Source organism: Cnephaeus nilssonii, assembly GCF_951640355.1.
Source record: "Cnephaeus nilssonii genome assembly, chromosome: Y".
In the NCBI taxonomy this organism is placed as follows: Eukaryota; Metazoa; Chordata; class Mammalia; order Chiroptera; family Vespertilionidae; genus Cnephaeus; species Cnephaeus nilssonii.
In genome coordinates this window covers 11032132-11102904 of record NC_137096.1, presented here as the reverse complement: position 1 = coordinate 11102904, position 70773 = coordinate 11032132, and the positions used below count along the sequence as shown (strand labels likewise).

The 70773-nt window shown below is 45.8% G+C and overlaps 9 protein-coding genes across 9 annotated transcripts in view; all 9 read right to left on the bottom strand.

The window, feature by feature from the left end:
- Positions 1-2341, bottom strand: part of LOC307096548 (claudin-34-like) — a gene marked incomplete at both ends in the record, with an annotated part of 2982 nt that extends 641 nt beyond the window's left edge. Inside the window, one exon of the mRNA XM_079766195.1 lies at positions 1639-2341. Coding sequence (XP_079622321.1) covers positions 1639-2341 — 703 coding nt within the window. The remainder of the gene's footprint in view (positions 1-1638) is intronic.
- Positions 2342-8301: 5960 nt separating this feature from the next.
- Positions 8302-10847, bottom strand: LOC307096547 (claudin-34-like; the record flags this gene model as incomplete). The annotated part of the gene is made up of 2 exons (XM_079766194.1): positions 8302-8306; positions 10145-10847. The coding sequence occupies 2 exons, from the start codon at positions 10845-10847 to the stop codon at positions 8302-8304; spliced, it is 708 nt and encodes a 235-aa protein (XP_079622320.1).
- A 5509-nt stretch (positions 10848-16356) lies between these two features.
- On the bottom strand, positions 16357-19338 carry LOC307096546 (claudin-34-like; the record flags this gene model as incomplete). The annotated part of the gene is made up of 2 exons (XM_079766193.1): positions 16357-16400; positions 18636-19338. 2 exons carry the CDS (start codon positions 19336-19338, stop codon positions 16357-16359), a joined length of 747 nt encoding a protein of 248 aa, XP_079622319.1.
- A 5533-nt stretch (positions 19339-24871) lies between these two features.
- LOC307096545 (claudin-34-like) lies at positions 24872-27855 on the bottom strand (the record flags this gene model as incomplete). Its single annotated transcript, XM_079766192.1, has 2 exons — positions 24872-24915; positions 27153-27855. 2 exons carry the CDS (start codon positions 27853-27855, stop codon positions 24872-24874), a joined length of 747 nt encoding a protein of 248 aa, XP_079622318.1.
- Positions 27856-33388: 5533 nt separating this feature from the next.
- Positions 33389-36370, bottom strand: LOC307096544 (claudin-34-like; the record flags this gene model as incomplete). Its single annotated transcript, XM_079766191.1, has 2 exons — positions 33389-33432; positions 35668-36370. The coding sequence occupies 2 exons, from the start codon at positions 36368-36370 to the stop codon at positions 33389-33391; spliced, it is 747 nt and encodes a 248-aa protein (XP_079622317.1).
- Positions 36371-40950: 4580 nt separating this feature from the next.
- On the bottom strand, positions 40951-44879 carry LOC307096543 (claudin-34-like; the record flags this gene model as incomplete). Its single annotated transcript, XM_079766190.1, has 2 exons — positions 40951-40956; positions 44205-44879. The coding sequence occupies 2 exons, from the start codon at positions 44877-44879 to the stop codon at positions 40951-40953; spliced, it is 681 nt and encodes a 226-aa protein (XP_079622316.1).
- A 5450-nt stretch (positions 44880-50329) lies between these two features.
- Positions 50330-53312, bottom strand: LOC307096542 (claudin-34-like; the record flags this gene model as incomplete). The annotated part of the gene is made up of 2 exons (XM_079766189.1): positions 50330-50373; positions 52610-53312. 2 exons carry the CDS (start codon positions 53310-53312, stop codon positions 50330-50332), a joined length of 747 nt encoding a protein of 248 aa, XP_079622315.1.
- A 5534-nt stretch (positions 53313-58846) lies between these two features.
- Positions 58847-61831, bottom strand: LOC307096541 (claudin-34-like; the record flags this gene model as incomplete). The annotated part of the gene is made up of 2 exons (XM_079766188.1): positions 58847-58890; positions 61129-61831. The coding sequence occupies 2 exons, from the start codon at positions 61829-61831 to the stop codon at positions 58847-58849; spliced, it is 747 nt and encodes a 248-aa protein (XP_079622314.1).
- Positions 61832-66406: 4575 nt separating this feature from the next.
- On the bottom strand, positions 66407-70335 carry LOC307096540 (claudin-34-like; the record flags this gene model as incomplete). Its single annotated transcript, XM_079766187.1, has 2 exons — positions 66407-66412; positions 69661-70335. 2 exons carry the CDS (start codon positions 70333-70335, stop codon positions 66407-66409), a joined length of 681 nt encoding a protein of 226 aa, XP_079622313.1.
- Between the last annotated feature and the right edge of the window lie 438 nt (positions 70336-70773).

Sequence of the window (70773 nt, the reverse complement as noted above, 5' to 3'; positions counted from 1 at the left end):
TTCAGAGAGGTGTGGAGAGGGAGAGAGAGAGAGAAACATCAATGATGAGAGACAATCATTGATAGGCTGCCTCCTATATGCCCCCACTGGGCATCCAGCTCAAATCCCAGGTATGTGCCCTTGACCAGAATAGAACCTGGTACCTTTCAGTCCGCAGTCCGATGCTATATCCACTGAGCCGAACAAGCTAGGGCTGTACAATTATTTTTAAAGCTTTAAAAATTCTAATAAGAGTTTGATAATAACAACAAAAGGTTGTTAACGTCAATGGTGTACTGACATTTTGCAGGGAAATGTCCTTTTTTTAGACACTACTTTTGAAGTGTATAAGGATGAAGAAATGTGATGTCTGGGGTTTGCTTTAGGTCTTCAGAGAAAGAAAAATAGATGAAAAGAAGGGAAGGAAGGAGAGAGAAAATGATTATGGCGGAATCGTAATAACTTCTGAGTCTGGTAATGGAAGGCGGATTCCTTCCACTATTTTGCTTTTGCACATTTGGGAAAATTGCCTGTACAGGTGGAGTGGAGAGGTGTTAGGGCCATGGCATAGAAGGTCTGGTTGGTTGTTTGTAGTGGCAGTTTGAGAGGGAGCTGTGAGAATCCGAGCAACCCTCATTTTCACACAATAGGTATATAACCTTGATTATCTGTACTAATAATAGAAAAATATGTAAATTGACCGTACCACGGAGATGCCCACAGCCAATCAGAGATGAGCATGCAAATTAACCAGGGAAAGATGGCCGGGCCTGTGGGCAGAGGGCACGGCCACAGGCATCGAGCGGCTGGGAGCAGGGCGGGATGCCCGCCCTTTCTCTGTAGTGACTCCGGGGGCATTCCAGCTCCTAGGAAGCTCAGGGCCTATGCACGCATGTGCTGAGCAGCCTGGGGCAGGGTAAGATGCCAAGCGGCCGTGGTCCTGGGGACGCCACTGGATTGGCTGGTCCTGTCAGCCCTGCCTGGGGGTGGCAGGAGTTCACAGTCCTCTTGGTTTGTGCAGCCCCTGGACTGGAAGTGGAAACCAAGAGCTCGCGGAGCACCAGGAATTCTGGGAATCGTAGGTCTGTTGGCTGGCGCATTGCGGGATCTCCAAAACACTAGAGCAAAGTGAGCCTCGTGCAAGTTACTGTTGTGGGTAGGGGATGGAGGGAAAGCAAAGGTAAGAGGCATGAGCAAAGTCACAGTGTTGAGGAAATATGAAAGGGAAGCTATCCTGTGACTTCTAGGAAATCTCCACAATTGGACCAAAGGGAAATAAAAAGGAAAGGACCTCTATTATGCTGTGATCACCAAACCAAACTGGGTTGGGGTCTCAGAAAATCCGCTCATATGATTTCAAAGACAGACAGAAATTCCGGGATTGGAGAGGGCTCCCCTGAAGGTTCCCAGATTGGAGAGGGTGCAGGTGGGCTGAGGGACCCACTCCTTGTGCACAAATCTTTGTGCACCGAACCCCCAATAATTAAGACAGGTGGACAGTGGTGTGTTTTTTTTTGCGTTTTTTTTAATGGAAGTTCATTAACCAATCAAGGATCTCAATTTGGACATAAACAAATGACCACTTTCTGCTCAAAATGGCCTTTTCTATGGTCGTGAGTCCTTGCAACTATTTCCTAGAGCATCCTGATAATACTTTACCCCGATAAACATGGCATTGTGGATTTACAAAGCTTTGAAACTGGGAATTTCTCATTTCTGAGATCTGGGGGTACACTTGGCTGTTGGGGGCAAGCTGGTAAGAGAGGGTAAACAGCCCACTCAGCAGCATCAGGATGGCAGCCAGAACAGCCATGGGGACGGCGCTGCCCATCTCCTGCTTGTTGGGCCTGAAGGGGATGTGGAAGGATGGCGGGAAGCATATGCCCTCTTCATTCATCACAGAGTGGTAGTTCCAGATCACAGCCATGAAGATAAATGTGCCAGCTATGATGCTCAGGACACTGGAAGCGAAGAACAGATGGCAGGTGTTTTTCTTCTGAAGATGAGCCAAGCATAATTTCTGCAGGCCCATGACCGTGAGCACTTTCCCCAAGAGAGCCAGGAGGTTGGCAGCCAGCAGCAGGTGCTGAGCGATTCGAATACTGATTGGCACGTAGGTGTCACTGTAGGTGTAGCGATGACATGCTATGGCTCTGCTCTGGAGGCTGTTGGACTGGTAAGTGCAGACCTTCCACATCCCTACACAGGCCAGCCCCGGGGAGGGGGCGGAGCTGTTCTCCATGTACCAAACCCGCCACTCCGCCAAGCCCATGCAGGTCATGGAGAAGATCCATCCTGTGGTGGTGACAATGAAACCCACTACTTGGCAGTTGGCACTGTGGACCAGCGTGTTCATGGCCATGTATCCCGGGAAACTGCAAACCAATAGAGAGGGTCATGAGCGCGGGACAAACCGTCCTGGAACTGCCCCCTGGGGATGAGCAGGGCTATATTGGAGAGGGAAATGCTATATTCCTGAATGGAGATACTTGACCCGCATACTCGGCTGGCGAAGGGTCCTTGTGCAATTTTTACTAAAAGCCTTAAAATATGCAGACTTTCACCCTGCAGCATACCTACCTGGTTAGAGCGTCTTCTCAACAGGCCAAAATTGCTACATGGATCCCTGGTCAGTGCACATACAATAAGCCAGCAATGATTGCAACAGTCAGTGGAACACCAAGTCAATGTTCCTCCCTCCCTCCTTCCCTCCCTCTCACTCTTCTTCATCTTCTCTCTCTCTTCCCACTCCCTGTCTCAAAAGTCAACAAAAATACATTCAAACTTTCAAACAGGCAGTTGCACGTATGGGCATTTGTTGAAAGACCCAATTAAGATTGGCGACAAATATTTTACAATAGAGATGGGCATCACAGCGCTGTGTGATATTGAACAATGGGAAACCATGTCAAGGCCAACAGTAGTGTTTGGTGAAATAATGTATGCCACAACCATACAATGGAGCTCCATACCAAACTTACAAGTGCAGCCCAGTTGCACTTGGTGTGATCTTTGGTGTCTGGCCCTTCTCACCTCGCATAATGTTTTCAAGGTTCATCTGTATTGTAGCTTCTGGGAGCAGATCAGTCCTTTCAATGGCAGAGCCGTCTTCATTGTATGGATGTACTACAGTTTGTTTATCCCTTGTCAGTTAGGGGACATTTAGATCCATTTTAAGTTTTGGCTCTTACAAATTCCGTTACGGTGAAGATTAGTGTCTAAAAGTGTGCATGGGTGTATATTCTCATTTCTGGAGTGTAGATAGGTAGGAGTGAGACCTTGCGTGGTTCATGCTGTAACTGTATGTGTGTTTAACTTTGAACAAAGTACTAAGCTGTCTTTCTAAGCGGCTGCCCTTTTGCAGTGAATGTAGGAACTGCCTGTTGGTAGTTTCATACATTCTCACCAGCTATATATTCAGGTTCTAATTTCTCCACACCTTCTCCAACATTTACCAGTTTTTCATTGCACAATGGAATATTAGGGATCTATCAAAAAGAAGGATCTCTTAGCCTTTGAGACAGCATGGAGGGACCTGGAAAGTATCATGCTAAGCAAACTTAGTCAGAGAAAGACAAGTATCCCATGATCTCACTCTAATGTGAAATCTCATGAATAAAATAAACTGATGTACAGAGTGGATCCAGAGACATGGAAGCATGGATAGAAGGAAGAGTCTTGGAAGAAAGGCAAGGGAAAGTGTTGGTTGGGAGGTAATTAACTAAGGACCTTGTATGCATATGCAGAACCTATGAACGCAGACATAGGGTGATGAAGCCCTGGGGTGTGGGACAGGATGTGCTGGAGAGGGTTGATTGGGGGGGCAGGAATGGGACAGGTGAAATCTTTCAACAATAAAGATTAAAAAAAAAAACATTGATGAACAATATAGATCCAGAGACATGGAAGCATAGAACAGAATGCTAAATCTCTGAGGGATGATGTGTGTGTGTGTGTGTGTGTGTGTGTGTGTGTGTGTGTGTGTGTGTGAGTGTGTGTGTAGAGGGGTGGGTCAATGGGATGAGATTAACCATAGAATGTATATGCATAACCCATGGATATAGGCAATAGTACAGTGAATGCCTGGGGAGGATGCAGGATTTAGGGAGTTAATGGGACAAGGAAAGGGGACATCTATAATACTTTCAAACACAAAGAGAAACTTAAAAATAAAATAAAATGTAATGTGACCAAAGGGAAGATGTCCACAATATACCAAGTTCAAGCAGCATGTTACAAACTCGTACACACAATGGGATCAGAGAGATGGTGAATTTTAAAGCTATTAATATTGTGCAGAATCACATTCATATAGAAAATTGGACCAAATCTAAGTGTACAACTCAAAGACCAGTCCAGGGGTAAATACACCTGTCACAATAATGTATGCCACAACCATACAATGGAGCTCCATACCAAACTTACAAGTGCAGCCCAGCTTAAAAGAGATAATATCTCTGGTTTCTTGCTTCTCTTTAGTTTCCCACCTCAGCAGGTATCCCCAAACACCCTGGTTCCCTTCTGCCTGTTTCTGAAGACAGGAATTGTGCCCAGGGCATTCCTGTGTAAATGGCTTCCTTTGCTACATGACCTGAGGCTATGATTTCAGAGAGAAAGTGAGAGGGGGAGAGGGAGAGAGATGCATCAATGAAGAGAGAGAATTATGGATGGGCTGCCTTCTGAACATCCCCTGCTGGGGATCAAACCTGCAACCTGGGCATGTGCCGTGACTGGGAATTGAACCATGATCTCCTGGTTCATAGCCCCATGCTCAGCCACTGAAACACACTGACCAGGCTGATTGTTTAAATAATCTGTGGCTGTTTGAAACTTACAGTTATGTGTTATGAGTATAATTTTTTGAAATAAAAACAATAAAAAAACTTTAGGAAGCAATAGAGGATTAATTCTGATACACAAATATGCTGCAATACCTAGTATTAAAGTAATTAATTCCCTGTAGAACCCAGCAGACATTAGAGGAGAAGGGAATTCAGCATCATGAGAAAAGTTCATGGTGGGTTGAATTTAAAATGAAAATAAGATCCCTGGTTGATGTGGCTTAGCTGAGTGGGCATTGTCCTGTGCACCAAAAAGTTGCCGGTTTGATTTTCGATCTCAACACATATCTGAGGTGCCAGCATAGTCCCTGTTAGGGTGCATGCAGGAAGCAGCTGACAGATGTTTCTATTCTCCCTCACCCTTCTTCTCTCTCTAAAATATCAATTATAATTAATGATACAAAATTAAAAATAAATAAAATGAGGATAAGAAAATTATAAGAGTGTAGCAGGATCTTATTTTTGCCCATTCTGAAATACACTGGGAAGGTAAAACAAGATTGCATCTGCTGGGATTACCAGGGATATTTCTATATTTTAAGTTGGAGATAAATGGGGGCATGTAGAGCAATACAAGAATAGAAATGAACAAAGGGTGAACAGGAGTGGGCATCGAAGCCAGTGCATGGAGAGCTTTGAGGGGTTCGGGCTTTATTCTGAGGGGCCCCCAGTGGGAGGGACAGGAGGAGAGAATGCCCAAGCTGATAGCAGAAATTCCTTCTCATGGCCAGATAATCATGGAAGATGCCTTATTTATAAAAATCATTCTTTCGGGCCAGATAACCCTGAACAACTTGTGGAAGGAACACTTGAAATGGCATTGTGGGCATGGTTGGTGTGTCTCAGTTGTTGATAGTCAAACTCTGAACCAGGAGGTCAAGGTTCAATTCCTGGTCAGTTGGATACTCTATTCTCAGTAGGAGTGGTGTAGTAGGCAGCCAATCCATGTTTTTCATCATTGATGTTTATTCTCCCTCTCCATGTCCCTTCCTCTCTCTCTCTGAAATCAATAAAAACATGTTCTTAAAGTAGACAAGTCTTCCATAAAGGATGAACAATTAAAGTGGCCTACCTTCACCTCTCTGCAGGACTGCTGATGACAGTTAACCTGTTCACAGAGCAAATAAATGGATTACATAGACACCCCCACACCACAAGAAATCTCAGGGCTCTCTTAACTAGGGTAAAAATAAAGCACAATGGTTACCCAGCCAATACAGAAGGCAGGAGGAGGACGTCTCAGAGGTACAAATGGTAGCAACTGCCAGGCTATAACAGAGATGAGGAAAGCAAACATTCTTATGTTTCCATGGCTTCCAGGGCTGGCCTGTAGGCCTATGACAATAGGCTCCTTAAAGGGGCAGAGTCACTGAACAGGTCTTCAAGAGTTGAAGTCTTTCTACTGTAGAAATATCCTTTTTAAGGTCTTAGACCAAATAGTCACTGTAATCCATCCAAGTCTTAAGTAGAAACCCTGGAAGAAGAGCCACGGAATTGGGGAGCAAGTGTTATGATAGGTAGCCAGGGCCAGGGCAAGGGGGCGAGGGGGCGTGCGATACCGGATCAGTCCTTGTACCAGGAACCTGGGGTGAAACTGACTTGGGTCCTGGCTGTCACCGGACTCTGCTTCCAGTTGGACCTTACTGTCTCCCTGGAAGAGTTCCTGCTAGGAAATTACACGGGACAAGTGAGCTGGGGATGGAGGTGGGCGGGAGAAGAAAGGGCCAAAGGGGGTGGCAAACAGGGAGAACAAGGAAGAGAAAGGGCAAAGTGACTCCTGAGTCAGGAAACAGTCAGCTCACTGGGTGGGCACTGAGACAGGCACCTGCTGGTGTCCCTGAGCCCAGACGCTGCCTCTGCTGGGTCTCCCTCCTCAAGTGCTCTCACAGGGACACCTCCCTGCCTGACGCCCCCACAGAGGCCTGGCACTGTCCCACACTGACCCCCAAACCAAAGGCCACATGGCAGCCTCTAGCTCCTGGGCACCTTGGAAGGATTCCCAGGGAGGAGGAAGAATGAGAGAAATATCACTGCCCTCAGGCGCCCTCGCTTTGTGCTGCCCTGATGGGAAATGCACAGGGCACATTCTTTTGCCTTATTCCTGTGAAAAAAATAATTAAGTGAGAACCTTAAACAGTCATTCCCAAAGAGCCCTTGACAAGGGCTAGGAACTCTTTTCCGAGCTTCCCCAGAGCACACCCCGCCATGGTGGCCGCCTCACCTGCTGTGTCTGAACCCTTATGACCTGTCCACTTGCTCTCTGTTGACAGTGAAGGCAAAGAGGGGTCAAGAGACAGCTTTCCACAGCCCCAGAGGTTCAATCATTCTCCTTTTGGAACAGCAGGAGGCAGGCGCACTTCCCTCAGCAGGGTATCATGTTCCAGAAACTGGTCCTCATCAGAAGCATGTCTCCCAAGAGCTTCCTTTTTCAAATAACCACAGGTTTGACTCACTTAAATAACACATGTCCTGTTTCAAACTTATATGTCCTGTCAGTCTGTTAACAAGGCCTACTTCGGGGACAGATTTCATGGGGGGAAACATGGTGTTTACCTAGGAACCATATCCCAGCCTTCCAGACCTGCAAGGAGAATGGGTAAGACTTGACTGCAGGCCAGCCCTGAAAATCCCATGGAACCCAAAGGCTCCTTTCAAACCCCTGGGATGGGGGCCAGGGACTCTCACTCAATGCAGAGGCTGTGACTTCCTCCCAGTTCTAAGGACATTGTGCAAATCACAGCAGACAGAGAAGGGGCATCTACCACTTTACACTTGCTCTATCAGAGGGAAGAGGGAAGAATCCCTTGCCCATAGCCAAAGGATCCGATGAATATTCTGGGGTCCACAGGCAATGTCTTTGGAACACATGTTTAAATAACTAATATACTTATTCTCCAAGGGGAAATTTTGTCACACACTCTGCTCTCAGAGACATAAGTATTATTTGAGAAGAAAGTCATTTCACGTCAGCCCTCTAATTTCTCTGCTGTAGCTCTCACATTAAAGTGAGTCTGTCTCAATTTAAACCTATTAATGACCTCCCCCAGTTAATTGTTGAGTTTTAAGTCAGTCCTTTGAAACTTCTGAGGTGCTGTGAGCAATGAAACAGAGGGTGTGGGTAAAGTGTATGTTATGGCCCCGCAGTACTTGACTAGATATATTAGAAGCACTTCTCACATGAAAGCTATCTAGTTAATATGGCCTGAAAGAAGCCATCAGTAAGAGAGTGAGCTGAAGTTGTCTCTCCTGAAATGCCTATAAACATGATTTTGGATTGTAATGACATGAGGATGTTAGTAGAGGAGCGGGCGGGGGGGGGGGAGCTTAGAACTTACCCAGGAAGTGAGTTGGACCACCCATGAAGCATGGAAGAGAAATGTGTTGTGGTTTTTTTTTCACACAGGGTATACCTATGGAGTGCGGTTCTGAGGGCAGTTACCTAGATTTGTAGAAACAAGACCTATGCTGACTCAGAATCCAGTTAAGCTTTAAGAGATAAGTAGCAATTTTAAACACAGGACAATTGGCTCATTTTATTCAGCAAACCAAAATCTTTTTATGAAAATAGCAAAGAAGGTGTGGAAGGGGGAATGCTTTCAATTGAGCCTTAAGTGGCAGCCTGAACATCTTATGCAATAAAAGAAATAAAATTGTACAATTATTTTTGTAAATATATTATTATTTATTTCAGAGAGGTGTGGAGAGGGAGAGAGAGAGAGAAACATCAATGATGAGAGACAATCATTGATAGGCTGCCTCCTATATGCCCCCACTGGGCATCCAGCTCAAATCCCAGGTATGTGCCCTTGACCAGAATAGAACCTGGTACCTTTCAGTCCGCAGTCCGATGCTATATCCACTGAGCCGAACAAGCTAGGGCTGTACAATTATTTTTAAAGCTTTAAAAATTCTAATAAGAGTTTGATAATAACAACAAAAGGTTGTTAACGTCAATGGTGTACTGACATTTTGCAGGGAAATGTCCTTTTTTTAGACACTACTTTTGAAGTGTATAAGGATGAAGAAATGTGATGTCTGGGGTTTGCTTTAGGTCTTCAGAGAAAGAAAAATAGATGAAAAGAAGGGAAGGAAGGAGAGAGAAAATGATTATGGCGGAATCGTAATAACTTCTGAGTCTGGTAATGGAAGGCGGATTCCTTCCACTATTTTGCTTTTGCACATTTGGGAAAATTGCCTGTACAGGTGGAGTGGAGAGGTGTTAGGGCCATGGCATAGAAGGTCTGGTTGGTTGTTTGTAGTGGCAGTTTGAGAGGGAGCTGTGAGAATCCGAGCAACCCTCATTTTCACACAATAGGTATATAACCTTGATTATCTGTACTAATAATAGAAAAATATGTAAATTGACCGTACCACGGAGATGCCCACAGCCAATCAGAGATGAGCATGCAAATTAACCAGGGAAAGATGGCCGGGCCTGTGGGCAGAGGGCACGGCCACAGGCATCGAGCGGCTGGGAGCAGGGCGGGATGCCCGCCCTTTCTCTGTAGTGACTCCGGGGGCATTCCAGCACCTAGGAAGCTCAGGGCCTATGCACGCATGTGCTGAGCAGCCTGGGGCAGGGTAAGATGCCAAGCGGCCGTGGTCCTGGGGACGCCACTGGATTGGCTGGTCCTGTCAGCCCTGCCTGGGGGTGGCAGGAGTTCACGGTCCTCTTGGTTTGTGCAGCCCCTGGACTGGAAGTGGAAACCAAGAGCTCGCGGAGCACCAGGAATTCTGGGAATCGTAGGTCTGTTGGCTGGCGCATTGCGGGATCTCCAAAACACTAGAGCAAAGTGAGCCTCGTGCAAGTTACTGTTGTGGGAAGGGGATGGAGGGAAAGCAAAGGTAAGAGGCATGAGCAAAGTCACAGTGTTGAGGAAATATGAAAGGGAAGCTATCCTGTGACTTCTAGGAAATCTCCACAATTGGACCAAAGGGAAATAAAAAGGAAAGGACCTCTATTATGCTGTGATCACCAAACCAAACTGGGTTGGGGTCTCAGAAAATCCGCTCATATGATTTCAAAGACAGACAGAAATTCCGGGATTGGAGAGGGCTCCCCTGAAGGTTCCCAGATTGGAGAGGGTGCAGGTGGGCTGAGGGACCCACTCCTTGTGCACAAATCTTTGTGCACCGAACCCCCAATAATTAAGACAGGTGGACAGTGGTGTGTTTTTTTTTGCGTTTTTTTTAATGGAAGTTCATTAACCAATCAAGGATCTCAATTTGGACATAAACAAATGACCACTTTCTGCTCAAAATGGCCTTTTCTATGGTCGTGAGTCCTTGCAACTATTTCCTAGAGCATCCTGATAATACTTTACCCCGATAAACATGGCATTGTGGATTTACAAAGCTTTGAAACTGGGAATTTCTCATTTCTGAGATCTGGGGGTACACTTGGCTGTTGGGGGCAAGCTGGTAAGAGAGGGTAAACAGCCCACTCAGCAGCATCAGGATGGCAGCCAGAACCGCCATGGGGACGGCGCTGCCCATCTCCTGCTTGTTGGGACTAAAGGGGATGTGGAAGGATGGCGGGAAGCATATGCCCTCTTCATTCATCACAGAGTGGTAGTTCCAGATCACAGCCATGAAGATAAATGTGCCAGCTATGATGCTCAGGACACTGGAAGCGAAGCACAGATGGCAGGTGTTTTTCTTCTGAAGATGAGCCAAGCATAATTTCTGCAGGCCCATGACCGTGAGCACTTTCCCCAAGAGAGCCAGGAGGTTGGCAGCCAGCAGCAGGTGCTGAGCGATTCGAATACTGATTGGCACGTAGGTGTCACTGTAGGTGTAGCGATGACATGCTATGGCTCTGCTCTGGAGGCTGTTGGACTGGTAAGTGCAGACCTTCCACATCCCTACACAGGCCAGCCCCGGGGAGGGGGCGGAGCTGTTCTCCATGTACCAAACCCGCCACTCCGCCAAGCCCATGCAGGTCATGGAGAAGATCCATCCTGTGGTGGTGACAATGAAACCCACTACTTGGCAGTTGGCACTGTGGACCAGCGTGTTCATGGCCATGTATCCCGGGAAACTGCAAACCAATAGAGAGGGTCATGAGCGCGGGACAAACCGTCCTGGAACTGCCCCCTGGGGATGAGCAGGGCTATATTGGAGAGGGAAATGCTATATTCCTGAATGGAGATACTTGACCCGCATACTCGGCTGGCGAAGGGTCCTTGGGCAATTTTTACTAAAAGCCTTAAAATATGCAGACTTTCACCCTGCAGCATACCTACCTGGTTAGAGCGTCTTCTCAACAGGCCAAAATTGCTACATGGATCCCTGGTCAGTGCACATACAATAAGCCAGCAATGATTGCAACAGTCAGTGGAACACCAAGTCAATGTTCCTCCCTCCCTCCTTCCCTCCCTCTCACTCTTCTTCATCTTCTCTCTCTCTTCCCACTCCCTGTCTCAAAAATCAACAAAAATACATTCAAACTTTCAAACAGGCAGTTGCACGTATGGGCATTTGTTGAAAGACCCAATTAAGATTGGCGACAAATATTTTACAATAGAGATGGGCATCACAGCGCTGTGTGATATTGAACAATGGGAAACCATGTCAAGGCCAACAGTAGTGTTTGGTGAAATAATGTATGCCACAACCATAAAATGGAGCTCCATACCAAACTTACATGTGCAGCCCAGTTGCACTTGGTGTGATCTTTGGTGTCTGGCCCTTCTCACCTCGCATAATGTTTTCAAGGTTCATCTGTATTGTAGCTTCTGGGAGCAGATCAGTCCTTTAAATGGCAGAGCCGTCTTCATTGTATGGATGTACTACAGTTTGTTTATCCCTTGTCAGTTAGGGGACATTTAGATCCATTTTAAGTTTTGGCTCTTACAAATTCCGTTACGGTGAAGATTAGTGTCTAAAAGTGTGCATGGGTGTATATTCTCATTTCTGGAGTGTAGATAGGTAGGAGTGAGACCTTGCGTGGTTCATGCTGTAACTGTATGTGTGTTTAACTTTGAACAAAGTACTAAGCTGTCTTTCTAAGCGGCTGCCCTTTTGCAGTGAATGTAGGAACTGCCTGTTGGTAGTTTCATACATTCTCACCAGCTATATATTCAGGTTCTAATTTCTCCACACCTTCTCCAACATTTACCAGTTTTTCATTGCACAATGGAATATTAGGGATCTATCAAAAAGAAGGATCTCTTAGCCTTTGAGACAGCATGGAGGGACCTGGAAAGTATCATGCTAAGCAAACTTAGTCAGAGAAAGACAAGTATCCCATGATCTCACTCTAATGTGAAATCTCATGAATAAAATAAACTGATGTACAGAGTGGATCCAGAGACATGGAAGCATGGATAGAAGGAAGAGTCTTGGAAGAAAGGCAAGGGAAAGTGTTGGTTGGGAGGTAATTAACTAAGGACCTTGTATGCATATGCAGAACCTATGAACGCAGACATAGGGTGATGAAGCCCTGGGGTGTGGGACAGGATGTGCTGGAGAGGGTTGATTGGGGGGGCAGGAATGGGACAGGTGAAATCTTTCAACAATAAAGATTAAAAAAAAACACATTGATGAACAATATAGATCCAGAGACATGGAAGCATAGAACAGAATGCTAAATCTCTGAGGGATGATGTGTGTGTGTGTGTGTGTGTGTGTGTGTGAGTGTGTGTGTAGAGGGGTGGGTCAATGGGATGAGATTAACCATAGAATGTATATGCATAACCCATGGATATAGGCAATAGTTCAGTGAATGCCTGGGGAGGATGCAGGATTTAGGGAGTTAATGGGACAAGGAAAGGGGACATCTATAATACTTTCAAACACAAAGAGAAACTTAAAAATAAAATAAAATGTAATGTGACCAAAGGGAAGATGTCCACAATATACCAAGTTCAAGCAGCATGTTACAAACTCGTACACACAATGGGATCAGAGAGATGGTGAATTTTAAAGCTATTAATATTGTGCAGAATCACATTCATATAGAAAATTGGACCAAATCTAAGTGTACAACTCAAAGACCAGTCCAGGGGTAAATACACCTGTCACAATAATGTATGCCACAACCATACAATGGAGCTCCATACCAAACTTACAAGTGCAGCCCAGCTTAAAAGAGATAATATCTCTGGTTTCTTGCTTCTCTTTAGTTTCCCACCTCAGCAGGTATCCCCAAACACCCTGGTTCCCTTCTGCCTGTTTCTGAAGACAGGAATTGTGCCCAGGGCATTCCTGTGTAAATGGCTTCCTTTGCTACATGACCTGAGGCTATGATTTCAGAGAGAAAGTGAGAGGGGGAGAGGGAGAGAGATGCATCAATGAAGAGAGAGAATTATGGATGGGCTGCCTTCTGAACATCCCCTGCTGGGGATCAAACCTGCAACCTGGGCATGTGCCGTGACTGGGAATTGAACCATGATCTCCTGGTTCATAGCCCCATGCTCAGCCACTGAAACACACTGACCAGGCTGATTGTTTAAATAATCTGTGGCTGTTTGAAACTTACAGTTATGTGTTATGAGTATAATTTTTTGAAATAAAAACAATAAAAAAACTTTAGGAAGCAATAGAGGATTAATTCTGATACACAAATATGCTGCAATACCTAGTATTAAAGTAATTAATTCCCTGTAGAACCCAGCAGACATTAGAGGAGAAGGGAATTCAGTATCATGAGAAAAGTTCATGGTGGGTTGAATTTAAAATGAAAATAAGATCCCTGGTTGATGTGGCTTAGCTGAGTGGGCATTGTCCTGTGCACCAAAAAGTTGCCGGTTTGATTTTCGATCTCAACACATATCTGAGGTGCCAGCATAGTCCCTGTTAGGGTGCATGCAGGAAGCAGCTGACAGATGTTTCTATTCTCCCTCACCCTTCTTCTCTCTCTAAAATATCAATTATAATTAATGATACAAAATTAAAAATAAATAAAATGAGGATAAGAAAATTATAAGAGTGTAGCAGGATCTTATTTTTGCCCATTCTGAAATACACTGGGAAGGTAAAACAAGATTGCATCTGCTGGGATTACCAGGGATATTTCTATATTTTAAGTTGGAGATAAATGGGGGCATGTAGAGCAATACAAGAATAGAAATGAACAAAGGGTGAACAGGAGTGGGCATCGAAGCCAGTGCATGGAGAGCTTTGAGGGGTTCGGGCTTTATTCTGAGGGGCCCCCAGTGGGAGGGACAGGAGGAGAGAATGCCCAAGCTGATAGCAGAAATTCCTTCTCATGGCCAGATAATCATGGAAGATGCCTTATTTATAAAAATCATTCTTTCGGGCCAGATAACCCTGAACAACTTGTGGAAGGAACACTTGAAATGGCATTGTGGGCATGGTTGGTGTGTCTCAGTTGTTGATAGTCAAACTCTGAACCAGGAGGTCAAGGTTCAATTCCTGGTCAGTTGGATACTCTATTCTCAGTAGGAGTGGTGTAGTAGGCAGCCAATCCATGTTTTTCATCATTGATGTTTATTCTCCCTCTCCATGTCCCTTCCTCTCTCTCTCTGAAATCAATAAAAACATGTTCTTAAAGTAGACAAGTCTTCCATAAAGGATGAACAATTAAAGTGGCCTACCTTCACCTCTCTGCAGGACTGCTGATGACAGTTAACCTGTTCACAGAGCAAATAAATGGATTACATAGACACCCCCACACCACAAGAAATCTCAGGGCTCTCTTAACTAGGGTAAAAAATAAAGCACAATGGTTACCCAGCCAATACAGAAGGCAGGAGGAGGACGTCTCAGAGGTACAAATGGTAGCAACTGCCAGGCTATAACAGAGATGAGGAAACCAAACATTCTTATGTTTCCATGGCTTCCAGGGCTGGCCTGTAGGCCTATGACAATAGGCTCCTTAAAGGGGCAGAGTCACTGAACAGGTCTTCAAGAGTTGAAGTCTTTCTACTGTAGAAATATCCTTTTTAAGGTCTTAGACCAAATAGTCACTGTAATCCATCCAAGTCTTAAGTAGAAACCCTGGAAGAAGAGCCATGGAATTGGGGAGCAAGTGTTATGATAGGTAGCCAGGGCCAGGGCAAGGGGGCGAGGGGGCGTGCGATACCGGATCAGTCCTTGGACCAGGAACCTGGGGTGAAACTGACTTGGGTCCTGGCTGTCACCGGACTCTGCTTCCAGTTGGACCTTACTGTCTCCCTGGAAGAGTTCCTGCTAGGAAATTACACGGGACAAGTGAGCTGGGGATGGAGGTGGGCGGGAGAAGAAAGGGCCAAAGGGGGTGGCAAACAGGGAGAACAAGGAAGAGAAAGGGCAAAGTGACTCCTGAGTCAGGAAACAGTCAGCTCACTGGGTGGGCACTGAGACAGGCACCTGCTGGTGTCCCTGAGCCCAGACGCTGCCTCTGCTGGGTCTCCCTCCTCAAGTGCTCTCACAGGGACACCTCCCTGCCTGGCGTTCCAACAGAGGCCCGGCACTGTCCCACACTGACCCGCAACCCAAAGGCCACATGACAGCCTCTAGCTCCTGGGCACCTTGGAAGGATTCCCAGGGAGGAGGAAGAATGAGAGAAATATCACCGCCCTCAGGCGCCCTCGCTTTGTGCTGCCCTGATGGGAAATGCACAGGGCACATTCTTTTGCCTTATTCCTGTGAAAAAAATAATTAAGTGAGAACCTTAAACAGTCATTCCCAAAGAGCCCTTGACAAGGGCTAGGAACTCTTTTCCGAGCTTCCCCAGAGCACACCCCGCCATGGTGGCCGCCTCACCTGCTGTGTCTGAACCCTTATGACCTGTCCACTTGCTCTCTGTTGACAGTGAAGGCAAAGAGGGGTCAAGAGACAGCTTTCCACAGCCCCAGAGGTTCAATCATTCTCCTTTTGGAACAGCAGGAGGCAGGCGCACTTCCCTCAGCAGGGTATCATGTTCCAGAAACTGGTCCTCATCAGAAGCATGTCTCCCAAGAGCTTCCTTTTTCAAATAACCACAGGTTTGACTCACTTAAATAACACACGTCCTGTTTCAAACTTATATGTCCTGTCAGTCTGTTAACAAGGCCTACTTCGGGGACAGATTTCATGGGGGGAAACATGGTGTTTACCTAGGAACCATATCCCAGCCTTCCAGACCTGCAAGGAGAATGGGTAAGACTTGACTGCAGGCCAGCCCTGAAAATCCCATGGAACCCAAAGGCTCCTTTCAAACCCCTGGGATGGGGGCCAGGGACTCTCACTCAATGCAGAGGCTGTGACTTCCTCCCAGTTCTAAGGACATTGTGCAAATCACAGCAGACAGAGAAGGGGCATCTACCACTTTACACTTGCTCTATCAGAGGGAAGAGGGAAGAATCCCTTGCCCATAGCCAAAGGATCCGATGAATATTCTGGGGTCCACAGGCAATGTCTTTGGAACACATGTTTAAATAACTAATATACTTATTCTCCAAGGGGAAATTTTGTCACACACTCTGCTCTCAGAGACATAAGTATTATTTGAGAAGAAAGTCATTTCACGTCAGCCCTCTAATTTCTCTGCTGTAGCTCTCACATTAAAGTGAGTCTGTCTCAATTTAAACCTATTAATGACCTCCCCCAGTTAATTGTTGAGTTTTAAGTCAGTCCTTTGAAACTTCTGAGGTGCTGTGAGCAATGAAACAGAGGGTGTGGGTAAAGTGTATGTTATGGCCCCGCAGTACTTGACTAGATATATTAGAAGCACTTCTCACATGAAAGCTATCTAGTTAATATGGCCTGAAAGAAGCCATCAGTAAGAGAGTGAGCTGAAGTTGTCTCTCCTGAAATGCCTATAAACATGATTTTGGATTGTAATGACATGAGGATGTTAGTAGAGGAGCGGGCGGGGGGGGGGGGGGAGCTTAGAACTTACCCAGGAAGTGAGTTGGACCACCCATGAAGCATGGAAAAGAAATGTGTTGTGGTTTTTTTTTCACACAGGGTATACCTATGGAGTGCGGTTCTGAGGGCAGTTACCTAGATTTGTAGAAACAAGACCTATGCTGACTCAGAATCCAGTTAAGCTTTAAGAGATAGGTAGCAATTTTAAACACAGGACAATTGGCTCATTTTATTCAGCAAACCAAAATCTTTTTATGAAAATAGCAAAGAAGGTGTGGAAGGGGGAATGCTTTCAATTGAGCCTTAAGTGGCAGCCTGAACATCTTATGCAATAAAAGAAATAAAATTGTACAATTATTTTTGTAAATATATTATTATTTATTTCAGAGAGGTGTGGAGAGGGAGAGAGAGAGAGAAACATCAATGATGAGAGACAATCATTGATAGGCTGCCTCCTATATGCCCCCACTGGGCATCCAGCTCAAATCCCAGGTATGTGCCCTTGACCAGAATAGAACCTGGTACCTTTCAGTCCGCAGTCCGATGCTATATCCACTGAGCCGAACAAGCTAGGGCTGTACAATTATTTTTAAAGCTTTAAAAATTCTAATAAGAGTTTGATAATAACAACAAAAGGTTGTTAACGTCAATGGTGTACTGACATTTTGCAGGGAAATGTCCTTTTTTTAGACACTACTTTTGAAGTGTATAAGGATGAAGAAATGTGATGTCTGGGGTTTGCTTTAGGTCTTCAGAGAAAGAAAAATAGATGAAAAGAAGGGAAGGAAGGAGAGAGAAAATGATTATGGCGGAATCGTAATAACTTCTGAGTCTGGTAATGGAAGGCGGATTCCTTCCACTATTTTGCTTTTGCACATTTGGGAAAATTGCCTGTACAGGTGGAGTGGAGAGGTGTTAGGGCCATGGCATAGAAGGTCTGGTTGGTTGTTTGTAGTGGCAGTTTGAGAGGGAGCTGTGAGAATCCGAGCAACCCTCATTTTCACACAATAGGTATATAACCTTGATTATCTGTACTAATAATAGAAAAATATGTAAATTGACCGTACCACGGAGATGCCCACAGCCAATCAGAGATGAGCATGCAAATTAACCAGGGAAAGATGGCCGGGCCTGTGGGCAGAGGGCACGGCCACAGGCATCGAGCGGCTGGGAGCAGGGCGGGATGCCCGCCCTTTCTCTGTAGTGACTCCGGGGGCATTCCAGCTCCTAGGAAGCTCAGGGCCTATGCACGCATGTGCTGAGCAGCCTGGGGCAGGGTAAGATGCCAAGCGGCCGTGGTCCTGGGGACGCCACTGGATTGGCTGGTCCTGTCAGCCCTGCCTGGGGGTGGCAGGAGTTCACAGTCCTCTTGGTTTGTGCAGCCCCTGGACTGGAAGTGGAAACCAAGAGCTCGCGGAGCACCAGGAATTCTGGGAATCGTAGGTCTGTTGGCTGGCGCATTGCGGGATCTCCAAAACACTAGAGCAAAGTGAGCCTCGTGCAAGTTACTGTTGTGGGTAGGGGATGGAGGGAAAGCAAAGGTAAGAGGCATGAGCAAAGTCACAGTGTTGAGGAAATATGAAAGGGAAGCTATCCTGTGACTTCTAGGAAATCTCCACAATTGGACCAAAGGGAAATAAAAAGGAAAGGACCTCTATTATGCTGTGATCACCAAACCAAACTGGGTTGGGGTCTCAGAAAATCCGCTCATATGATTTCAAAGACAGACAGAAATTCCGGGATTGGAGAGGGCTCCCCTGAAGGTTCCCAGATTGGAGAGGGTGCAGGTGGGCTGAGGGACCCACTCCTTGTGCACAAATCTTTGTGCACCGAACCCCCAATAATTAAGACAGGTGGACAGTGGTGTGTTTTTTTTGCGTTTTTTTTAATGGAAGTTCATTAACCAATCAAGGATCTCAATTTGGACATAAACAAATGACCACTTTCTGCTCAAAATGGCCTTTTCTATGGTCGTGAGTCCTTGCAACTATTTCCTAGAGCATCCTGATAATACTTTACCCCGATAAACATGGCATTGTGGATTTACAAAGCTTTGAAACTGGGAATTTCTCATTTCTGAGATCTGGGGGTACACTTGGCTGTTGGGGGCAAGCTGGTAAGAGAGGGTAAACAGCCCACTCAGCAGCATCAGGATGGCAGCCAGAACAGCCATGGGGACGGCGCTGCCCATCTCCTGCTTGTTGGGCCTGAAGGGGATGTGGAAGGATGGCGGGAAGCATATGCCCTCTTCATTCATCACAGAGTGGTAGTTCCAGATCACAGCCATGAAGATAAATGTGCCAGCTATGATGCTCAGGACACTGGAAGCGAAGAACAGATGGCAGGTGTTTTTCTTCTGAAGATGAGCCAAGCATAATTTCTGCAGGCCCATGACCGTGAGCACTTTCCCCAAGAGAGCCAGGAGGTTGGCAGCCAGCAGCAGGTGCTGAGCGATTCGAATACTGATTGGCACGTAGGTGTCACTGTAGGTGTAGCGATGACATGCTATGGCTCTGCTCTGGAGGCTGTTGGACTGGTAAGTGCAGACCTTCCACATCCCTACACAGGCCAGCCCCGGGGAGGGGGCGGAGCTGTTCTCCATGTACCAAACCCGCCACTCCGCCAAGCCCATGCAGGTCATGGAGAAGATCCATCCTGTGGTGGTGACAATGAAACCCACTACTTGGCAGTTGGCACTGTGGACCAGCGTGTTCATGGCCATGTATCCCGGGAAACTGCAAACCAATAGAGAGGGTCATGAGCGCGGGACAAACCGTCCTGGAACTGCCCCCTGGGGATGAGCAGGGCTATATTGGAGAGGGAAATGCTATATTCCTGAATGGAGATACTTGACCCGCATACTCGGCTGGCGAAGGGTCCTTGGGCAATTTTTACTAAAAGCCTTAAAATATGCAGACTTTCACCCTGCAGCATACCTACCTGGTTAGAGCGTCTTCTCAACAGGCCAAAATTGCTACATGGATCCCTGGTCAGTGCACATACAATAAGCCAGCAATGATTGCAACAGTCAGTGGAACACCAAGTCAATGTTCCTCCCTCCCTCCTTCCCTCCCTCTCACTCTTCTTCATCTTCTCTCTCTCTTCCCACTCCCTGTCTCAAAAATCAACAAAAATACATTCAAACTTTCAAACAGGCAGTTGCACGTATGGGCATTTGTTGAAAGACCCAATTAAGATTGGCGACAAATATTTTACAATAGAGATGGGCATCACAGCGCTGTGTGATATTGAACAATGGGAAACCATGTCAAGGCCAACAGTAGTGTTTGGTGAAATAATGTATGCCACAACCATACAATGGAGCTCCATACCAAACTTACATGTGCAGCCCAGTTGCACTTGGTGTGATCTTTGGTGTCTGGCCCTTCTCACCTCGCATAATGTTTTCAAGGTTCATCTGTATTGTAGCTTCTGGGAGCAGATCAGTCCTTTAAATGGCAGAGCCGTCTTCATTGTATGGATGTACTACAGTTTGTTTATCCCTTGTCAGTTAGGGGACATTTAGATCCATTTTAAGTTTTGGCTCTTACAAATTCCGTTACGGTGAAGATTAGTGTCTAAAAGTGTGCATGGGTGTATATTCTCATTTCTGGAGTGTAGATAGGTAGGAGTGAGACCTTGCGTGGTTCATGCTGTAACTGTATGTGTGTTTAACTTTGAACAAAGTACTAAGCTGTCTTTCTAAGCGGCTGCCCTTTTGCAGTGAATGTAGGAACTGCCTGTTGGTAGTTTCATACATTCTCACCAGCTATATATTCAGGTTCTAATTTCTCCACACCTTCTCCAACATTTACCAGTTTTTCATTGCACAATGGAATATTAGGGATCTATCAAAAAGAAGGATCTCTTAGCCTTTGAGACAGCATGGAGGGACCTGGAAAGTATCATGCTAAGCAAACTTAGTCAGAGAAAGACAAGTATCCCATGATCTCACTCTAATGTGAAATCTCATGAATAAAATAAACTGATGTACAGAGTGGATCCAGAGACATGGAAGCATGGATAGAAGGAAGAGTCTTGGAAGAAAGGCAAGGGAAAGTGTTGGTTGGGAGGTAATTAACTAAGGACCTTGTATGCATATGCAGAACCTATGAACGCAGACATAGGGTGATGAAGCCCTGGGGTGTGGGACAGGATGTGCTGGAGAGGGTTGATTGGGGGGGCAGGAATGGGACAGGTGAAATCTTTCAACAATAAAGATTAAAAAAAAAAAAACATTGATGAACAATATAGATCCAGAGACATGGAAGCATAGAACAGAATGCTAAATCTCTGAGGGATGATGTGTGTGTGTGTGTGTGTGTGTGTGTGTGTGTGTGTGTGTGTGTGTGTGTGAGTGTGTGTGTAGAGGGGTGGGGCAATGGGATGAGATTAACCATAGAATGTATATGCATAACCCATGGATATAGGCAATAGTTCAGTGAATGCCTGGGGAGGATGCAGGATTTAGGGAGTTAATGGGACAAGGAAAGGGGACATCTATAATACTTTCAAACACAAAGAGAAACTTAAAAATAAAATAAAATGTAATGTGACCAAAGGGAAGATGTCCACAATATACCAAGTTCAAGCAGCATGTTACAAACTCGTACACACAATGGGATCAGAGAGATGGTGAATTTTAAAGCTATTAATATTGTGCAGAATCACATTCATATAGAAAATTGGACCAAATCTAAGTGTACAACTCAAAGACCAGTCCAGGGGTAAATACACCTGTCACAATAATGTATGCCACAACCATACAATGGAGCTCCATACCAAACTTACAAGTGCAGCCCAGCTTAAAAGAGATAATATCTCTGGTTTCTTGCTTCTCTTTAGTTTCCCACCTCAGCAGGTATCCCCAAACACCCTGGTTCCCTTCTGCCTGTTTCTGAAGACAGGAATTGTGCCCAGGGCATTCCTGTGTAAATGGCTTCCTTTGCTACCTGACCTGAGGCTATGATTTCAGAGAGAAAGTGAGAGGGGGAGAGGGAGAGAGATGCATCAATGAAGAGAGAGAATTATGGATGGGCTGCCTTCTGAACATCCCCTGCTGGGGATCAAACCTGCAACCTGGGCATGTGCCGTGACTGGGAATTGAACCATGATCTCCTGGTTCATAGCCCCATGCTCAGCCACTGAAACACACTGACCAGGCTGATTGTTTAAATAATCTGTGGCTGTTTGAAACTTACAGTTATGTGTTATGAGTATAATTTTTTGAAATAAAAACAATAAAAAAACTTTAGGAAGCAATAGAGGATTAATTCTGATACACAAATATGCTGCAATACCTAGTATTAAAGTAATTAATTCCCTGTAGAACCCAGCAGACATTAGAGGAGAAGGGAATTCAGTATCATGAGAAAAGTTCATGGTGGGTTGAATTTAAAATGAAAATAAGATCCCTGGTTGATGTGGCTTAGCTGAGTGGGCATTGTCCTGTGCACCAAAAAGTTGCCGGTTTGATTTTCGATCTCAACACATATCTGAGGTGCCAGCATAGTCCCTGTTAGGGTGCATGCAGGAAGCAGCTGACAGATGTTTCTATTCTCCCTCACCCTTCTTCTCTCTCTAAAATATCAATTATAATTAATGATACAAAATTAAAAATAAATAAAATGAGGATAAGAAAATTATAAGAGTGTAGCAGGATCTTATTTTTGCCCATTCTGAAATACACTGGGAAGGTAAAACAAGATTGCATCTGCTGGGATTACCAGGGATATTTCTATATTTTAAGTTGGAGATAAATGGGGGCATGTAGAGCAATACAAGAATAGAAATGAACAAAGGGTGAACAGGAGTGGGCATCGAAGCCAGTGCATGGAGAGCTTTGAGGGGTTCGGGCTTTATTCTGAGGGGCCCCCAGTGGGAGGGACAGGAGGAGAGAATGCCCAAGCTGATAGCAGAAATTCCTTCTCATGGCCAGATAATCATGGAAGATGCCTTATTTATAAAAATCATTCTTTCGGGCCAGATAACCCTGAACAACTTGTGGAAGGAACACTTGAAATGGCATTGTGGGCATGGTTGGTGTGTCTCAGTTGTTGATAGTCAAACTCTGAACCAGGAGGTCAAGGTTCAATTCCTGGTCAGTTGGATACTCTATTCTCAGTAGGAGTGGTGTAGTAGGCAGCCAATCCATGTTTTTCATCATTGATGTTTATTCTCCCTCTCCATGTCCCTTCCTCTCTCTCTCTGAAATCAATAAAAACATGTTCTTAAAGTAGACAAGTCTTCCATAAAGGATGAACAATTAAAGTGGCCTACCTTCACCTCTCTGCAGGACTGCTGATGACAGTTAACCTGTTCACAGAGCAAATAAATGGATTACATAGACACCCCCACACCACAAGAAATCTCAGGGCTCTCTTAACTAGGGTAAAAAATAAAGCACAATGGTTACCCAGCCAATACAGAAGGCAGGAGGAGGACGTCTCAGAGGTACAAATGGTAGCAACTGCCAGGCTATAACAGAGATGAGGAAAGCAAACATTCTTATGTTTCCATGGCTTCCAGGGCTGGCCTGTAGGCCTATGACAATAGGCTCCTTAAAGGGGCAGAGTCACTGAACAGGTCTTCAAGAGTTGAAGTCTTTCTACTGTAGAAATATCCTTTTTAAGGTCTTAGACCAAATAGTCACTGTAATCCATCCAAGTCTTAAGTAGAAACCCTGGAAGAAGAGCCACGGAATTGGGGAGCAAGTGTTATGATAGGTAGCCAGGGCCAGGGCAAGGGGGCGAGGGGGCGTGCGATACCGGATCAGTCCTTGGACCAGGAACCTGGGGTGAAACTGACTTGGGTCCTGGCTGTCACCGGACTCTGCTTCCAGTTGGACCTTACTGTCTCCCTGGAAGAGTTCCTGCTAGGAAATTACACGGGACAAGTGAGCTGGGGATGGAGGTGGGCGGGAGAAGAAAGGGCCAAAGGGGGTGGCAAACAGGGAGAACAAGGAAGAGAAAGGGCAAAGTGACTCCTGAGTCAGGAAACAGTCAGCTCACTGGGTGGGCACTGAGACAGGCACCTGCTGGTGTCCCTGAGCCCAGACGCTGCCTCTGCTGGGTCTCCCTCCTCAAGTGCTCTCACAGGGACACCTCCCTGCCTGACGCCCCCACAGAGGCCTGGCACTGTCCCACACTGACCCCCAAACCAAAGGCCACATGGCAGCCTCTAGCTCCTGGGCACCTTGGAAGGATTCCCAGGGAGGAGGAAGAATGAGAGAAATATCACCGCCCTCAGGCGCCCTCGCTTTGTGCTGCCCTGATGGGAAATGCACAGGGCACATTCTTTTGCCTTATTCCTGTGAAAAAAATAATTAAGTGAGAACCTTAAACAGTCATTCCCAAAGAGCCCTTGACAAGGGCTAGGAACTCTTTTCCGAGCTTCCCCAGAGCACACCCCGCCATGGTGGCCGCCTCACCTGCTGTGTCTGAACCCTTATGACCTGTCCACTTGCTCTCTGTTGACAGTGAAGGCAAAGAGGGGTCAAGAGACAGCTTTCCACAGCCCCAGAGGTTCAATCATTCTCCTTTTGGAACAGCAGGAGGCAGGCGCACTTCCCTCAGCAGGGTATCATGTTCCAGAAACTGGTCCTCATCAGAAGCATGTCTCCCAAGAGCTTCCTTTTTCAAATAACCACAGGTTTGACTCACTTAAATAACACACGTCCTGTTTCAAACTTATATGTCCTGTCAGTCTGTTAACAAGGCCTACTTCGGGGACAGATTTCATGGGGGGAAACATGGTGTTTACCTAGGAACCATATCCCAGCCTTCCAGACCTGCAAGGAGAATGGGTAAGACTTGACTGCAGGCCAGCCCTGAAAATCCCATGGAACCCAAAGGCTCCTTTCAAACCCCTGGGATGGGGGCCAGGGACTCTCACTCAATGCAGAGGCTGTGACTTCCTCCCAGTTCTAAGGACATTGTGCAAATCACAGCAGACAGAGAAGGGGCATCTACCACTTTACACTTGCTCTATCAGAGGGAAGAGGGAAGAATCCCTTGCCCATAGCCAAAGGATCCGATGAATATTCTGGGGTCCACAGGCAATGTCTTTGGAACACATGTTTAAATAACTAATATACTTATTCTCCAAGGGGAAATTTTGTCACACACTCTGCTCTCAGAGACATAAGTATTATTTGAGAAGAAAGTCATTTCACGTCAGCCCTCTAATTTCTCTGCTGTAGCTCTCACATTAAAGTGAGTCTGTCTCAATTTAAACCTATTAATGACCTCCCCCAGTTAATTGTTGAGTTTTAAGTCAGTCCTTTGAAACTTCTGAGGTGCTGTGAGCAATGAAACAGAGGGTGTGGGTAAAGTGTATGTTATGGCCCCGCAGTACTTGACTAGATATATTAGAAGCACTTCTCACATGAAAGCTATCTAGTTAATATGACCTGAAAGAAGCCATCAGTAAGAGAGTGAGCTGAAGTTGTCTCTCCTGAAATGCCTATAAACATGATTTTGGATTGTAATGACATGAGGATGTTAGTAGAGGAGCGGGCGGGGGGGGGGGGAGCTTAGAACTTACCCAGGAAGTGAGTTGGACCACCCATGAAGCATGGAAGAGAAATGTGTTGTGGTTTTTTTTTCACACAGGGTATACCTATGGAGTGCGGTTCTGAGGGCAGTTACCTAGATTTGTAGAAACAAGACCTATGCTGACTCAGAATCCAGTTAAGCTTTAAGAGATAGGTAGCAATTTTAAACACAGGACAATTGGCTCATTTTATTCAGCAAACCAAAATCTTTTTATGAAAATAGCAAAGAAGGTGTGGAAGGGGGAATGCTTTCAATTGAGCCTTAAGTGGCAGCCTGAACATCTTATGCAATAAAAGAAATAAAATTGTACAATTATTTTTGTAAATATATTATTATTTATTTCAGAGAGGTGTGGAGAGGGAGAGAGAGAGAGAAACATCAATGATGAGAGACAATCATTGATAGGCTGCCTCCTATATGCCCCCACTGGGCATCCAACTCAAATCCCAGGTATGTGCCCTTGACCAGAATAGAACCTGGTACCTTTCAGTCCGCAGTCCGATGCTATATCCACTGAGCCGAACAAGCTAGGGCTGTACAATTATTTTTAAAGCTTTAAAAATTCTAATAAGAGTTTGATAATAACAACAAAAGGTTGTTAACGTCAATGGTGTACTGACATTTTGCAGGGAAATGTCCTTTTTTTAGACACTACTTTTGAAGTGTATAAGGATGAAGAAATGTGATGTCTGGGGTTTGCTTTAGGTCTTCAGAGAAAGAAAAATAGATGAAAAGAAGGGAAGGAAGGAGAGAGAAAATGATTATGGCGGAATCGTAATAACTTCTGAGTCTGGTAATGGAAGGCGGATTCCTTCCACTATTTTGCTTTTGCACATTTGGGAAAATTGCCTGTACAGGTGGAGTGGAGAGGTGTTAGGGCCATGGCATAGAAGGTCTGGTTGGTTGTTTGTAGTGGCAGTTTGAGAGGGAGCTGTGAGAATCCGAGCAACCCTCATTTTCACACAATAGGTATATAACCTTGATTATCTGTACTAATAATAGAAAAATATGTAAATTGACCGTACCACGGAGATGCCCACAGCCAATCAGAGATGAGCATGCAAATTAACCAGGGAAAGATGGCCGGGCCTGTGGGCAGAGGGCACGGCCACAGGCATCGAGCGGCTGGGAGCAGGGCGGGATGCCCGCCCTTTCTCTGTAGTGACTCCGGGGGCATTCCAGCTCCTAGGAAGCTCAGGGCCTATGCACGCATGTGCTGAGCAGCCTGGGGCAGGGTAAGATGCCAAGCGGCCGTGGTCCTGGGGACGCCACTGGATTGGCTGGTCCTGTCAGCCCTGCCTGGGGGTGGCAGGAGTTCACAGTCCTCTTGGTTTGTGCAGCCCCTGGACTGGAAGTGGAAACCAAGAGCTCGCGGAGCACCAGGAATTCTGGGAATCGTAGGTCTGTTGGCTGGCGCATTGCGGGATCTCCAAAACACTAGAGCAAAGTGAGCCTCGTGCAAGTTACTGTTGTGGGTAGGGGATGGAGGGAAAGCAAAGGTAAGAGGCATGAGCAAAGTCACAGTGTTGAGGAAATATGAAAGGGAAGCTATCCTGTGACTTCTAGGAAATCTCCACAATTGGACCAAAGGGAAATAAAAAGGAAAGGACCTCTATTATGCTGTGATCACCAAACCAAACTGGGTTGGGGTCTCAGAAAATCCGCTCATATGATTTCAAAGACAGACAGAAATTCCGGGATTGGAGAGGGCTCCCCTGAAGGTTCCCAGATTGGAGAGGGTGCAGGTGGGCTGAGGGACCCACTCCTTGTGCACAAATCTTTGTGCACCGAACCCCCAATAATTAAGACAGGTGGACAGTGGTGTGTTTTTTTTTTTTGCGTTTTTTTTAATGGAAGTTCATTAACCAATCAAGGATCTCAATTTGGACATAAACAAATGACCACTTTCTGCTCAAAATGGCCTTTTCTATGGTCGTGAGTCCTTGCAACTATTTCCTAGAGCATCCTGATAATACTTTACCCCGATAAACATGGCATTGTGGATTTACAAAGCTTTGAAACTGGGAATTTCTCATTTCTGAGATCTGGGGGTACACTTGGCTGTTGGGGGCAAGCTGGTAAGAGAGGGTAAACAGCCCACTCAGCAGCATCAGGATGGCAGCCAGAACCGCCATGGGGACGGCGCTGCCCATCTCCTGCTTGTTGGGCCTGAAGGGGATGTGGAAGGATGGCGGGAAGCATATGCCCTCTTCATTCATCACAGAGTGGTAGTTCCAGATCACAGCCATGAAGATAAATGTGCCAGCTATGATGCTCAGGACACTGGAAGCGAAGAACAGATGGCAGGTGTTTTTCTTCTGAAGATGAGCCAAGCATAATTTCTGCAGGCCCATGACCGTGAGCACTTTCCCCAAGAGAGCCAGGAGGTTGGCAGCCAGCAGCAGGTGCTGAGCGATTCGAATACTGATTGGCACGTAGGTGTCACTGTAGGTGTAGCGATGACATGCTATGGCTCTGCTCTGGAGGCTGTTGGACTGGTAAGTGCAGACCTTCCACATCCCTACACAGGCCAGCCCCGGGGAGGGGGCGGAGCTGTTCTCCATGTACCAAACCCGCCACTCCGCCAAGCCCATGCAGGTCATGGAGAAGATCCATCCTGTGGTGGTGACAATGAAACCCACTACTTGGCAGTTGGCACTGTGGACCAGCGTGTTCATGGCCATGTATCCCGGGAAACTGCAAACCAATAGAGAGGGTCATGAGCGCGGGACAAACCGTCCTGGAACTGCCCCCTGGGGATGAGCAGGGCTATATTGGAGAGGGAAATGCTATATTCCTGAATGGAGATACTTGACCCGCATACTCGGCTGGCGAAGGGTCCTTGGGCAATTTTTACTAAAAGCCTTAAAATATGCAGACTTTCACCCTGCAGCATACCTACCTGGTTAGAGCGTCTTCTCAACAGGCCAAAATTGCTACATGGATCCCTGGTCAGTGCACATACAATAAGCCAGCAATGATTGCAACAGTCAGTGGAACACCAAGTCAATGTTCCTCCCTCCCTCCTTCCCTCCCTCTCACTCTTCTTCATCTTCTCTCTCTCTTCCCACTCCCTGTCTCAAAAATCAACAAAAATACATTCAAACTTTCAAACAGGCAGTTGCACGTATGGGCATTTGTTGAAAGACCCAATTAAGATTGGCGACAAATATTTTACAATAGAGATGGGCATCACAGCGCTGTGTGATATTGAACAATGGGAAACCATGTCAAGGCCAACAGTAGTGTTTGGTGAAATAATGTATGCCACAACCATACAATGGAGCTCCATACCAAACTTACATGTGCAGCCCAGTTGCACTTGGTGTGATCTTTGGTGTCTGGCCCTTCTCACCTCGCATAATGTTTTCAAGGTTCATCTGTATTGTAGCTTCTGGGAGCAGATCAGTCCTTTAAATGGCAGAGCCGTCTTCATTGTATGGATGTACTACAGTTTGTTTATCCCTTGTCAGTTAGGGGACATTTAGATCCATTTTAAGTTTTGGCTCTTACAAATTCCGTTACGGTGAAGATTAGTGTCTAAAAGTGTGCATGGGTGTATATTCTCATTTCTGGAGTGTAGATAGGTAGGAGTGAGACCTTGCGTGGTTCATGCTGTAACTGTATGTGTGTTTAACTTTGAACAAAGTACTAAGCTGTCTTTCTAAGCGGCTGCCCTTTTGCAGTGAATGTAGGAACTGCCTGTTGGTAGTTTCATACATTCTCACCAGCTATATATTCAGGTTCTAATTTCTCCACACCTTCTCCAACATTTACCAGTTTTTCATTGCACAATGGAATATTAGGGATCTATCAAAAAGAAGGATCTCTTAGCCTTTGAGACAGCATGGAGGGACCTGGAAAGTATCATGCTAAGCAAACTTAGTCAGAGAAAGACAAGTATCCCATGATCTCACTCTAATGTGAAATCTCATGAATAAAATAAACTGATGTACAGAGTGGATCCAGAGACATGGAAGCATGGATAGAAGGAAGAGTCTTGGAAGAAAGGCAAGGGAAAGTGTTGGTTGGGAGGTAATTAACTAAGGACCTTGTATGCATATGCAGAACCTATGAACGCAGACATAGGGTGATGAAGCCCTGGGGTGTGGGACAGGATGTGCTGGAGAGGGTTGATTGGGGGGGGCAGGAATGGGACAGGTGAAATCTTTCAACAATAAAGATTAAAAAAAAAAAACATTGATGAACAATATAGATCCAGAGACATGGAAGCATAGAACAGAATGCTAAATCTCTGAGGGATGATGTGTGTGTGTGTGTGTGTGTGTGTGTGTGTGTGTGTGTGTGTGTGTGTGTGAGTGTGTGTGTAGAGGGGTGGGGCAATGGGATGAGATTAACCATAGAATGTATATGCATAACCCATGGATATAGGCAATAGTTCAGTGAATGCCTGGGGAGGATGCAGGATTTAGGGAGTTAATGGGACAAGGAAAGGGGACATCTATAATACTTTCAAACACAAAGAGAAACTTAAAAATAAAATAAAATGTAATGTGACCAAAGGGAAGATGTCCACAATATACCAAGTTCAAGCAGCATGTTACAAACTCGTACACACAATGGGATCAGAGAGATGGTGAATTTTAAAGCTATTAATATTGTGCAGAATCACATTCATATAGAAAATTGGACCAAATCTAAGTGTACAACTCAAAGACCAGTCCAGGGGTAAATACACCTGTCACAATAATGTATGCCACAACCATACAATGGAGCTCCATACCAAACTTACAAGTGCAGCCCAGCTTAAAAGAGATAATATCTCTGGTTTCTTGCTTCTCTTTAGTTTCCCACCTCAGCAGGTATCCCCAAACACCCTGGTTCCCTTCTGCCTGTTTCTGAAGACAGGAATTGTGCCCAGGGCATTCCTGTGTAAATGGCTTCCTTTGCTACCTGACCTGAGGCTATGATTTCAGAGAGAAAGTGAGAGGGGGAGAGGGAGAGAGATGCATCAATGAAGAGAGAGAATTATGGATGGGCTGCCTTCTGAACATCCCCTGCTGGGGATCAAACCTGCAACCTGGGCATGTGCCGTGACTGGGAATTGAACCATGATCTCCTGGTTCATAGCCCCATGCTCAGCCACTGAAACACACTGACCAGGCTGATTGTTTAAATAATCTGTGGCTGTTTGAAACTTACAGTTATGTGTTATGAGTATAATTTTTTGAAATAAAAACAATAAAAAAACTTTAGGAAGCAATAGAGGATTAATTCTGATACACAAATATGCTGCAATACCTAGTATTAAAGTAATTAATTCCCTGTAGAACCCAGCAGACATTAGAGGAGAAGGGAATTCAGTATCATGAGAAAAGTTCATGGTGGGTTGAATTTAAAATGAAAATAAGATCCCTGGTTGATGTGGCTTAGCTGAGTGGGCATTGTCCTGTGCACCAAAAAGTTGCCGGTTTGATTTTCGATCTCAACACATATCTGAGGTGCCAGCATAGTCCCTGTTAGGGTGCATGCAGGAAGCAGCTGACAGATGTTTCTATTCTCCCTCACCCTTCTTCTCTCTCTAAAATATCAATTATAATTAATGATACAAAATTAAAAATAAATAAAATGAGGATAAGAAAATTATAAGAGTGTAGCAGGATCTTATTTTTGCCCATTCTGAAATACACTGGGAAGGTAAAACAAGATTGCATCTGCTGGGATTACCAGGGATATTTCTATATTTTAAGTTGGAGATAAATGGGGGCATGTAGAGCAATACAAGAATAGAAATGAACAAAGGGTGAACAGGAGTGGGCATCGAAGCCAGTGCATGGAGAGCTTTGAGGGGTTCGGGCTTTATTCTGAGGGGCCCCCAGTGGGAGGGACAGGAGGAGAGAATGCCCAAGCTGATAGCAGAAATTCCTTCTCATGGCCAGATAATCATGGAAGATGCCTTATTTATAAAAATCATTCTTTCGGGCCAGATAACCCTGAACAACTTGTGGAAGGAACACTTGAAATGGCATTGTGGGCATGGTTGGTGTGTCTCAGTTGTTGATAGTCAAACTCTGAACCAGGAGGTCAAGGTTCAATTCCTGGTCAGTTGGATACTCTATTCTCAGTAGGAGTGGTGTAGTAGGCAGCCAATCCATGTTTTTCATCATTGATGTTTATTCTCCCTCTCCATGTCCCTTCCTCTCTCTCTCTGAAATCAATAAAAACATGTTCTTAAAGTAGACAAGTCTTCCATAAAGGATGAACAATTAAAGTGGCCTACCTTCACCTCTCTGCAGGACTGCTGATGACAGTTAACCTGTTCACAGAGCAAATAAATGGATTACATAGACACCCCCACACCACAAGAAATCTCAGGGCTCTCTTAACTAGGGTAAAAAATAAAGCACAATGGTTACCCAGCCAATACAGAAGGCAGGAGGAGGACGTCTCAGAGGTACAAATGGTAGCAACTGCCAGGCTATAACAGAGATGAGGAAACCAAACATTCTTATGTTTCCATGGCTTCCAGGGCTGGCCTGTAGGCCTATGACAATAGGCTCCTTAAAGGGGCAGAGTCACTGAACAGGTCTTCAAGAGTTGAAGTCTTTCTACTGTAGAAATATCCTTTTTAAGGTCTTAGACCAAATAGTCACTGTAATCCATCCAAGTCTTAAGTAGAAACCCTGGAAGAAGAGCCACGGAATTGGGGAGCAAGTGTTATGATAGGTAGCCAGGGCCAGGGCAAGGGGGCGAGGGGGCGTGCGATACCGGATCAGTCCTTGTACCAGGAACCTGGGGTGAAACTGACTTGGGTCCTGGCTGTCACCGGACTCTGCTTCCAGTTGGACCTTACTGTCTCCCTGGAAGAGTTCCTGCTAGGAAATTACACGGGACAAGTGAGCTGGGGATGGAGGTGGGCGGGAGAAGAAAGGGCCAAAGGGGGTGGCAAACAGGGAGAACAAGGAAGAGAAAGGGCAAAGTGACTCCTGAGTCAGGAAACAGTCAGCTCACTGGGTGGGCACTGAGACAGGCACCTGCTGGTGTCCCTGAGCCCAGACGCTGCCTCTGCTGGGTCTCCCTCCTCAAGTGCTCTCACAGGGACACCTCCCTGCCTGACGCCCCCACAGAGGCCTGGCACTGTCCCACACTGACCCCCAAACCAAAGGCCACATGGCAGCCTCTAGCTCCTGGGCACCTTGGAAGGATTCCCAGGGAGGAGGAAGAATGAGAGAAATATCACCGCCCTCAGGCGCCCTCGCTTTGTGCTGCCCTGATGGGAAATGCACAGGGCACATTCTTTTGCCTTATTCCTGTGAAAAAAATAATTAAGTGAGAACCTTAAACAGTCATTCCCAAAGAGCCCTTGACAAGGGCTAGGAACTCTTTTCCGAGCTTCCCCAGAGCACACCCCGCCATGGTGGCCGCCTCACCTGCTGTGTCTGAACCCTTATGACCTGTCCACTTGCTCTCTGTTGACAGTGAAGGCAAAGAGGGGTCAAGAGACAGCTTTCCACAGCCCCAGAGGTTCAATCATTCTCCTTTTGGAACAGCAGGAGGCAGGCGCACTTCCCTCAGCAGGGTATCATGTTCCAGAAACTGGTCCTCATCAGAAGCATGTCTCCCAAGAGCTTCCTTTTTCAAATAACCACAGGTTTGACTCACTTAAATAACACACGTCCTGTTTCAAACTTATATGTCCTGTCAGTCTGTTAACAAGGCCTACTTCGGGGACAGATTTCATGGGGGGAAACATGGTGTTTACCTAGGAACCATATCCCAGCCTTCCAGACCTGCAAGGAGAATGGGTAAGACTTGACTGCAGGCCAGCCCTGAAAATCCCATGGAACCCAAAGGCTCCTTTCAAACCCCTGGGATGGGGGCCAGGGACTCTCACTCAATGCAGAGGCTGTGACTTCCTCCCAGTTCTAAGGACATTGTGCAAATCACAGCAGACAGAGAAGGGGCATCTACCACTTTACACTTGCTCTATCAGAGGGAAGAGGGAAGAATCCCTTGCCCATAGCCAAAGGATCCGATGAATATTCTGGGGTCCACAGGCAATGTCTTTGGAACACATGTTTAAATAACTAATATACTTATTCTCCAAGGGGAAATTTTGTCACACACTCTGCTCTCAGAGACATAAGTATTATTTGAGAAGAAAGTCATTTCACGTCAGCCCTCTAATTTCTCTGCTGTAGCTCTCACATTAAAGTGAGTCTGTCTCAATTTAAACCTATTAATGACCTCCCCCAGTTAATTGTTGAGTTTTAAGTCAGTCCTTTGAAACTTCTGAGGTGCTGTGAGCAATGAAACAGAGGGTGTGGGTAAAGTGTATGTTATGGCCCCGCAGTACTTGACTAGATATATTAGAAGCACTTCTCACATGAAAGCTATCTAGTTAATATGGCCTGAAAGAAGCCATCAGTAAGAGAGTGAGCTGAAGTTGTCTCTCCTGAAATGCCTATAAACATGATTTTGGATTGTAATGACATGAGGATGTTAGTAGAGGAGCGGGCGGGGGGGGGGGGAGCTTAGAACTTACCCAGGAAGTGAGTTGGACCACCCATGAAGCATGGAAGAGAAATGTGTTGTGGTTTTTTTTTCACACAGGGTATACCTATGGAGTGCGGTTCTGAGGGCAGTTACCTAGATTTGTAGAAACAAGACCTATGCTGACTCAGAATCCAGTTAAGCTTTAAGAGATAGGTAGCAATTTTAAACACAGGACAATTGGCTCATTTTATTCAGCAAACCAAAATCTTTTTATGAAAATAGCAAAGAAGGTGTGGAAGGGGGAATGCTTTCAATTGAGCCTTAAGTGGCAGCCTGAACATCTTATGCAATAAAAGAAATAAAATTGTACAATTATTTTTGTAAATATATTATTATTTATTTCAGAGAGGTGTGGAGAGGGAGAGAGAGAGAGAAACATCAATGATGAGAGACAATCATTGATAGGCTGCCTCCTATATGCCCCCACTGGGCATCCAGCTCAAATCCCAGGTATGTGCCCTTGACCAGAATAGAACCTGGTACCTTTCAGTCCGCAGTCCGATGCTATATCCACTGAGCCGAACAAGCTAGGGCTGTACAATTATTTTTAAAGCTTTAAAAATTCTAATAAGAGTTTGATAATAACAACAAAAGGTTGTTAACGTCAATGGTGTACTGACATTTTGCAGGGAAATGTCCTTTTTTTAGACACTACTTTTGAAGTGTATAAGGATGAAGAAATGTGATGTCTGGGGTTTGCTTTAGGTCTTCAGAGAAAGAAAAATAGATGAAAAGAAGGGAAGGAAGGAGAGAGAAAATGATTATGGCGGAATCGTAATAACTTCTGAGTCTGGTAATGGAAGGCGGATTCCTTCCACTATTTTGCTTTTGCACATTTGGGAAAATTGCCTGTACAGGTGGAGTGGAGAGGTGTTAGGGCCATGGCATAGAAGGTCTGGTTGGTTGTTTGTAGTGGCAGTTTGAGAGGGAGCTGTGAGAATCCGAGCAACCCTCATTTTCACACAATAGGTATATAACCTTGATTATCTGTACTAATAATAGAAAAATATGTAAATTGACCGTACCACGGAGATGCCCACAGCCAATCAGAGATGAGCATGCAAATTAACCAGGGAAAGATGGCCGGGCCTGTGGGCAGAGGGCACGGCCACAGGCATCGAGCGGCTGGGAGCAGGGCGGGATGCCCGCCCTTTCTCTGTAGTGACTCCGGGGGCATTCCAGCTCCTAGGAAGCTCAGGGCCTATGCACGCATGTGCTGAGCAGCCTGGGGCAGGGTAAGATGCCAAGCGGCCGTGGTCCTGGGGACGCCACTGGATTGGCTGGTCCTGTCAGCCCTGCCTGGGGGTGGCAGGAGTTCACAGTCCTCTTGGTTTGTGCAGCCCCTGGACTGGAAGTGGAAACCAAGAGCTCGCGGAGCACCAGGAATTCTGGGAATCGTAGGTCTGTTGGCTGGCGCATTGCGGGATCTCCAAAACACTAGAGCAAAGTGAGCCTCGTGCAAGTTACTGTTGTGGGTAGGGGATGGAGGGAAAGCAAAGGTAAGAGGCATGAGCAAAGTCACAGTGTTGAGGAAATATGAAAGGGAAGCTATCCTGTGACTTCTAGGAAATCTCCACAATTGGACCAAAGGGAAATAAAAAGGAAAGGACCTCTATTATGCTGTGATCACCAAACCAAACTGGGTTGGGGTCTCAGAAAATCCGCTCATATGATTTCAAAGACAGACAGAAATTCCGGGATTGGAGAGGGCTCCCCTGAAGGTTCCCAGATTGGAGAGGGTGCAGGTGGGCTGAGGGACCCACTCCTTGTGCACAAATCTTTGTGCACCGAACCCCCAATAATTAAGACAGGTGGACAGTGGTGTGTTTTTTTTTGGCGTTTTTTTTAATGGAAGTTCATTAACCAATCAAGGATCTCAATTTGGACATAAACAAATGACCACTTTCTGCTCAAAATGGCCTTTTCTATGGTCGTGAGTCCTTGCAACTATTTCCTAGAGCATCCTGATAATACTTTACCCCGATAAACATGGCATTGTGGATTTACAAAGCTTTGAAACTGGGAATTTCTCATTTCTGAGATCTGGGGGTACACTTGGCTGTTGGGGGCAAGCTGGTAAGAGAGGGTAAACAGCCCACTCAGCAGCATCAGGATGGCAGCCAGAACCGCCATGGGGACGGCGCTGCCCATCTCCTGCTTGTTGGGCCTGAAGGGGATGTGGAAGGATGGCGGGAAGCATATGCCCTCTTCATTCATCACAGAGTGGTAGTTCCAGATCACAGCCATGAAGATAAATGTGCCAGCTATGATGCTCAGGACACTGGAAGCGAAGAACAGATGGCAGGTGTTTTTCTTCTGAAGATGAGCCAAGCATAATTTCTGCAGGCCCATGACCGTGAGCACTTTCCCCAAGAGAGCCAGGAGGTTGGCAGCCAGCAGCAGGTGCTGAGCGATTCGAATACTGATTGGCACGTAGGTGTCACTGTAGGTGTAGCGATGACATGCTATGGCTCTGCTCTGGAGGCTGTTGGACTGGTAAGTGCAGACCTTCCACATCCCTACACAGGCCAGCCCCGGGGAGGGGGCGGAGCTGTTCTCCATGTACCAAACCCGCCACTCCGCCAAGCCCATGCAGGTCATGGAGAAGATCCATCCTGTGGTGGTGACAATGAAACCCACTACTTGGCAGTTGGCACTGTGGACCAGCGTGTTCATGGCCATGTATCCCGGGAAACTGCAAACCAATAGAGAGGGTCATGAGCGCGGGACAAACCGTCCTGGAACTGCCCCCTGGGGATGAGCAGGGCTATATTGGAGAGGGAAATGCTATATTCCTGAATGGAGATACTTGACCCGCATACTCGGCTGGCGAAGGGTCCTTGGGCAATTTTTACTAAAAGCCTTAAAATATGCAGACTTTCACCCTGCAGCATACCTACCTGGTTAGAGCGTCTTCTCAACAGGCCAAAATTGCTACATGGATCCCTGGTCAGTGCACATACAATAAGCCAGCAATGATTGCAACAGTCAGTGGAACACCAAGTCAATGTTCCTCCCTCCCTCCTTCCCTCCCTCTCACTCTTCTTCATCTTCTCTCTCTCTTCCCACTCCCTGTCTCAAAAATCAACAAAAATACATTCAAACTTTCAAACAGGCAGTTGCACGTATGGGCATTTGTTGAAAGACCCAATTAAGATTGGCGACAAATATTTTACAATAGAGATGGGCATCACAGCGCTGTGTGATATTGAACAATGGGAAACCATGTCAAGGCCAACAGTAGTGTTTGGTGAAATAATGTATGCCACAACCATACAATGGAGCTCCATACCAAACTTACATGTGCAGCCCAGTTGCACTTGGTGTGATCTTTGGTGTCTGGCCCTTCTCACCTCGCATAATGTTTTCAAGGTTCATCTGTATTGTAGCTTCTGGGAGCAGATCAGTCCTTTAAATGGCAGAGCCGTCTTCATTGTATGGATGTACTACAGTTTGTTTATCCCTTGTCAGTTAGGGGACATTTAGATCCATTTTAAGTTTTGGCTCTTACAAATTCCGTTACGGTGAAGATTAGTGTCTAAAAGTGTGCATGGGTGTATATTCTCATTTCTGGAGTGTAGATAGGTAGGAGTGAGACCTTGCGTGGTTCATGCTGTAACTGTATGTGTGTTTAACTTTGAACAAAGTACTAAGCTGTCTTTCTAAGCGGCTGCCCTTTTGCAGTGAATGTAGGAACTGCCTGTTGGTAGTTTCATACATTCTCACCAGCTATATATTCAGGTTCTAATTTCTCCACACCTTCTCCAACATTTACCAGTTTTTCATTGCACAATGGAATATTAGGGATCTATCAAAAAGAAGGATCTCTTAGCCTTTGAGACAGCATGGAGGGACCTGGAAAGTATCATGCTAAGCAAACTTAGTCAGAGAAAGACAAGTATCCCATGATCTCACTCTAATGTGAAATCTCATGAATAAAATAAACTGATGTACAGAGTGGATCCAGAGACATGGAAGCATGGATAGAAGGAAGAGTCTTGGAAGAAAGGCAAGGGAAAGTGTTGGTTGGGAGGTAATTAACTAAGGACCTTGTATGCATATGCAGAACCTATGAACGCAGACATAGGGTGATGAAGCCCTGGGGTGTGGGACAGGATGTGCTGGAGAGGGTTGATTGGGGGGGCAGGAATGGGACAGGTGAAATCTTTCAACAATAAAGATTAAAAAAAAAAAACATTGATGAACAATATAGATCCAGAGACATGGAAGCATAGAACAGAATGCTAAATCTCTGAGGGATGATGTGTGTGTGTGTGTGTGTGTGTGTGTGTGTGTGTGTGTGTGTGTGTGTGTGAGTGTGTGTGTAGAGGGGTGGGGCAATGGGATGAGATTAACCATAGAATGTATATGCATAACCCATGGATATAGGCAATAGTTCAGTGAATGCCTGGGGAGGATGCAGGATTTAGGGAGTTAATGGGACAAGGAAAGGGGACATCTATAATACTTTCAAACACAAAGAGAAACTTAAAAATAAAATAAAATGTAATGTGACCAAAGGGAAGATGTCCACAATATACCAAGTTCAAGCAGCATGTTACAAACTCGTACACACAATGGGATCAGAGAGATGGTGAATTTTAAAGCTATTAATATTGTGCAGAATCACATTCATATAGAAAATTGGACCAAATCTAAGTGTACAACTCAAAGACCAGTCCAGGGGTAAATACACCTGTCACAATAATGTATGCCACAACCATACAATGGAGCTCCATACCAAACTTACAAGTGCAGCCCAGCTTAAAAGAGATAATATCTCTGGTTTCTTGCTTCTCTTTAGTTTCCCACCTCAGCAGGTATCCCCAAACACCCTGGTTCCCTTCTGCCTGTTTCTGAAGACAGGAATTGTGCCCAGGGCATTCCTGTGTAAATGGCTTCCTTTGCTACATGACCTGAGGCTATGATTTCAGAGAGAAAGTGAGAGGGGGAGAGGGAGAGAGATGCATCAATGAAGAGAGAGAATTATGGATGGGCTGCCTTCTGAACATCCCCTGCTGGGGATCAAACCTGCAACCTGGGCATGTGCCGTGACTGGGAATTGAACCATGATCTCCTGGTTCATAGCCCCATGCTCAGCCACTGAAACACACTGACCAGGCTGATTGTTTAAATAATCTGTGGCTGTTTGAAACTTACAGTTATGTGTTATGAGTATAATTTTTTGAAATAAAAACAATAAAAAAACTTTAGGAAGCAATAGAGGATTAATTCTGATACACAAATATGCTGCAATACCTAGTATTAAAGTAATTAATTCCCTGTAGAACCCAGCAGACATTAGAGGAGAAGGGAATTCAGTATCATGAGAAAAGTTCATGGTGGGTTGAATTTAAAATGAAAATAAGATCCCTGGTTGATGTGGCTTAGCTGAGTGGGCATTGTCCTGTGCACCAAAAAGTTGCCGGTTTGATTTTCGATCTCAACACATATCTGAGGTGCCAGCATAGTCCCTGTTAGGGTGCATGCAGGAAGCAGCTGACAGATGTTTCTATTCTCCCTCACCCTTCTTCTCTCTCTAAAATATCAATTATAATTAATGATACAAAATTAAAAATAAATAAAATGAGGATAAGAAAATTATAAGAGTGTAGCAGGATCTTATTTTTGCCCATTCTGAAATACACTGGGAAGGTAAAACAAGATTGCATCTGCTGGGATTACCAGGGATATTTCTATATTTTAAGTTGGAGATAAATGGGGGCATGTAGAGCAATACAAGAATAGAAATGAACAAAGGGTGAACAGGAGTGGGCATCGAAGCCAGTGCATGGAGAGCTTTGAGGGGTTCGGGCTTTATTCTGAGGGGCCCCCAGTGGGAGGGACAGGAGGAGAGAATGCCCAAGCTGATAGCAGAAATTCCTTCTCATGGCCAGATAATCATGGAAGATGCCTTATTTATAAAAATCATTCTTTCGGGCCAGATAACCCTGAACAACTTGTGGAAGGAACACTTGAAATGGCATTGTGGGCATGGTTGGTGTGTCTCAGTTGTTGATAGTCAAACTCTGAACCAGGAGGTCAAGGTTCAATTCGTGGTCAGTTGGATACCCTATTCTCAGTAGGAGTGGTGTAGTAGGCAGCCAATCCATGTTTTTCATCATTGATGTTTATTCTCCCTCTCCATGTCCCTTCCTCTCTCTCTCTGAAATCAATAAAAACATGTTCTTAAAGTAGACAAGTCTTCCATAAAGGATGAACAATTAAAGTGGCCTACCTTCACCTCTCTGCAGGACTGCTGATGACAGTTAACCTGTTCACAGAGCAAATAAATGGATTACATAGACACCCCCACACCACAAGAAATCTCAGGGCTCTCTTAACTAGGGTAAAAAATAAAGCACAATGGTTACCCAGCCAATACAGAAGGCAGGAGGAGGACGTCTCAGAGGTACAAATGGTAGCAACTGCCAGGCTATAACAGAGATGAGGAAACCAAACATTCTTATGTTTCCATGGCTTCCAGGGCTGGCCTGTAGGCCTATGACAATAGGCTCCTTAAAGGGGCAGAGTCACTGAACAGGTCTTCAAGAGTTGAAGTCTTTCTACTGTAGAAATATCCTTTTTAAGGTCTTAGACCAAATAGTCACTGTAATCCATCCAAGTCTTAAGTAGAAACCCTGGAAGAAGAGCCACGGAATTGGGGAGCAAGTGTTATGATAGGTAGCCAGGGCCAGGGCAAGGGGGCGAGGGGGCGTGCGATACCGGATCAGTCCTTGGACCAGGAACCTGGGGTGAAACTGACTTGGGTCCTGGCTGTCACCGGACTCTGCTTCCAGTTGGACCTTACTGTCTCCCTGGAAGAGTTCCTGCTAGGAAATTACACGGGACAAGTGAGCTGGGGATGGAGGTGGGCGGGAGAAGAAAGGGCCAAAGGGGGTGGCAAACAGGGAGAACAAGGAAGAGAAAGGGCAAAGTGACTCCTGAGTCAGGAAACAGTCAGCTCACTGGGTGGGCACTGAGACAGGCACCTCCTGGTGTCCCTGAGCCCAGACGCTGCCTCTGCTGGGTCTCCCTCCTCAAGTGCTCTCACAGGGACACCTCCCTGCCTGACGCCCCCACAGAGGCCTGGCACTGTCCCACACTGACCCCCAAACCAAAGGCCACATGGCAGCCTCTAGCTCCTGGGCACCTTGGAAGGATTCCCAGGGAGGAGGAAGAATGAGAGAAATATCACCGCCCTCAGGCGCCCTCGCTTTGTGCTGCCCTGATGGGAAATGCACAGGGCACATTCTTTTGCTTTATTCCTGTGAAAAAAATAATTAAGTGAGAACCTTAAACAGTCATTCCCAAAGAGCCCTTGACAAGGGCTAGGAACTCTTTTCCGAGCTTCCCCAGAGCACACCCCGCCATGGTGGCCGCCTCACCTGCTGTGTCTGAACCCTTATGACCTGTCCACTTGCTCTCTGTTGACAGTGAAGGCAAAGAGGGGTCAAGAGACAGCTTTCCACAGCCCCAGAGGTTCAATCATTCTCCTTTTGGAACAGCAGGAGGCAGGCGCACTTCCCTCAGCAGGGTATCATGTTCCAGAAACTGGTCCTCATCAGAAGCATGTCTCCCAAGAGCTTCCTTTTTCAAATAACCACAGGTTTGACTCACTTAAATAACACATGTCCTGTTTCAAACTTATATGTCCTGTCAGTCTGTTAACAAGGCCTACTTCGGGGACAGATTTCATGGGGGGAAACATGGTGTTTACCTAGGAACCATATCCCAGCCTTCCAGACCTGCAAGGAGAATGGGTAAGACTTGACTGCAGGCCAGCCCTGAAAATCCCATGGAACCCAAAGGCTCCTTTCAAACCCCTGGGATGGGGGCCAGGGACTCTCACTCAATGCAGAGGCTGTGACTTCCTCCCAGTTCTAAGGACATAGTGCAAATCACAGCAGACAGAGAAGGGGCATCTACCACTTTACACTTGCTCTATCAGAGGGAAGAGGGAAGAATCCCTTGCCCATAGCCAAAGGATCCGATGAATATTCTGGGGTCCACAGGCAATGTCTTTGGAACACATGTTTAAATAACTAATATACTTATTCTCCAAGGGGAAATTTTGTCACACACTCTGCTCTCAGAGACATAAGTATTATTTGAGAAGAAAGTCATTTCACGTCAGCCCTCTAATTTCTCTGCTGTAGCTCTCACATTAAAGTGAGTCTGTCTCAATTTAAACCTATTAATGACCTCCCCCAGTTAATTGTTGAGTTTTAAGTCAGTCCTTTGAAACTTCTGAGGTGCTGTGAGCAATGAAACAGAGGGTGTGGGTAAAGTGTATGTTATGGCCCCGCAGTACTTGACTAGATATATTAGAAGCACTTCTCACATGAAAGCTATCTAGTTAATATGACCTGAAAGAAGCCATCAGTAAGAGAGTGAGCTGAAGTTGTCTCTCCTGAAATGCCTATAAACATGATTTTGGATTGTAATGACATGAGGATGTTAGTAGAGGAGCGGGCGGGGGGGGAGCTTAGAACTTACCCAGGAAGTGAGTTGGACCACCCATGAAGCATGGAAGAGAAATGTGTTGTGGTTTTTTTTTCACACAGGGTATACCTATGGAGTGCGGTTCTGAGGGCAGTTACCTAGATTTGTAGAAACAAGACCTATGCTGACTCAGAATCCAGTTAAGCTTTAAGAGATAGGTAGCAATTTTAAACACAGGACAATTGGCTCATTTTATTCAGCAAACCAAAATCTTTTTATGAAAATAGCAAAGAAGGTGTGGAAGGGGGAATGCTTTCAATTGAGCCTTAAGTGGCAGCCTGAACATCTTATGCAATAAAAGAAATAAAATTGTACAATTATTTTTGTAAATATATTATTATTTATTTCAGAGAGGTGTGGAGAGGGAGAGAGAGAGAGAAACATCAATGATGAGAGACAATCATTGATAGGCTGCCTCCTATATGCCCCCACTGGGCATCCAGCTCAAATCCCAGGTATGTGCCCTTGACCAGAATAGAACCTGGTACCTTTCAGTCCGCAGTCCGATGCTATATCCACTGAGCCGAACAAGCTAGGGCTGTACAATTATTTTTAAAGCTTTAAAAATTCTAATAAGAGTTTGATAATAACAACAAAAGGTTGTTAACGTCAATGGTGTACTGACATTTTGCAGGGAAATGTCCTTTTTTTAGACACTACTTTTGAAGTGTATAAGGATGAAGAAATGTGATGTCTGGGGTTTGCTTTAGGTCTTCAGAGAAAGAAAAATAGATGAAAAGAAGGGAAGGAAGGAGAGAGAAAATGATTATGGCGGAATCGTAATAACTTCTGAGTCTGGTAATGGAAGGCGGATTCCTTCCACTATTTTGCTTTTGCACATTTGGGAAAATTGCCTGTACAGGTGGAGTGGAGAGGTGTTAGGGCCATGGCATAGAAGGTCTGGTTGGTTGTTTGTAGTGGCAGTTTGAGAGGGAGCTGTGAGAATCCGAGCAACCCTCATTTTCACACAATAGGTATATAACCTTGATTATCTGTACTAATAATAGAAAAATATGTAAATTGACCGTACCACGGAGATGCCCACAGCCAATCAGAGATGAGCATGCAAATTAACCAGGGAAAGATGGCCGGGCCTGTGGGCAGAGGGCACGGCCACAGGCATCGAGCGGCTGGGAGCAGGGCGGGATGCCCGCCCTTTCTCTGTAGTGACTCCGGGGGCATTCCAGCTCCTAGGAAGCTCAGGGCCTATGCACGCATGTGCTGAGCAGCCTGGGGCAGGGTAAGATGCCAAGCGGCCGTGGTCCTGGGGACGCCACTGGATTGGCTGGTCCTGTCAGCCCTGCCTGGGGGTGGCAGGAGTTCACAGTCCTCTTGGTTTGTGCAGCCCCTGGACTGGAAGTGGAAACCAAGAGCTCGCGGAGCACCAGGAATTCTGGGAATCGTAGGTCTGTTGGCTGGCGCATTGCGGGATCTCCAAAACACTAGAGCAAAGTGAGCCTCGTGCAAGTTACTGTTGTGGGTAGGGGATGGAGGGAAAGCAAAGGTAAGAGGCATGAGCAAAGTCACAGTGTTGAGGAAATATGAAAGGGAAGCTATCCTGTGACTTCTAGGAAATCTCCACAATTGGACCAAAGGGAAATAAAAAGGAAAGGACCTCTATTATGCTGTGATCACCAAACCAAACTGGGTTGGGGTCTCAGAAAATCCGCTCATATGATTTCAAAGACAGACAGAAATTCCGGGATTGGAGAGGGCTCCCCTGAAGGTTCCCAGATTGGAGAGGGTGCAGGTGGGCTGAGGGACCCACTCCTTGTGCACAAATCTTTGTGCACCGAACCCCCAATAATTAAGACAGGTGGACAGTGGTGTGTTTTTTTTTGCGTTTTTTTTAATGGAAGTTCATTAACCAATCAAGGATCTCAATTTGGACATAAACAAATGACCACTTTCTGCTCAAAATGGCCTTTTCTATGGTCGTGAGTCCTTGCAACTATTTCCTAGAGCATCCTGATAATACTTTACCCCGATAAACATGGCATTGTGGATTTACAAAGCTTTGAAACTGGGAATTTCTCATTTCTGAGATCTGGGGGTACACTTGGCTGTTGGGGGCAAGCTGGTAAGAGAGGGTAAACAGCCCACTCAGCAGCATCAGGATGGCAGCCAGAACCGCCATGGGGACGGCGCTGCCCATCTCCTGCTTGTTGGGCCTGAAGGGGATGTGGAAGGATGGCGGGAAGCATATGCCCTCTTCATTCATCACAGAGTGGTAGTTCCAGATCACAGCCATGAAGATAAATGTGCCAGCTATGATGCTCAGGACACTGGAAGCGAAGAACAGATGGCAGGTGTTTTTCTTCTGAAGATGAGCCAAGCATAATTTCTGCAGGCCCATGACCGTGAGCACTTTCCCCAAGAGAGCCAGGAGGTTGGCAGCCAGCAGCAGGTGCTGAGCGATTCGAATACTGATTGGCACGTAGGTGTCACTGTAGGTGTAGCGATGACATGCTATGGCTCTGCTCTGGAGGCTGTTGGACTGGTATGTGCAGACCTTCCACATCCCTACACAGGCCAGCCCCGGGGAGGGGGCGGAGCTGTTCTCCATGTACCAAACCCGCCACTCCGCCAAGCCCATGCAGGTCATGGAGAAGATCCATCCTGTGGTGGTGACAATGAAACCCACTACTTGGCAGTTGGCACTGTGGACCAGCGTGTTCATGGCCATGTATCCCGGGAAACTGCAAACCAATAGAGAGGGTCATGAGCGCGGGACAAACCGTCCTGGAACTGCCCCCTGGGGATGAGCAGGGCTATATTGGAGAGGGAAATGCTATATTCCTGAATGGAGATACTTGACCCGCATACTCGGCTGGCGAAGGGTCCTTGGGCAATTTTTACTAAAAGCCTTAAAATATGCAGACTTTCACCCTGCAGCATACCTACCTGGTTAGAGCGTCTTCTCAACAGGCCAAAATTGCTACATGGATCCCTGGTCAGTGCACATACAATAAGCCAGCAATGATTGCAACAGTCAGTGGAACACCAAGTCAATGTTCCTCCCTCCCTCCTTCCCTCCCTCTCACTCTTCTTCATCTTCTCTCTCTCTTCCCACTCCCTGTCTCAAAAATCAACAAAAATACATTCAAACTTTCAAACAGGCAGTTGCACGTATGGGCATTTGTTGAAAGACCCAATTAAGATTGGCGACAAATATTTTACAATAGAGATGGGCATCACAGCGCTGTGTGATATTGAACAATGGGAAACCATGTCAAGGCCAACAGTAGTGTTTGGTGAAATAATGTATGCCACAACCATACAATGGAGCTCCATACCAAACTTACATGTGCAGCCCAGTTGCACTTGGTGTGATCTTTGGTGTCTGGCCCTTCTCACCTCGCATAATGTTTTCAAGGTTCATCTGTATTGTAGCTTCTGGGAGCAGATCAGTCCTTTAAATGGCAGAGCCGTCTTCATTGTATGGATGTACTACAGTTTGTTTATCCCTTGTCAGTTAGGGGACATTTAGATCCATTTTAAGTTTTGGCTCTTACAAATTCCGTTACGGTGAAGATTAGTGTCTAAAAGTGTGCATGGGTGTATATTCTCATTTCTGGAGTGTAGATAGGTAGGAGTGAGACCTTGCGTGGTTCATGCTGTAACTGTATGTGTGTTTAACTTTGAACAAAGTACTAAGCTGTCTTTCTAAGCGGCTGCCCTTTTGCAGTGAATGTAGGAACTGCCTGTTGGTAGTTTCATACATTCTCACCAGCTATATATTCAGGTTCTAATTTCTCCACACCTTCTCCAACATTTACCAGTTTTTCATTGCACAATGGAATATTAGGGATCTATCAAAAAGAAGGATCTCTTAGCCTTTGAGACAGCATGGAGGGACCTGGAAAGTATCATGCTAAGCAAACTTAGTCAGAGAAAGACAAGTATCCCATGATCTCACTCTAATGTGAAATCTCATGAATAAAATAAACTGATGTACAGAGTGGATCCAGAGACATGGAAGCATGGATAGAAGGAAGAGTCTTGGAAGAAAGGCAAGGGAAAGTGTTGGTTGGGAGGTAATTAACTAAGGACCTTGTATGCATATGCAGAACCTATGAACGCAGACATAGGGTGATGAAGCCCTGGGGTGTGGGACAGGATGTGCTGGAGAGGGTTGATTGGGGGGGCAGGAATGGGACAGGTGAAATCTTTCAACAATAAAGATTAAAAAAAAAAAACATTGATGAACAATATAGATCCAGAGACATGGAAGCATAGAACAGAATGCTAAATCTCTGAGGGATGATGTGTGTGTGTGTGTGTGTGTGTGTGTGAGTGTGTGTGTAGAGGGGTGGGGCAATGGGATGAGATTAACCATAGAATGTATATGCATAACCCATGGATATAGGCAATAGTTCAGTGAATGCCTGGGGAGGATGCAGGATTTAGGGAGTTAATGGGACAAGGAAAGGGGACATCTATAATACTTTCAAACACAAAGAGAAACTTAAAAATAAAATAAAATGTAATGTGACCAAAGGGAAGATGTCCACAATATACCAAGTTCAAGCAGCATGTTACAAACTCGTACACACAATGGGATCAGAGAGATGGTGAATTTTAAAGCTATTAATATTGTGCAGAATCACATTCATATAGAAAATTGGACCAAATCTAAGTGTACAACTCAAAGACCAGTCCAGGGGTAAATACACCTGTCACAATAATGTATGCCACAACCATACAATGGAGCTCCATACCAAACTTACAAGTGCAGCCCAGCTTAAAAGAGATAATATATCTGGTTTCTTGCTTCTCTTTAGTTTCCCACCTCAGCAGGTATCCCCAAACACCCTGGTTCCCTTCTGCCTGTTTCTGAAGACAGGAATTGTGCCCAGGGCATTCCTGTGTAAATGGCTTCCTTTGCTACCTGACCTGAGGCTATGATTTCAGAGAGAAAGTGAGAGGGGGAGAGGGAGAGAGATGCATCAATGAAGAGAGAGAATTATGGATGGGCTGCCTTCTGAACATCCCCTGCTGGGGATCAAACCTGCAACCTGGGCATGTGCCGTGACTGGGAATTGAACCATGATCTCCTGGTTCATAGCCCCATGCTCAGCCACTGAAACACACTGACCAGGCTGATTGTTTAAATAATCTGTGGCTGTTTGAAACTTACAGTTATGTGTTATGAGTATAATTTTTTGAAATAAAAACAATAAAAAAACTTTAGGAAGCAATAGAGGATTAATTCTGATACACAAATATGCTGCAATACCTAGTATTAAAGTAATTAATTCCCTGTAGAACCCAGCAGACATTAGAGGAGAAGGGAATTCAGTATCATGAGAAAAGTTCATGGTGGGTTGAATTTAAAATGAAAATAAGATCCCTGGTTGATGTGGCTTAGCTGAGTGGGCATTGTCCTGTGCACCAAAAAGTTGCCGGTTTGATTTTCGATCTCAACACATATCTGAGGTGCCAGCATAGTCCCTGTTAGGGTGCATGCAGGAAGCAGCTGACAGATGTTTCTATTCTCCCTCACCCTTCTTCTCTCTCTAAAATATCAATTATAATTAATGATACAAAATTAAAAATAAATAAAATGAGGATAAGAAAATTATAAGAGTGTAGCAGGATCTTATTTTTGCCCATTCTGAAATACACTGGGAAGGTAAAACAAGATTGCATCTGCTGGGATTACCAGGGATATTTCTATATTTTAAGTTGGAGATAAATGGGGGCATGTAGAGCAATACAAGAATAGAAATGAACAAAGGGTGAACAGGAGTGGGCATCGAAGCCAGTGCATGGAGAGCTTTGAGGGGTTCGGGCTTTATTCTGAGGGGCCCCCAGTGGGAGGGACAGGAGGAGAGAATGCCCAAGCTGATAGCAGAAATTCCTTCTCATGGCCAGATAATCATGGAAGATGCCTTATTTATAAAAATCATTCTTTTGGGCCAGATAACCCTGAACAACTTGTGGAAGGAACACTTGAAATGGCATTGTGGGCATGGTTGGTGTGTCTCAGTTGTTGATAGTCAAACTCTGAACCAGGAGGTCAAGGTTCAATTCCTGGTCAGTTGGATACTCTATTCTCAGTAGGAGTGGTGTAGTAGGCAGCCAATCCATGTTTTTCATCATTGATGTTTATTCTCCCTCTCCATGTCCCTTCCTCTCTCTCTCTGAAATCAATAAAAACATGTTCTTAAAGTAGACAAGTCTTCCATAAAGGATGAACAATTAAAGTGGCCTACCTTCACCTCTCTGCAGGACTGCTGATGACAGTTAACCTGTTCACAGAGCAAATAAATGGATTACATAGACACCCCCACACCACAAGAAATCTCAGGGCTCTCTTAACTAGGGTAAAAAATAAAGCACAATGGTTACCCAGCCAATACAGAAGGCAGGAGGAGGACGTCTCAGAGGTACAAATGGTAGCAACTGCCAGGCTATAACAGAGATGAGGAAAGCAAACATTCTTATGTTTCCATGGCTTCCAGGGCTGGCCTGCAGGCCTATGACAATAGGCTCCTTAAAGGGGCAGAGTCACTGAACAGGTCTTCAAGAGTAATCCATCCAAGTCTTAAGTAGAAACCCTGGAAGAAGAGCCACGGAATTGGGGAGCAAGTGTTATGATAGGTAGCCAGGGCCAGGGCAAGGGGGCGAGGGGGCGTGCGATACCGGATCAGTCCTTGGACCAGGAACCTGGGGTGAAACTGACTTGGGTCCTGGCTGTCACCGGACTCTGCTTCCAGTTGGACCTTACTGTCTCCCTGGAAGAGTTCCTGCTAGGAAATTACACGGGACAAGTGAGCTGGGGATGGAGGTGGGCGGGAGAAGAAAGGGCCAAAGGGGGTGGCAAACAGGGAGAACAAGGAAGAGAAAGGGCAAAGTGACTCCTGAGTCAGGAAACAGTCAGCTCATTGGGTGGGCACTATGACAGGCACCTGCTGGTGTCCCTGAGCCCAGGCGCTGCCTCTGCTGGGTCTCCCTCCTCAAGTGCTCTCACAGGGACACCTCCCTGCCTGACGCCCCCACAGAGGCCTGGCACTGTCCCACACTGACCCCCAACCCAAAGGCCACATGGCAGCCTCTAGCTCCTGGGCACCTTGGAAGGATTCCCAGGGAGGAGGAAGAATGAGAGAAATATCACCGCCCTCAGGCGCCCTCGCTTTGTGCTGCCCTGTTGGGAAATGCACAGGGCACATTCTTTTGCCTTATTCCTGTGAAAAAAATAATTAAGTGAGAACCTTAAACAGTCATTCTCAAAGAGCCCTTGACAAGGGCTAGGAACTCTTTTCCGAGCTTCCCCAGAGCACACCCCGCCATGGTGGCCGCCTCACCTGCTGTGTCTGAACACTTATGACCTGTCCACTTGCTCTCTGTTGACAGTGAAGGCAAAGAGGGGTCAAGAGACAGCTTTCCACAGCCCCAGAGGTTCAATCATTCTCCTTTTGGAACAGCAGGAGGCAGGCGCACTTCCCTCAGCAGGGTATCATTTTCCAGAAACTGGTCCTCATCAGAAGCATGTCTCCCAAGAGCTTCCTTTTTCAAATAACCACAGGTTTGACTCACTTAAATAACACACGTCCTGTTTCAAACTTATATGTCCTGTAAGTCTGTTAACAAGGCCTACTTCGGGGACAGATTTCATGGGGGGAAACATGGTGTTTACCTAGGAACCATATCCCAGCCGTCCAGACCTGCAAGGAGAATGGGTAAGACTTGACTGCAGGCCAGCCCTGAAAATCCCATGGAACCCAAAGGCTCCTTTCAAACCCCTGGGATGGGGGCCAGGGACTCTCACTCAATGCAGAGGCTGTGACTTCCTCCCAGTTCTAAGGACATTGTGCAAATCACAGCAGACAGAGAAGGGGCATCTACCACTTTACACTTGCTCTATCAGAGGGAAGAGGGAAGAATCCCTTGCCCATAGCCAAAGGATCCGTTGAATATTCTGGGATCCACAGGCAATGTCTTTGGAACACATGTTTAAATAACTAATATACTTATTCTCCAAGGGGAAATTTTGTCACACACTCTGCTCTCAGAGACATAAGTATTATTTGAGAAGAAAGTCATTTCACGTCAGCCCTCTAATTTCTCTGCTGTAGCTCTCACATTAAAGTGAGTCTGTCTCAATTTAAACCTATTAATGACCTCCCCCAGTTAATTGTTGAGTTTTAAGTCAGTCCTTTGAAACTTCTGAGGTGCTGTGAGCAATGAAACAGAGGGTGTGGGTAAAGTGTATGTTATGGCCCCGCAGTACTTGACTAGATATATTAGAAGCACTTCTCACATGAAAGCTATCTAGTTAATATGACCTGAAAGAAGCCATCAGTAAGAGAGTGAGCTGAAGTTGTCTCTCCTGAAATGCCTATAAACATGATTTTGGATTGTAATGACATGAGGATGTTAGTAGAGGAGCGGGCGGGGGGGGGGGGGGAGCTTAGAACTTACCCAGGAAGTGAGTTGGACCACCCATGAAGCATGGAAGAGAAATGTGTTGTGGTTTTTTTTTCACACAGGGTATACCTATGGAGTGCGGTTCTGAGGGCAGTTACCTAGATTTGTAGAAACAAGACCTATGCTGACTCAGAATCCAGTTAAGCTTTAAGAGATAGGTAGCAATTTTAAACACAGGACAATTGGCTCATTTTATTCAGCAAACCAAAATCTTTTTATGAAAATAGCAAAGAAGGTGTGGAAGGGGGAATGCTTTCAATTGAGCCTTAAGAGGCAGCCTGAACATCTTATGCAATAAAAGAAATAAAATTGTACAATTATTTTTGTAAATATATTATTATTTATTTCAGAGAGGTGTGGAGAGGGAGAGAGAGAGAGAAACATCAATGATGAGAGACAATCATTGATAGGCTGCCTCCTATATGCCCCCACTGGGCATCCAGCTCAAATCCCAGGTATGTGCCCTTCACCAGAATAGAACCTGGTACCTTTCAGTCCGCAGTCCGATGCTATATCCACTGAGCCGAACAAGCTAGGGCTGTACAATTATTTTTAAAGCTTTAAAAATTCTAATAAGAGTTTGATAATAACAACAAAAGGTTGTTAACGTCAATGGTGTACTGACATTTTGCAGGGAAATGTCCTTTTTTTAGACACTACTTTTGAAGTGTATAAGGATGAAGAAATGTGATTTCTGGGGTTTGCTTTAGGTCTTCAGAGAAAGAAAAATAGATGAAAAGAAGGGAAGGAAGGAGAGAGAAAATGATTATGGCGGAATCGTAATAACTTCTGAGTCTGGTAATGGAAGGCGGATTCCTTCCACTATTTTGCTTTTGCACATTTGGGAAAATTGCCTGTACAGGTGGAGTGGAGAGGTGTTAGGGCCACGGCATAGAAGGTCTGGTTGGTTGTTTGTAGTGGCAGTTTGAGAGGGAGCTGTGAGAATCCGAGCAACCCTCATTTTCACACAATAGGTATATAACCTTGATTATATGTACTAATAATAGAAAAATATGTAAATTGACCGTACCACGGAGATGCCCACAGCCAATCAGAGATGAGCATGCAAATTAACCAGGGAAAGATGGCCGGGCCTGTGGGCAGAGGGCACGGCCACAGGCATCGAGCGGCTGGGAGCAGGGCGGGATGCCCGCCCTTTCTCTGTAGTGACTCCGGGGGCATTCCAGCTCCTAGGAAGCTCAGGGCCTATGCACGCATGTGCTGAGCAGCCTGGGGCAGGGTAAGATGCCAAGCGGCCGTGGTCCTGGGGACGCCACTGGATTGGCTGGTCCTGTCAGCCCTGCCTGGGTGTGGCAGGAGTTCACAGTCCTCTTGGTTTGTGCAGCCCCTGGACTGGAAGTGGAAACCAAGAGCTCGCGGAGCACCAGGAATTCTGGGAATCGTAGGTCTGTTGGCTGGCGCATTGCGGGATCTCCAAAACACTAGAGCAAAGTGAGCCTCGTGCAAGTTACTGTTGTGGGTAGGGGATGGAGGGAAAGCAAAGGTAAGAGGCATGAGCAAAGTCACAGTGTTGAGGAAATATGAAAGGGAAGCTATCCTGTGACTTCTAGGAAATCTCCACAATTGGACCAAAGGGAAATAAAAAGGAAAGGACCTCTATTATGCTGTGATCACCAAACCAAACTGGGTTGGGGTCTCAGAAAATCCGCTCATATGATTTCAAAGACAGACAGAAATTCCGGGATTGGAGAGGGCTCCCCTGAAGGTTCCCAGATTGGAGAGGGTGCAGGTGGGCTGAGGGACCCACTCCTTGTGCACAAATCTTTGTGCACCGAACCCCCAATAATTAAGACAGGTGGACAGTGGTGTGTTTTTTTTTGCGTTTTTTTTAATGGAAGTTCATTAACCAATCAAGGATCTCAATTTGGACATAAACAAATGACCACTTTCTGCTCAAAATGGCCTTTTCTATGGTCGTGAGTCCTTGCAACTATTTCCTAGAGCATCCTGATAATACTTTACCCCGATAAACATGGCATTGTGGATTTACAAAGCTTTGAAACTGGGAATTTCTCATTTCTGAGATCTGGGGGTACACTTGGCTGTTGGGGGCAAGCTGGTAAGAGAGGGTAAACAGCCCACTCAGCAGCATCAGGATGGCAGCCAGAACAGCCATGGGGACGGCGCTGCCCATCTCCTGCTTGTTGGGCCTGAAGGGGATGTGGAAGGATGGCGGGAAGCATATGCCCTCTTCATTCATCACAGAGTGGTAGTTCCAGATCACAGCCATGAAGATAAATGTGCCAGCTATGATGCTCAGGACACTGGAAGCGAAGAACAGATGGCAGGTGTTTTTCTTCTGAAGATGAGCCAAGCATAATTTCTGCAGGCCCATGACCGTGAGCACTTTCCCCAAGAGAGCCAGGAGGTTGGCAGCCAGCAGCAGGTGCTGAGCGATTCGAATACTGATTGGCACGTAGGTGTCACTGTAGGTGTAGCGATGACATGCTATGGCTCTGCTCTGGAGGCTGTTGGACTGGTAAGTGCAGACCTTCCACATCCCTACACAGGCCAGCCCCGGGGAGGGGGCGGAGCTGTTCTCCATGTACCAAACCCGCCACTCCGCCAAGCCCATGCAGGTCATGGAGAAGATCCATCCTGTGGTGGTGACAATGAAACCCACTACTTGGCAGTTGGCACTGTGGACCAGCGTGTTCATGGCCATGTATCCCGGGAAACTGCAAACCAATAGAGAGGGTCATGAGCGCGGGACAAACCGTCCTGGAACTGCCCCCTGGGGATGAGCAGGGCTATATTGGAGAGGGAAATGCTATATTCCTGAATGGAGATACTTGACCCGCATACTCGGCTGGCGAAGGGTCCTTGGGCAATTTTTACTAAAAGCCTTAAAATATGCAGACTTTCACCCTGCAGCATACCTACCTGGTTAGAGCGTCTTCTCAACAGGCCAAAATTGCTACATGGATCCCTGGTCAGTGCACATACAATAAGCCAGCAATGATTGCAACAGTCAGTGGAACACCAAGTCAATGTTCCTCCCTCCCTCCTTCCCTCCCTCTCACTCTTCTTCATCTTCTCTCTCTCTTCCCACTCCCTGTCTCAAAAATCAACAAAAATACATTCAAACTTTCAAACAGGCAGTTGCACGTATGGGCATTTGTTGAAAGACCCAATTAAGATTGGCGACAAATATTTTACAATAGAGATGGGCATCACAGCGCTGTGTGATATTGAACAATGGGAAACCATGTCAAGGCCAACAGTAGTGTTTGGTGAAATAATGTATGCCACAACCATACAATGGAGCTCCATACCAAACTTACATGTGCAGCCCAGTTGCACTTGGTGTGATCTTTGGTGTCTGGCCCTTCTCACCTCGCATAATGTTTTCAAGGTTCATCTGTATTGTAGCTTCTGGGAGCAGATCAGTCCTTTAAATGGCAGAGCCGTCTTCATTGTATGGATGTACTACAGTTTGTTTATCCCTTGTCAGTTAGGGGACATTTAGATCCATTTTAAGTTTTGGCTCTTACAAATTCCGTTACGGTGAAGATTAGTGTCTAAAAGTGTGCATGGGTGTATATTCTCATTTCTGGAGTGTAGATAGGTAGGAGTGAGACCTTGCGTGGTTCATGCTGTAACTGTATGTGTGTTTAACTTTGAACAAAGTACTAAGCTGTCTTTCTAAGCGGCTGCCCTTTTGCAGTGAATGTAGGAACTGCCTGTTGGTAGTTTCATACATTCTCACCAGCTATATATTCAGGTTCTAATTTCTCCACACCTTCTCCAACATTTACCAGTTTTTCATTGCACAATGGAATATTAGGGATCTATCAAAAAGAAGGATCTCTTAGCCTTTGAGACAGCATGGAGGGACCTGGAAAGTATCATGCTAAGCAAACTTAGTCAGAGAAAGACAAGTATCCCATGATCTCACTCTAATGTGAAATCTCATGAATAAAATAAACTGATGTACAGAGTGGATCCAGAGACATGGAAGCATGGATAGAAGGAAGAGTCTTGGAAGAAAGGCAAGGGAAAGTGTTGGTTGGGAGGTAATTAACTAAGGACCTTGTATGCATATGCAGAACCTATGAACGCAGACATAGGGTGATGAAGCCCTGGGGTGTGGGACAGGATGTGCTGGAGAGGGTTGATTGGGGGGGCAGGAATGGGACAGGTGAAATCTTTCAACAATAAAGATTAAAAAAAAAAAACATTGATGAACAATATAGATCCAGAGACATGGAAGCATAGAACAGAATGCTAAATCTCTGAGGGATGATGTGTGTGTGTGTGTGTGTGTGTGTGTGTGTGTGTGTGTGTGTGTGTGTGTGTGAGTGTGTGTGTAGAGGGGTGGGGCAATGGGATGAGATTAACCATAGAATGTATATGCATAACCCATGGATATAGGCAATAGTTCAGTGAATGCCTGGGGAGGATGCAGGATTTAGGGAGTTAATGGGACAAGGAAAGGGGACATCTATAATACTTTCAAACACAAAGAGAAACTTAAAAATAAAATAAAATGTAATGTGACCAAAGGGAAGATGTCCACAATATACCAAGTTCAAGCAGCATGTTACAAACTCGTACACACAATGGGATCAGAGAGATGGTGAATTTTAAAGCTATTAATATTGTGCAGAATCACATTCATATAGAAAATTGGACCAAATCTAAGTGTACAACTCAAAGACCAGTCCAGGGGTAAATACACCTGTCACAATAATGTATGCCGCAACCATACAATGGAGCTCCATACCAAACTTACAAGTGCAGCCCAGCTTAAAAGAGATAATATCTCTGGTTTCTTGCTTCTCTTTAGTTTCCCACCTCAGCAGGTATCCCCAAACACCCTGGTTCCCTTCTGCCTGTTTCTGAAGACAGGAATTGTGCCCAGGGCATTCCTGTGTAAATGGCTTCCTTTGCTACATGACCTGAGGCTATGATTTCAGAGAGAAAGTGAGAGGGGGAGAGGGAGAGAGATGCATCAATGAAGAGAGAGAATTATGGATGGGCTGCCTTCTGAACATCCCCTGCTGGGGATCAAACCTGCAACCTGGGCATGTGCCGTGACTGGGAATTGAACCATGATCTCCTGGTTCATAGCCCCATGCTCAGCCACTGAAACACACTGACCAGGCTGATTGTTTAAATAATATGTGGCTGTTTGAAACTTACATTTATGTGTTATGAGTATAATTTTTTGAAATAAAAACAATAAAAAAACTTTAGGAAGCAATAGAGGATTAATTCTGATACACAAATATGCTGCAATACCTAGTATTAAAGTAATTAATTCCCTGTAGAACCCAGCAGACATTAGAGGAGAAGGGAATTCAGTATCATGAGAAAAGTTCATGGTGGGTTGAATTTAAAATGAAAATAAGATCCCTGGTTGATGTGGCTTAGCTGAGTGGGCATTGTCCTGTGCACCAAAAAGTTGCCGGTTTGATTTTCGATCTCAACACATATCTGAGGTGCCAGCATAGTCCCTGTTAGGGTGCATGCAGGAAGCAGCTGACAGATGTTTCTATTCTCCCTCACCCTTCTTCTCTCTCTAAAATATCAATTATAATTAATGATACAAAATTAAAAATAAATAAAATGAGGATAAGAAAATTATAAGAGTGTAGCAGGATCTTATTTTTGCCCATTCTGAAATACACTGGGAAGGTAAAACAAGATTGCAACTGCTGGGATTACCAGGGATATTTCTATATTTTAAGTTGGAGATAAATGGGGGCATGTAGAGCAATACAAGAATAGAAATGAACAAAGGGTGAACAGGAGTGGGCATCGAAGCCAGTGCATGGAGAGCTTTGAGGGGTTCGGGCTTTATTCTGAGGGGCCCCCAGTGGGAGGGACAGGAGGAGAGAATGCCCAAGCTGATAGCAGAAATTCCTTCTCATGGCCAGATAATCATGGAAGATGCCTTATTTATAAAAATCATTCTTTCGGGCCAGATAACCCTGAACAACTTGTGGAAGGAACACTTGAAATGGCATTGTGGGCATGGTTGGTGTGTCTCAGTTGTTGATAGTCAAACTCTGAACCAGGAGGTCAAGGTTCAATTCCTGGTCAGTTGGATACTCTATTCTCAGTAGGAGTGGTGTAGTAGGCAGCCAATCCATGTTTTTCATCATTGATGTTTATTCTCCCTCTCCATGTCCCTTCCTCTCTCTCTCTGAAATCAATAAAAACATGTTCTTAAAGTAGACAAGTCTTCCATAAAGGATGAACAATTAAAGTGGCCTACCTTCACCTCTCTGCAGGACTGCTGATGACAGTTAACCTGTTCACAGAGCAAATAAATGGATTACATAGACACCCCCACACCACAAGAAATCTCAGGGCTCTCTTAACTAGGGTAAAAAATAAAGCACAATGGTTACCCAGCCAATACAGAAGGCAGGAGGAGGACGTCTCAGAGGTACAAATGGTAGCAACTGCCAGGCTATAACAGAGATGAGGAAAGCAAACATTCTTATGTTTCCATGGCTTCCAGGGCTGGCCTGTAGGCCTATGACAATAGGCTCCTTAAAGGGGCAGAGTCACTGAACAGGTCTTCAAGAGTTGAAGTCTTTCTACTGTAGAAATATCCTTTTTAAGGTCTTAGACCAAATAGTCACTGTAATCCATCCAAGTCTTAAGTAGAAACCCTGGAAGAAGAGCCACGGAATTGGGGAGCAAGTGTTATGATAGGTAGCCAGGGCCAGGGCAAGGGAGCGAGGGGGCGTGCGATACCGGATCAGTCCTTGTACCAGGAACCTGGGGTGAAACTGACTTGGGTCCTGGCTGTCACCGGACTCTGCTTCCAGTTGGACCTTACTGTCTCCCTGGAAGAGTTCCTGCTAGGAAATTACACGGGACAAGTGAGCTGGGGATGGAGGTGGGCGGGAGAAGAAAGGGCCAAAGGGGGTGGCAAACAGGGAGAACAAGGAAGAGAAAGGGCAAAGTGACTCCTGAGTCAGGAAACAGTCAGCTCACTGGGTGGGCACTGAGACAGGCACCTGCTGGTGTCCCTGAGCCCAGACGCTGCCTCTGCTGGGTCTCCCTCCTCAAGTGCTCTCACAGGGACACCTCCCTGCCTGACGCCCCCACAGAGGCCTGGCACTGTCCCACACTGACCCCCAAACCAAAGGCCACATGGCAGCCTCTAGCTCCTGGGCACCTTGGAAGGATTCCCAGGGAGGAGGAAGAATGAGAGAAATATCACCGCCCTCAGGCGCCCTCGCTTTGTGCTGCCCTGATGGGAAATGCACAGGGCACATTCTTTTGCCTTATTCCTGTGAAAAAAATAATTAAGTGAGAACCTTAAACAGTCATTCCCAAAGAGCCCTTGACAAGGGCTAGGAACTCTTTTCCGAGCTTCCCCAGAGCACACCCCGCCATGGTGGCCGCCTCACCTGCTGTGTCTGAACCCTTATGACCTGTCCACTTGCTCTCTGTTGACAGTGAAGGCAAAGAGGGGTCAAGAGACAGCTTTCCACAGCCCCAGAGGTTCAATCATTCTCCTTTTGGAACAGCAGGAGGCAGGCGCACTTCCCTCAGCAGGGTATCATGTTCCAGAAACTGGTCCTCATCAGAAGCATGTCTCCCAAGAGCTTCCTTTTTCAAATAACCACAGGTTTGACTCACTTAAATAACACACGTCCTGTTTCAAACTTATATGTCCTGTCAGTCTGTTAACAAGGCCTACTTCGGGGACAGATTTCATGGGGGGAAACATGGTGTTTACCTAGGAACCATATCCCAGCCTTCCAGACCTGCAAGGAGAATGGGTAAGACTTGACTGCAGGCCAGCCCTGAAAATCCCATGGAACCCAAAGGCTCCTTTCAAACCCCTGGGATGGGGGCCAGGGACTCTCACTCAATGCAGAGGCTGTGACTTCCTCCCAGTTCTAAGGACATTGTGCAAATCACAGCAGACAGAGAAGGGGCATCTACCACTTTACACTTGCTCTATCAGAGGGAAGAGGGAAGAATCCCTTGCCCATAGCCAAAGGATCCGATGAATATTCTGGGGTCCACAGGCAATGTCTTTGGAACACATGTTTAAATAACTAATATACTTATTCTCCAAGGGGAAATTTTGTCACACACTCTGCTCTCAGAGACATAAGTATTATTTGAGAAGAAAGTCATTTCACGTCAGCCCTCTAATTTCTCTGCTGTAGCTCTCACATTAAAGTGAGTCTGTCTCAATTTAAACCTATTAATGACCTCCCCCAGTTAATTGTTGAGTTTTAAGTCAGTCCTTTGAAACTTCTGAGGTGCTGTGAGCAATGAAACAGAGGGTGTGGGTAAAGTGTATGTTATGGCCCCGCAGTACTTGACTAGATATATTAGAAGCACTTCTCACATGAAAGCTATCTAGTTAATATGGCCTGAAAGAAGCCATCAGTAAGAGAGTGAGCTGAAGTTGTCTCTCCTGAAATGCCTATAAACATGATTTTGGATTGTAATGACATGAGGATGTTAGTAGAGGAGCGGGCGGGGGGGGGGGGGGGGAGCTTAGAACTTACCCAGGAAGTGAGTTGGACCACCCATGAAGCATGGAAGAGAAATGTGTTGTGGTTTTTTTTTCACACAGGGTATACCTATGGAGTGCGGTTCTGAGGGCAGTTACCTAGATTTGTAGAAACAAGACCTATGCTGACTCAGAATCCAGTTAAGCTTTAAGAGATAGGTAGCAATTTTAAACACAGGACAATTGGCTCATTTTATTCAGCAAACCAAAATCTTTTTATGAAAATAGCAAAGAAGGTGTGGAAGGGGGAATGCTTTCAATTGAGCCTTAAGTGGCAGCCTGAACATCTTATGCAATAAAAGAAATAAAATTGTACAATTATTTTTGTAAATATATTATTATTTATTTCAGAGAGGTGTGGAGAGGGAGAGAGAGAGAGAAACATAAATGATGAGAGACAATCATTGATAGGCTGCCTCCTATATGCCCCCACTGGGCATCCAGCTCAAATCCCAGGTATGTGCCCTTGACCAGAATAGAACCTGGTACCTTTCAGTCCGCAGTCCGATGCTATATCCACTGAGCCGAACAAGCTAGGGCTGTACAATTATTTTTAAAGCTTTAAAAATTCTAATAAGAGTTTGATAATAACAACAAAAGGTTGTTAACGTCAATGGTGTACTGACATTTTGCAGGGAAATGTCCTTTTTTTAGACACTACTTTTGAAGTGTATAAGGATGAAGAAATGTGATGTCTGGGGTTTGCTTTAGGTCTTCAGAGAAAGAAAAATAGATGAAAAGAAGGGAAGGAAGGAGAGAGAAAATGATTATGGCGGAATCGTAATAACTTCTGAGTCTGGTAATGGAAGGCGGATTCCTTCCACTATTTTGCTTTTGCACATTTGGGAAAATTGCCTGTACAGGTGGAGTGGAGAGGTGTTAGGGCCATGGCATAGAAGGTCTGGTTGGTTGTTTGTAGTGGCAGTTTGAGAGGGAGCTGTGAGAATCCGAGCAACCCTCATTTTCACACAATAGGTATATAACCTTGATTATCTGTACTAATAATAGAAAAATATGTAAATTGACCGTACCACGGAGATGCCCACAGCCAATCAGAGATGAGCATGCAAATTAACCAGGGAAAGATGGCCGGGCCTGTGGGCAGAGGGCACAGCCACAGGCATCGAGCGGCTGGGAGCAGGGCGGGATGCCCGCCCTTTCTCTGTAGTGACTCCGGGGGCATTCCAGCTCCTAGGAAGCTCAGGGCCTATGCACGCATGTGCTGAGCAGCCTGGGGCAGGGTAAGATGCCAAGCGGCCGTGGTCCTGGGGACGCCACTGGATTGGCTGGTCCTGTCAGCCCTGCCTGGGGGTGGCAGGAGTTCACAGTCCTCTTGGTTTGTGCAGCCCCTGGACTGGAAGTGGAAACCAAGAGCTCGCGGAGCACCAGGAATTCTGGGAATCGTAGGTCTGTTGGCTGGCGCATTGCGGGATCTCCAAAACACTAGAGCAAAGTGAGCCTCGTGCAAGTTACTGTTGTGGGTAGGGGATGGAGGGAAAGCAAAGGTAAGAGGCATGAGCAAAGTCACAGTGTTGAGGAAATATGAAAGGGAAGCTATCCTGTGACTTCTAGGAAATCTCCACAATTGGACCAAAGGGAAATAAAAAGGAAAGGACCTCTATTATGCTGTGATCACCAAACCAAACTGGGTTGGGGTCTCAGAAAATCCGCTCATATGATTTCAAAGACAGACAGAAATTCCGGGATTGGAGAGGGCTCCCCTGAAGGTTCCCAGATTGGAGAGGGTGCAGGTGGGCTGAGGGACCCACTCCTTGTGCACAAATCTTTGTGCACCGAACCCCCAATAATTAAGACAGGTGGACAGTGGTGTGTTTTTTTTTGCGTTTTTTTTAATGGAAGTTCATTAACCAATCAAGGATCTCAATTTGGACATAAACAAATGACCACTTTCTGCTCAAAATGGCCTTTTCTATGGTCGTGAGTCCTTGCAACTATTTCCTAGAGCATCCTGATAATACTTTACCCCGATAAACATGGCATTGTGGATTTACAAAGCTTTGAAACTGGGAATTTCTCATTTCTGAGATCTGGGGGTACACTTGGCTGTTGGGGGCAAGCTGGTAAGAGAGGGTAAACAGCCCACTCAGCAGCATCAGGATGGCAGCCAGAACCGCCATGGGGACGGCGCTGCCCATCTCCTGCTTGTTGGGCCTGAAGGGGATGTGGAAGGATGGCGGGAAGCATATGCCCGCTTCATTCATCACAGAGTGGTAGTTCCAGATCACAGCCATGAAGATAAATGTGCCAGCTATGATGCTCAGGACACTGGAAGCGAAGAACAGATGGCAGGTGTTTTTCTTCTGAAGATGAGCCAAGCATAATTTCTGCAGGCCCATGACCGTGAGCACTTTCCCCAAGAGAGCCAGGAGGTTGGCAGCCAGCAGCAGGTGCTGAGCGATTCGAATACTGATTGGCACGTAGGTGTCACTGTAGGTGTAGCGATGACATGCTATGGCTCTGCTCTGGAGGCTGTTGGACTGGTAAGTGCAGACCTTCCACATCCCTACACAGGCCAGCCCCGGGGAGGGGGCGGAGCTGTTCTCCATGTACCAAACCCGCCACTCCGCCAAGCCCATGCAGGTCATGGAGAAGATCCATCCTGTGGTGGTGACAATGAAACCCACTACTTGGCAGTTGGCACTGTGGACCAGCGTGTTCATGGCCATGTATCCCGGGAAACTGCAAACCAATAGAGAGGGTCATGAGCGCGGGACAAACCGTCCTGGAACTGCCCCCTGGGGATGAGCAGGGCTATATTGGAGAGGGAAATGCTATATTCCTGAATGGAGATACTTGACCCGCATACTCGGCTGGCGAAGGGTCCTTGGGCAATTTTTACTAAAAGCCTTAAAATATGCAGACTTTCACCCTGCAGCATACCTACCTGGTTAGAGCGTCTTCTCAACAGGCCAAAATTGCTACATGGATCCCTGGTCAGTGCACATACAATAAGCCAGCAATGATTGCAACAGTCAGTGGAACACCAAGTCAATGTTCCTCCCTCCCTCCTTCCCTCCCTCTCACTCTTCTTCATCTTCTCTCTCTCTTCCCACTCCCTGTCTCAAAAATCAACAAAAATACATTCAAACTTTCAAACAGGCAGTTGCACGTATGGGCATTTGTTGAAAGACCCAATTAAGATTGGCGACAAATATTTTACAATAGAGATGGGCATCACAGCGCTGTGTGATATTGAACAATGGGAAACCATGTCAAGGCCAACAGTAGTGTTTGGTGAAATAATGTATGCCACAACCATACAATGGAGCTCCATACCAAACTTACATGTGCAGCCCAGTTGCACTTGGTGTGATCTTTGGTGTCTGGCCCTTCTCACCTCGCATAATGTTTTCAAGGTTCATCTGTATTGTAGCTTCTGGGAGCAGATCAGTCCTTTAAATGGCAGAGCCGTCTTCATTGTATGGATGTACTACAGTTTGTTTATCCCTTGTCAGTTAGGGGACATTTAGATCCATTTTAAGTTTTGGCTCTTACAAATTCCGTTACGGTGAAGATTAGTGTCTAAAAGTGTGCATGGGTGTATATTCTCATTTCTGGAGTGTAGATAGGTAGGAGTGAGACCTTGCGTGGTTCATGCTGTAACTGTATGTGTGTTTAACTTTGAACAAAGTACTAAGCTGTCTTTCTAAGCGGCTGCCCTTTTGCAGTGAATGTAGGAACTGCCTGTTGGTAGTTTCATACATTCTCACCAGCTATATATTCAGGTTCTAATTTCTCCACACCTTCTCCAACATTTACCAGTTTTTCATTGCACAATGGAATATTAGGGATCTATCAAAAAGAAGGATCTCTTAGCCTTTGAGACAGCATGGAGGGACCTGGAAAGTATCATGCTAAGCAAACTTAGTCAGAGAAAGACAAGTATCCCATGATCTCACTCTAATGTGAAATCTCATGAATAAAATAAACTGATGTACAGAGTGGATCCAGAGACATGGAAGCATGGATAGAAGGAAGAGTCTTGGAAGAAAGGCAAGGGAAAGTGTTGGTTGGGAGGTAATTAACTAAGGACCTTGTATGCATATGCAGAACCTATGAACGCAGACATAGGGTGATGAAGCCCTGGGGTGTGGGACAGGATGTGCTGGAGAGGGTTGATTGGGGGGGCAGGAATGGGACAGGTGAAATCTTTCAACAATAAAGATTAAAAAAAAAAACATTGATGAACAATATAGATCCAGAGACATGGAAGCATAGAACAGAATGCTAAATCTCTGAGGGATGATGTGTGTGTGTGTGTGTGTGTGTGTGTGTGTGTGTGTGTGTGTGTGTGAGTGTGTGTGTAGAGGGGTGGGTCAATGGGATGAGATTAACCATAGAATGTATATGCATAACCCATGGATATAGGCAATAGTTCAGTGAATGCCTGGGGAGGATGCAGGATTTAGGGAGTTAATGGGACAAGGAAAGGGGACATCTATAATACTTTCAAACACAAAGAGAAACTTAAAAATAAAATAAAATGTAATGTGACCAAAGGGAAGATGTCCACAATATACCAAGTTCAAGCAGCATGTTACAAACTCGTACACACAATGGGATCAGAGAGATGGTGAATTTTAAAGCTATTAATATTGTGCAGAATCACATTCATATAGAAAATTGGACCAAATCTAAGTGTACAACTCAAAGACCAGTCCAGGGGTAAATACACCTGTCACAATAATGTATGCCACAACCATACAATGGAGCTCCATACCAAACTTACAAGTGCAGCCCAGCTTAAAAGAGATAATATCTCTGGTTTCTTGCTTCTCTTTAGTTTCCCACCTCAGCAGGTATCCCCAAACACCCTGGTTCCCTTCTGCCTGTTTCTGAAGACAGGAATTGTGCCCAGGGCATTCCTGTGTAAATGGCTTCCTTTGCTACATGACCTGAGGCTATGATTTCAGAGAGAAAGTGAGAGGGGGAGAGGGAGAGAGATGCATCAATGAAGAGAGAGAATTATGGATGGGCTGCCTTCTGAACATCCCCTGCTGGGGATCAAACCTGCAACCTGGGCATGTGCCGTGACTGGGAATTGAACCATGATCTCCTGGTTCATAGCCCCATGCTCAGCCACTGAAACACACTGACCAGGCTGATTGTTTAAATAATCTGTGGCTGTTTGAAACTTACAGTTATGTGTTATGAGTATAATTTTTTGAAATAAAAACAATAAAAAAACTTTAGGAAGCAATAGAGGATTAATTCTGATACACAAATATGCTGCAATACCTAGTATTAAAGTAATTAATTCCCTGTAGAACCCAGCAGACATTAGAGGAGAAGGGAATTCAGTATCATGAGAAAAGTTCATGGTGGGTTGAATTTAAAATGAAAATAAGATCCCTGGTTGATGTGGCTTAGCTGAGTGGGCATTGTCCTGTGCACCAAAAAGTTGCCGGTTTGATTTTCGATCTCAACACATATCTGAGGTGCCAGCATAGTCCCTGTTAGGGTGCATGCAGGAAGCAGCTGACAGATGTTTCTATTCTCCCTCACCCTTCTTCTCTCTCTAAAATATCAATTATAATTAATGATACAAAATTAAAAATAAATAAAATGAGGATAAGAAAATTATAAGAGTGTAGCAGGATCTTATTTTTGCCCATTCTGAAATACACTGGGAAGGTAAAACAAGATTGCATCTGCTGGGATTACCAGGGATATTTCTATATTTTAAGTTGGAGATAAATGGGGGCATGTAGAGCAATACAAGAATAGAAATGAACAAAGGGTGAACAGGAGTGGGCATCGAAGCCAGTGCATGGAGAGCTTTGAGGGGTTCGGGCTTTATTCTGAGGGGCCCCCAGTGGGAGGGACAGGAGGAGAGAATGCCCAAGCTGATAGCAGAAATTCCTTCTCATGGCCAGATAATCATGGAAGATGCCTTATTTATAAAAATCATTCTTTCGGGCCAGATAACCCTGAACAACTTGTGGAAGGAACACTTGAAATGGCATTGTGGGCATGGTTGGTGTGTCTCAGTTGTTGATAGTCAAACTCTGAACCAGGAGGTCAAGGTTCAATTCGTGGTCAGTTGGATACCCTATTCTCAGTAGGAGTGGTGTAGTAGGCAGCCAATCCATGTTTTTCATCATTGATGTTTATTCTCCCTCTCCATGTCCCTTCCTCTCTCTCTCTGAAATCAATAAAAACATGTTCTTAAAGTAGACAAGTCTTCCATAAAGGATGAACAATTAAAGTGGCCTACCTTCACCTCTCTGCAGGACTGCTGATGACAGTTAACCTGTTCACAGAGCAAATAAATGGATTACATAGACACCCCCACACCACAAGAAATCTCAGGGCTCTCTTAACTAGGGTAAAAAATAAAGCACAATGGTTACCCAGCCAATACAGAAGGCAGGAGGAGGACGTCTCAGAGGTACAAATGGTAGCAACTGCCAGGCTATAACAGAGATGAGGAAACCAAACATTCTTATGTTTCCATGGCTTCCAGGGCTGGCCTGTAGGCCTATGACAATAGGCTCCTTAAAGGGGCAGAGTCACTGAACAGGTCTTCAAGAGTTGAAGTCTTTCTACTGTAGAAATATCCTTTTTAAGGTCTTAGACCAAATAGTCACTGTAATCCATCCAAGTCTTAAGTAGAAACCCTGGAAGAAGAGCCACGGAATTGGGGAGCAAGTGTTATGATAGGTAGCCAGGGCCAGGGCAAGGGGGCGAGGGGGCGTGCGATACCGGATCAGTCCTTGGACCAGGAACCTGGGGTGAAACTGACTTGGGTCCTGGCTGTCACCGGACTCTGCTTCCAGTTGGACCTTACTGTCTCCCTGGAAGAGTTCCTGCTAGGAAATTACACGGGACAAGTGAGCTGGGGATGGAGGTGGGCGGGAGAAGAAAGGGCCAAAGGGGGTGTCAAACAGGGAGAACAAGGAAGAGAAAGGGCAAAGTGACTCCTGAGTCAGGAAACAGTCAGCTCACTGGGTGGGCACTGAGACAGGCACCTGCTGGTGTCCCTGAGCCCAGACGCTGCCTCTGCTGGGTCTCCCTCCTCAAGTGCTCTCACAGGGACACCTCCCTGCCTGACGCCCCCACAGAGGCCTGGCACTGTCCCACACTGACCCCCAAACCAAAGGCCACATGGCAGCCTCTAGCTCCTGGGCACCTTGGAAGGATTCCCAGGGAGGAGGAAGAATGAGAGAAATATCACCGCCCTCAGGCGCCCTCGCTTTGTGCTGCCCTGATGGGAAATGCACAGGGCACATTCTTTTGCTTTATTCCTGTGAAAAAAATAATTAAGTGAGAACCTTAAACAGTCATTCCCAAAGAGCCCTTGACAAGGGCTAGGAACTCTTTTCCGAGCTTCCCCAGAGCACACCCCGCCATGGTGGCCGCCTCACCTGCTGTGTCTGAACCCTTATGACCTGTCCACTTGCTCTCTGTTGACATTGAAGGCAAAGAGGGGTCAAGAGACAGCTTTCCACAGCCCCAGAGGTTCAATCATTCTCCTTTTGGAACAGCAGGAGGCAGGCGCACTTCCCTCAGCAGGGTATCATGTTCCAGAAACTGGTCCTCATCAGAAGCATGTCTCCCAAGAGCTTCCTTTTTCAAATAACCACAGGTTTGACTCACTTAAATAACACATGTCCTGTTTCAAACTTATATGTCCTGTCAGTCTGTTAACAAGGCCTACTTCGGGGACAGATTTCATGGGGGGAAACATGGTGTTTACCTAGGAACCATATCCCAGCCTTCCAGACCTGCAAGGAGAATGGGTAAGACTTGACTGCAGGCCAGCCCTGAAAATCCCATGGAACCCAAAGGCTCCTTTCAAACCCCTGGGATGGGGGCCAGGGACTCTCACTCAATGCAGAGGCTGTGACTTCCTCCCAGTTCTAAGGACATAGTGCAAATCACAGCAGACAGAGAAGGGGCATCTACCACTTTACACTTGCTCTATCAGAGGGAAGAGGGAAGAATCCCTTGCCCATAGCCAAAGGATCCGATGAATATTCTGGGGTCCACAGGCAATGTCTTTGGAACACATGTTTAAATAACTAATATACTTATTCTCCAAGGGGAAATTTTGTCACACACTCTGCTCTCAGAGACATAAGTATTATTTGAGAAGAAAGTCATTTCACGTCAGCCCTCTAATTTCTCTGCTGTAGCTCTCACATTAAAGTGAGTCTGTCTCAATTTAAACCTATTAATGACCTCCCCCAGTTAATTGTTGAGTTTTAAGTCAGTCCTTTGAAACTTCTGAGGTGCTGTGAGCAATGAAACAGAGGGTGTGGGTAAAGTGTATGTTATGGCCCCGCAGTACTTGACTAGATATATTAGAAGCACTTCTCACATGAAAGCTATCTAGTTAATATGACCTGAAAGAAGCCATCAGTAAGAGAGTGAGCTGAAGTTGTCTCTCCTGAAATGCCTATAAACATGATTTTGGATTGTAATGACATGAGGATGTTAGTAGAGGAGCGGGCGGGGGGGGAGCTTAGAACTTACCCAGGAAGTGAGTTGGACCACCCATGAAGCATGGAAGAGAAATGTGTTGTGGTTTTTTTTTCACACAGGGTATACCTATGGAGTGCGGTTCTGAGGGCAGTTACCTAGATTTGTAGAAACAAGACCTATGCTGACTCAGAATCCAGTTAAGCTTTAAGAGATAGGTAGCAATTTTAAACACAGGACAATTGGCTCATTTTATTCAGCAAACCAAAATCTTTTTATGAAAATAGCAAAGAAGGTGTGGAAGGGGGAATGCTTTCAATTGAGCCTTAAGTGGCAGCCTGAACATCTTATGCAATAAAAGAAATAAAATTGTACAATTATTTTTGTAAATATATTATTATTTATTTCAGAGAGGTGTGGAGAGGGAGAGAGAGAGAGAAACATCAATGATGAGAGACAATCATTGATAGGCTGCCTCCTATATGCCCCCACTGGGCATCCAGCTCAAATCCCAGGTATGTGCCCTTGACCAGAATAGAACCTGGTACCTTTCAGTCCGCAGTCCGATGCTATATCCACTGAGCCGAACAAGCTAGGGCTGTACAATTATTTTTAAAGCTTTAAAAATTCTAATAAGAGTTTGATAATAACAACAAAAGGTTGTTAACGTCAATGGTGTACTGACATTTTGCAGGGAAATGTCCTTTTTTTAGACACTACTTTTGAAGTGTATAAGGATGAAGAAATGTGATGTCTGGGGTTTGCTTTAGGTCTTCAGAGAAAGAAAAATAGATGAAAAGAAGGGAAGGAAGGAGAGAGAAAATGATTATGGCGGAATCGTAATAACTTCTGAGTCTGGTAATGGAAGGCGGATTCCTTCCACTATTTTGCTTTTGCACATTTGGGAAAATTGCCTGTACAGGTGGAGTGGAGAGGTGTTAGGGCCATGGCATAGAAGGTCTGGTTGGTTGTTTGTAGTGGCAGTTTGAGAGGGAGCTGTGAGAATCCGAGCAACCCTCATTTTCACACAATAGGTATATAACCTTGATTATCTGTACTAATAATAGAAAAATATGTAAATTGACCGTACCACGGAGATGCCCACAGCCAATCAGAGATGAGCATGCAAATTAACCAGGGAAAGATGGCCGGGCCTGTGGGCAGAGGGCACGGCCACAGGCATCGAGCGGCTGGGAGCAGGGCGGGATGCCCGCCCTTTCTCTGTAGTGACTCCGGGGGCATTCCAGCTCCTAGGAAGCTCAGGGCCTATGCACGCATGTGCTGAGCAGCCTGGGGCAGGGTAAGATGCCAAGCGGCCGTGGTCCTGGGGACGCCACTGGATTGGCTGGTCCTGTCAGCCCTGCCTGGGGGTGGCAGGAGTTCACAGTCCTCTTGGTTTGTGCAGCCCCTGGACTGGAAGTGGAAACCAAGAGCTCGCGGAGCACCAGGAATTCTGGGAATCGTAGGTCTGTTGGCTGGCGCATTGCGGGATCTCCAAAACACTAGAGCAAAGTGAGCCTCGTGCAAGTTACTGTTGTGGGTAGGGGATGGAGGGAAAGCAAAGGTAAGAGGCATGAGCAAAGTCACAGTGTTGAGGAAATATGAAAGGGAAGCTATCCTGTGACTTCTAGGAAATCTCCACAATTGGACCAAAGGGAAATAAAAAGGAAAGGACCTCTATTATGCTGTGATCACCAAACCAAACTGGGTTGGGGTCTCAGAAAATCCGCTCATATGATTTCAAAGACAGACAGAAATTCCGGGATTGGAGAGGGCTCCCCTGAAGGTTCCCAGATTGGAGAGGGTGCAGGTGGGCTGAGGGACCCACTCCTTGTGCACAAATCTTTGTGCACCGAACCCCCAATAATTAAGACAGGTGGACAGTGGTGTGTTTTTTTTTGCGTTTTTTTTAATGGAAGTTCATTAACCAATCAAGGATCTCAATTTGGACATAAACAAATGACCACTTTCTGCTCAAAATGGCCTTTTCTATGGTCGTGAGTCCTTGCAACTATTTCCTAGAGCATCCTGATAATACTTTACCCCGATAAACATGGCATTGTGGATTTACAAAGCTTTGAAACTGGGAATTTCTCATTTCTGAGATCTGGGGGTACACTTGGCTGTTGGGGGCAAGCTGGTAAGAGAGGGTAAACAGCCCACTCAGCAGCATCAGGATGGCAGCCAGAACCGCCATGGGGACGGCGCTGCCCATCTCCTGCTTGTTGGGCCTGAAGGGGATGTGGAAGGATGGCGGGAAGCATATGCCCTCTTCATTCATCACAGAGTGGTAGTTCCAGATCACAGCCATGAAGATAAATGTGCCAGCTATGATGCTCAGGACACTGGAAGCGAAGAACAGATGGCAGGTGTTTTTCTTCTGAAGATGAGCCAAGCATAATTTCTGCAGGCCCATGACCGTGAGCACTTTCCCCAAGAGAGCCAGGAGGTTGGCAGCCAGCAGCAGGTGCTGAGCGATTCGAATACTGATTGGCACGTAGGTGTCACTGTAGGTGTAGCGATGACATGCTATGGCTCTGCTCTGGAGGCTGTTGGACTGGTATGTGCAGACCTTCCACATCCCTACACAGGCCAGCCCCGGGGAGGGGGCGGAGCTGTTCTCCATGTACCAAACCCGCCACTCCGCCAAGCCCATGCAGGTCATGGAGAAGATCCATCCTGTGGTGGTGACAATGAAACCCACTACTTGGCAGTTGGCACTGTGGACCAGCGTGTTCATGGCCATGTATCCCGGGAAACTGCAAACCAATAGAGAGGGTCATGAGCGCGGGACAAACCGTCCTGGAACTGCCCCCTGGGGATGAGCAGGGCTATATTGGAGAGGGAAATGCTATATTCCTGAATGGAGATACTTGACCCGCATACTCGGCTGGCGAAGGGTCCTTGGGCAATTTTTACTAAAAGCCTTAAAATATGCAGACTTTCACCCTGCAGCATACCTACCTGGTTAGAGCGTCTTCTCAACAGGCCAAAATTGCTACATGGATCCCTGGTCAGTGCACATACAATAAGCCAGCAATGATTGCAACAGTCAGTGGAACACCAAGTCAATGTTCCTCCCTCCCTCCTTCCCTCCCTCTCACTCTTCTTCATCTTCTCTCTCTCTTCCCACTCCCTGTCTCAAAAATCAACAAAAATACATTCAAACTTTCAAACAGGCAGT